Below are 72,089 nucleotides of genomic sequence, written 5' to 3' on the forward strand. Positions count from 1 at the left end.
CCTGGTAAGTTACAAAGTTTTTTAACAAGCCATAACTCAGTTTCCTTGGTAACACCTGAGGGTTTGACTAATACCTGGAATAATCACTACCGTCCCATAAGGTCCTTATGCAATGGACACAGTGTTGACCTTTCCAGTAACTAGATATGACTTAACAACGGGAGATATTCTAGTCCGCTCAGCTCCGCTCGGCTATATTCTTTTCTCTCCTCTTCTGCATCCCAGTCATCAAAATTGTCACTCATGCCGCCGTCCTGCCGTAGCCGGCTCTGAATCTACGTTGCCGTGGTTACCACCTGACAGTTGATCCAGCGCAATGATATTAAAGTTATCAGGCAATTTGACCGAACTTGTTTTCTAGGTGTAGATTATCACTTTTAACCTACACCTGCCAACCAATCAGAATCGAGTATTCACACAGACCGTGGTATAATTTTTCATATCGTCACAACATTTACTGATTTGGTTTCGAACAGACATCATGGGAAAGGTGAGTACGACACGCATCAGCACCTTCGCATTCCTGCAGCGAGAATTTCCATTCTCTTAACAGGCTTGTAACAGACCCGCCCTGTGAATCCCGCTTGACATTCCCGCCTATTTGTATCGTCTTCTTCAACACAAAGTGGTTATCATGGCAACTCTCCTGAATCAGAATCACACCCTCTTTTGTTCCAAACCTCTGTGGTGGTCCTCCTCTGCCATGTTTCAGGATTCATTGATAAGAATAGCCGTCAGTGCAGTTTGAATAATGATTCACAGAACTAAACTTCGTCACGGAAACTCAGACACACCTGATTGATCTGATAAGATCCAGATAAAGATATTCATCTCACCTTAGTCAGGATTTAACAGTCCCACATTTGCACATGACAATATCCAGATGTGGGTCTCATTTCAAAACAGGGATTGTTTTCCCCTGCCTTGCAACATTTGAAGGTGCAACACGTACGTATATGTATGTATGTATGTATATGTATATATATCAGTCGCGGAACATATCAGAGCAGGGCCGGGGGCGGGGCATGTGACCGGGCCCTTTGCAGGCTGCAGAAATCCCTGTCTCATTATCATATCCTACACATGCCCAACAACGGGGCTTACAAGCATTATTAGATGTAAGAACAGCAGAACATAGCCTATTAGAGATTGCAAATTTGTTAAAACAATAGTACAATTTTTCTGAATAATTATGTTTACTTGCAGCAGGGTAACATTTAATTTAATGTCCGTCCCTAAGACTCAGGTGTGTGAACCTGTTGTCTCTCGCTGCAGGAACACACTTAAGATTTCATTTCTACAAAGGGTAATTTGAATTTTGAAACCTGTTTTGTTGACCTTTTTTTTAATAAATTATATATCAAGGACTTCAAGGACTATACACCCAGTAAGTTATTCATCGCACAAAAGCCAGTAGCCACCTGAAGCCACGACCCTTCACATATTTTATATCCCGAGTATGAGCTGCTACCCTCGGCTAGGCGCTACAGAGCGAGCCGCTGCAGGTATAATCGTTATAAAATGTCCTTCCTACCTACTTCAATTGCCCTTTTGAACAAAAAATAGGGCCTTTTGTATGCTGTGTTGGGGGTTGTGCCTGTGTTCCCTCAGCTCCATGTTCCCCCACTGCCCAACCCCTACCTAATCCCCCTCCCTCCTCACTCTTACCCCCTCCCAACCCCTCACCCTTCCTACCGAGTGGGGGGGCATGGAGCGGGGGGTGCATAGGGGCAGCCCCTAGTACTGTACTTTTTGTATCTGTATCTGTGTTTGCACTACTGTACTTTTGTACGATGATTTACAACTTGGATTTTGATTGTTGATCTTTTGATATTAATCTTGTATGATGATTTACAACTTGGATTTTGATTGTTGATCTTTTGATAGTACTCTTGTACGATGATTTATAACTGGGGTTTTGATTGTTGATCTTTTGATATTAATCTTGTATGATGATTTACAACTTGGATTTTGATTGTTGATCTTTTGATATTAATCTTGTATGATGATTTACAACTTGGATTTTGATTGTTGATCTTTTGATAGTACTCTTGTACGATGATTTATAACTTGGATTTTGATTGTTGATCTTTTGATAGTACTGAATTTTTACAATGATGAACTGTGAACTGCCGAAATGCTGTTGTTGATTGTTTGTCTCATGTTTTAAAAAGACGCTGTATGCACTTTGCAGGCACCTTTGCCCAAAACAAATTTCCCCTCGGGGACAATAAAGTATATCTCATCTCATCCCTCTCATCTCTCATCTAATATTTGACACGCAGTCCAAAGCGTTTTATTGTATTTATCAGCACCACAGATAGCGGAAACGCACTTCAAATAATGATATAACATGACAAAGTCCAACAAACCACAAGAACAATTAAAACATAGCCTAATAAAACGAATACATTTCAGAAACAAATTCAACGGAGTTCAGCACCACGGAGCCTCCAGATCACTCTGAAATTACCATCTGACATCCACTTCAACTAATGACAGTAGTGGAGTAAAATTGGCACGGCGGCCCATAAATTCACATACAATTTCAATTTGAAGTATTGTGGCCTACTCACCACTACTTTAAGGTACTCGGCGAGTACCTATATATACATATGTGTGTGTGTGTGTGTGTGTGTATATATAAAATGAAACAATGGATGACTGTATAGAAAGAAAGTTTATTTCCATGGAAATGAAACTTTTCAGTCTGTGGTAACATAGTTGTAATTTAGTGTTTGCATTATGTGGTAATATAGTTTTATGATAGTTTTATGATCAGCTCTCTATGATCAGTGTTTGTTTTTTTGGGTGGCAGCTAGCGCTGCAGTTCTCCTCACAGACCAGATCGTCATTGTTTCCAACACCTCCCAGTCCACGGTCCAGTTATGGTGAAATGATCCCAACACAAAGCTAAAACTGCAGAGATCATAATATGATATCAGTTTTTGAGTCCACAGTCCTTTTCCAGGTGATTCAGGTGTTTTAAAGGACAGTTTCCATGACAGGGTTGGTTTATGGGACTTGTGAAATATTCCTATACGTGTAAATACCTCCAGTAGCTCCCGAACAATCTCTGTCACTTCACTTGTGTTCAAAGCAGCTTCCTGTCAAAAAGATTATGGCCACGGTTACATGATGTTTTTTAATTTTTGTTATTTAATTTTGAATAAATTTTTTCCGAATTAAATAATTACAAATTAAACTATGTTCCTTCGAGTTTACATGGAAATTGTAATACCGAATTGGAAAACACGTTTGATCGGCTTTATCCAATTCCTCTCCAGGTCTGGGGGTTGGGAAGGTTCTGATTGGATAGGGGGGCGGACGGAAGTTACGTCTACCGGAAGAAAAACAAACTTAGCCGCTACAACTTTGAAAAGCTCACAATTTTTATGTTTCCTGCCATCTGTTTTTTTAATTATTTCCAGGTCCTCCAAACTATTTATTATTATTTATTATTATTGACCCCCGTTTCCTGCGTGCTGCCATCTTGAAACTTTGTTTGGAAAACAAGCCCAGCGTGGATATAATCGCAAAAGACAAGGGAACAAGCAGCGCAGAAAGACCGGAATTAATTTAAAGTGGAATGAGTGTATACATGATCGCGGAATTATTCTATTTGGATTTAAAATTGGAATAAACCAGCCACTTAATTCGGAATTAAGTTTAATTCGGAATGGTCATTTTCATTCGGAATTAAGTGTTTACATGGTAATTTTTACAAATTTTAAATCGGATTTAATTTTAATTCTGAATTAAAGAGGAATTAAACTTCCCATGTAAACGCACTCTATGTCTGATCGTTGTAGTGTGATGCAGCTCCAGAATTATGCATCTTCAGAAGTGCAACTCCACCCTAAACTGCGGTAGCTGCAGACATGGTTGTTCTGCTTGGTGGTGACTGTTCCTCCTCCTGCATGTTCTGGCCTGCACTTCTAAACGTTGTAACGTCAGTACAAATGTATGGAGCTCAACCTTTAACCGCTGCTTCTCATGTAAGAGCTGACGTAGTTGTTCTGTTGCACGTTTGTACATGAAGGAGGGACAGAAAGGATGACGTCTGTTCAGGATTTGAATATTTTTTGATTTGAAGATTTTTATTTTGAACATGCATGTTAAAAAAGAGTACAAAAAAGTAAAAAACAGAATTAAAAAAAAATAAATATATATATATATATATATATATATATATATATATATATATTTCCTACCCCTGAATCTTACACACATTCTTACATATAACAAGACGAGTCCATCCATCATCCATCCATCATCCATCCATCATCCATCCATTATCCATCCATCCATCCATCCATCCATCCATCATCCATCCATCATCCGTCCATCCATCATATATATATATATATATATATATATATATATATATATATATATATATATATCCTTTATTTAACCAGGTGAAAGACTCATTGAGATTAAAACCTCTTTTTCAAGAGTGACCTGGCCAAAATGGCAGCATAAAAAGAATAAAACAATACATACAAACACAGTCAGTCACACATTCCGGGGAAACAATAAAAACAATGGTAAAATTTACACAACGGGGCAGTTGCAAGAATGGAGAGAGCTAATTTCTCTAAATTTACTCAAGGATACAAGCTCAACCAATTTCAAGTCCTTCTGCGCATCATTCCAAGTTGAGGGGGCAGAAAACCTGAACGCCTTTTTACCCAGTTCAGTTCTGGCTCTCGGGACCTGCATCTGAATAAAGTTCTGTGAGCGCAGGCCATAATGGCTGATGTTTCTACACATGTGCATGCACAAATATGTAGGGAGACGTCCCAAAATGGATTTGTAAATAAAAGTCAGCCAGTGGGAGAGTCTACGGACGGGCAAAGAAGGACAATTGGCAGCAGCAACAAAAAACAGTGATGTACCTGATAGCTGCAGCCGGTGATAAAGCGCAAAACACAATGATACACGGTATCTAATTTCTTTAAATACTGCTCAGGAGCGTTCATAAAAAGCAGATCGCCATAGTCCAACAAGGGTAAAAAAGTTGTTTTGATCAAATGTTTCCGGACCCGAAATGAAAAACATGATTTGTTCCTAAAAAAGAAACCTAATTTTAGTTTCAATTTAGAAACAAGATTATCAATATGAGATTTAAAAGACAATTTGTCATCAACCAGAATGCCTAAATATTTATAAGAACTAGCCAATTCAATTTCAATCCCCTGAACAGTTAACAACCTTGGAAGGTGAGATGGAAGCTGCTTGCCATTTGAAAAAAGCATGGTCTTCGATTTATCTGCGTTTAATACAAGTTTAAGCTGAGTCGGACGGGATTGAACAGCATCAAAGGCAGTTTGCAAGAACTCAAGGGATTGTAATGCTGACGAAGATGAACAATAAATAACTGTATCGTCCGCATAGAAATGAGACACCGAATCATCCAGATTTTCACAAAGATTATTAACATAAATTGTGAACAGCAACGGCCCTAGTATAGAGCCTTGAGGTACGCCCTTTAGAACAGGAAGAAAGGAAGAAGAAGATCCAGCGGCCTGCACACACTGTGTTCTACCTGATAAATAATTTGAGAACCAGTTTACAGCCTGGTCAGATAAGCCAATCTTGTGGAGTCTGTCTGCCAGGATAACATGATCGACAGTATCAAATGCCTTTGATAAGTCGATAAAGAGAGCTGCACAATATTTTCGACCATCTAGTGCCTCTATGATGTCATTTACCACTTTAATAGCAGCAGTTATTGTACTGTGCTGTTTGCGAAAACCTGACTGATGATTTGAAAGAAGACCATTAGCATTTAAAAATTCTTTAAGTTGTTCACTGACCAACTTTTCAAGAACCTTGGATAAAACACACAATTTAGAGATTGGCCTGTAGTTATTAACTACAGAGGGATCACCACCTTTTAGCAGAGGAAGAACATAAGCAGACTTCCATATGCTCGGAATCTCATTTTCAGAAATGGTAAGATTAAAAATATGACCCAAGGGTTCTGCAATAAAATCTGCTGCTGATCTCAGAAAAAAGGGCTCAAAATTATCAGGTCCAGCAGATTTATCAAGATCTAACTGCTGTAACGCTCTGTGGACCTTGGTTACTTCAAAAGGAGTCCAATCAAATTGTGGAGCCATAACACTGATTGGTGAATGAGGGCAATCTCCCTGCACATTTGGTTGATTTAGATGTAGGGACTCAAATAGGGAACCTGAAGAGACAAAGTGTTCATTAAAACAATTAAGAATAGCAGGTTTTTCGGATAAAATATGTGCATCTTTTACTACGCAAGTAGGCAAATCATCTCTGGTGTCATCCCCAAATGACGACTTAACTATTTTCCAAAACTTCTTGGGATCATTTAAATTACGAGTAGTGTTAATATAAAAATCAGATTTAGCTTTTTTAACAAGAGATGTAAAACGATTTCTGAGCTGTTTAAATATCAGCCAGTCCCCTTGGGATTTAGACTTTCTGGCCTTGGCCCAGGCTTCATCCCTTACTTTTAGGAGACTAGACAGCTTCGGGGAGAACCAGGGATTGTTTCTGCCCTTTACTCTAAATCTGCGGAAAGGGGCATGTTTATTTATAACAACACTAAAAGCATCGTAAAAGTACTTCCACGCCAGCTCTACATCATTAATGAGTGAGATCCTGGACCAATCAAAGTTCCATAAATCATGGAGAAAAGCCTGCTCGCATAAATGTTTATAGTCACGTTTAAAAATAACACGTGACCTTGATTTGGGGAGCTTAGCTTGTCTGACAGCGGCTATAACGCAATGGTCGCTCAAATCGTTTGCAAAAATACCGATATCTGAATATTTATGAGGAAAATTAGTTAAAAATAGGTCAAGGAGAGAAGATTTCTCTGGACATTTAAGATTTGGGCGTGTTGACCCATTAACTAGTTGTGATAAATTAAAAGAATCACACATAGATTTAAAACTGTCAGAGACAGAGGATAACCAATCCCAGTTCAAGTCTCCTGTAAGAAGAATCTCATTGAAATCTAAGGATGAAAGCTGATTACTTAGAGATAATAAAGTTTCACTACTAGCTGCAGGCGGTCTATAGCAACCCACGATGGTGATAAAAAGACCATTAAGAAGCTCCAGCTTCAGAGCAAGAAATTCAAATTGTCTGCTGAGGGAAAGAGATGATTGGACAGTGACATGGAATTTCTGCCTGACATATATTACAATGCCACCACCTTTTCTGGGGCGGTCACAACGAAAAACATTGTAACCTTTAATGGCAATGTCTTTATCTGTGATGGATTTCTTCAGCCAGGTTTCGGACAAGACAAGAACGTCGGTATCGGTCGAGTTAGCCCAGATTTTCACTAGGTCTAGCTTTGGCAATGGACTTCTAACATTTAGGTGAATAACACCAAGCCCTGATCTAGATTTAAAGTCACATGGAGTACCCAGGCAATTAATATCAGGGCCAGGGTTAAGTTCAATGTTACCAGACAATAAGAGCAGAAGAACAATCAAACATTTCTTCCTTACTGAATGAGTAGGTACCGGCTGAACAAAACCATGCCTAGAAGTTGTTCTAGGACTTAGGGGATACGAGTAAAATGAAAGCAACCAATCATATGCACTAAATAATACAATAAAATGGGGTAAAATAATATCAGAACCATGCAAGGACCAGGTGGGACAGAACTTGAGGAAGATGGTATCCCAGCTTGTGCCTTTACCGGGGTACAAATAATGTTCAGAAACAGTAGGCTATAGTCTTCCCTGCATTCAGTAAGACCCCAACTGTTTCCAACCACTTCAAGTTTGCTGATTGTAAGCAGTGATAAAAGAACCAGGAGCGCTGGCACCACAATTGCCATGATGGGATTCAATAACTGTGAACTAGTGAGGGCCCTGCCACAGGGCTAGTAGAGGCTAGCTGCTGCAGGGTTGGTTGAAGTTAGCTACTGCAGAGCTAGTAGAAGCTAGCTGCTGCAGGGCTAGTTGAAGTTAGCTACTGCAGAGCTAGTAGAGGCTAGCTGCTGCAGGGCTAATTGAAGTTAGCTACTGCAGGGCTGGTGGAGGCTTGTTGCTGCAGGGCTAGTTGAAGTTAGCTGCTGCAGGGCTGGTTGAAGCTAGCTGCTGCAGGGCTGGTGGAAGCTAGTTGCTGCAGGGCTGGTGGAGGCTCGCTGCTGCAGGGTTGGTGGAGGCTAGCTGCTGCAGGGCTGATGGAGGCTAGCTGCTGCAGGGCTGATGGAGGCTAGCTGCTGCAGGGCTGATGGAGGCTAGCTGCTGCAGGGCTGATGGAGGCTAGCTGCTGCAGGGCTGATGGAGGCTAGCTGCTGCAGGGCTGATGGAGGCTAGCTGCTGCAGGGCTGGTGGAAGCTAGCTGCTGCAGGGCTGGTGGAGGCTCGCTGATAAAAGAACTAGGAGCGCTGGCACCACAATTGCCATGATGGGATTCAATAACTGTGAACTAGTGAGGGCCCTGCCACAGGGCTAGTAGAGGCTAGCTGCTGCAGGGTTGGTTGAAGTTAGCTACTGCAGAGCTAGTAGAAGCTAGCTGCTGCAGGGCTAGTTGAAGTTAGCTACTGCAGAGCTAGTAGAGGCTAGCTGCTGCAGGGCTAATTGAAGTTAGCTACTGCAGGGCTGGTGGAGGCTTGTTGCTGCAGGGCTAGTTGAAATTAGCTGCTGCAGGGCTGGTTGAAGCTAGCTGCTGCAGGGCTGGTGGAAGCTAGTTGCTGCAGGGCTGGTGGAGGCTCGCTGCTGCAGGGCTGGTGGAGGCTAGCTGCTGCAGGGCTGATGGAGGCTAGCTGCTGCAGGGCTGATGGAGGCTAGCTGCTGCAGGGCTGGTGGAAGCTAGTTGCTGCAGGGCTGGTGGAGGCTCGCTGATAAAAGAACCAGGAGCGCTGGCACCACAATTGCCATGATGGGATTCAATAACTGTGAACTAGTGAGGGCCCTGCCACAGGGCTAGTAGAGGCTAGCTGCTGCAGGGTTGGTTGAAGTTAGCTACTGCAGAGCAGAGGTGGCAAATCCGGCTTCAGAAAGTAAAAGTCCTACCATGTATTTGTTCTGTCCATTCACTCAACCAGCTGATTCTAATCAGCACAGCTCTTCAGCCAGGTAGATGAGCTAATTAGTGAACTCACCTGGTTTTAGTGAATGGACAGAACAAATATATGGCAGGACTTTTACTTTCTGAAGCCGGATTTGCCACCTCTGCTGCAGAGCTAGTAGAAGCTAGCTGCTGCAGGGCTAGTTGAAGTTAGCTACTGCAGAGCTAGTAGAGGCTAGCTGCTGCAGGGCTAATTGAAGTTAGCTACTGCAGGGCTGGTGGAGGCTTGTTGCTGCAGGGCTAGTTGAAGTTAGCTGCTGCAGGGCTGGTTGAAGCTAGCTGCTGCAGGGCTGGTGGAAGCTAGTTGCTGCAGGGCTGGTGGAGGCTCGCTGCTGCAGGGCTGGTGGAGGCTAGCTGCTGCAGGGCTGATGGAGGCTAGCTGCTGCAGGGCTGATGGAGGCTAGCTGCTGCAGGGCTGATGGAGGCTAGCTGCTGCAGGGCTGGTGGAAGCTAGCTGCTGCAGGGCTGGTGGAGGCTCGCTGATAAAAGAACTAGGAGCGCTGGCACCACAATTGCCATGATGGGATTCAATAACTGTGAACTAGTGAGGGCCCTGCCACAGGGCTAGTAGAGGCTAGCTGCTGCAGGGTTGGTTGAAGTTAGCTACTGCAGAGCTAGTAGAAGCTAGCTGCTGCAGGGCTAGTTGAAGTTAACTACTGCAGAGCTAGTAGAGGCTAGCTGCTGCAGGGCTAATTGAAGTTAGCTACTGCAGGGCTGGTGGAGGCTTGTTGCTGCAGGGCTAGTTGAAGTTAGCTGCTGCAGGGCTGGTTGAAGCTAGCTGCTGCAGGGCTGGTGGAAGCTAGTTGCTGCAGGGCTGGTGGAGGCTCGCTGCTGCAGGGCTGGTGGAGGCTAGCTGCTGCAGGGCTGATGGAGGCTAGCTGCTGCAGGGCTGATGGAGGCTAGCTGCTGCAGGGCTGGTGGAAGCTAGCTGCTGCAGGGCTGGTGGAGGCTCGCTGATAAAAGAACCAGGAGCGCTGGCACCACAATTGCCATGATGGGATTCAATAACTGTGAACTAGTGAGGGCCCTGCCACAGGGCTAGTAGAGGCTAGCTGCTGCAGGGTTGGTTGAAGTTAGCTACTGCAGAGCTAGTAGAAGCTAGCTGCTGCAGGGCTAGTTGAAGTTAGCTACTGCAGAGCTAGTAGAGGCTAGCTGCTGCAGGGCTAATTGAAGTTAGCTACTGCAGGGCTGGTGGAGGCTTGTTGCTGCAGGGCTAGTTGAAGTTAGCTGCTGCAGGGCTGGTTGAAGCTAGCTGCTGCAGGGCTGGTGGAAGCTAGTTGCTGCAGGGCTGGTGGAGGCTCGCTGCTGCAGGGCTGGTGGAGGCTAGCTGTGTGGTGTATTTGATCGAGCACTCGGTGCTCGACTATGTTGGTCTGAGTTGTAACTGCGTGTTGAGCTGAGCGGCACTAAACAGAGTTAACTGCAGCCTCGCCTCCGTGTGTGTTATTTCATATAACATAAGTTACCCACAATTAGAGTCACAGAGTCTGGATATAACACAAGACTACAACATGGTGTCAGAAGACGGAGTTCCGGAGTGAGCCGAGGTACTGTGTGCAAGTTAACAGAGGATTAGCAGCCACGTGACCGCAAGCTGAAGCCGTGCAGCCAGCGCGAGCATGGAGCAGTTCAAGCCGCCGTCACAGCTGATACTCACCGGCAACATCGCTGAAAACTGGCGCAGATGGGAACAACGTTTTCGGCTGTACATGGTCGCTTCAGGTGCGCAAGCCAAGGAAGAGGATGTTAAAATAGCGATCCTGCTTCACACCATAGGCGAAGATGCGTTAGAAGTGTATAATACACTCACAATTACCTCAGATGGTGATGATGTCACGATGGAAGAGGTACTTGAAGCATTCAGAGACTACTGCAGCCCACGAAAAAATTTTGTATTTGAAAGGCATCAGTTTTGGTCACATGTGATGTCTTCAGGGATTTCTGTGGACAGATTTATCACAGAGCTGCGCCATAAAAGTAAGGACTGTGAGTTTGGCCGAAGTGAAGATGACATGCTGAGGGATAAATTGGTCTTCAGCATAAATGACCCTCGTCTGAAGGAAAGACTGCTGCGTGAAAATGGCCTTACACTTCACAGAGCCTTAGAAATATGCAGGTCAACCGAGCTTGCAAAAACACAAATACAGGCGATGCAGGCTACACCAGCCACACATGACATTCCAGTGGAGGCTATTGAGAAAGCAAAAGGACAAAAACGTGCAGGCAGCTGGAATAAAAATGCCATGACACGACCACCGATGAACTGCCAGAAATGTGGAAGAAAGCATGAGCCCCGCCAATGTCCAGCTTATGGAGCAGTGTGTCACAAATGTGGGAAAAGTAATCACTTCTCTAAGGTATGTCGAGCTGACAGTGTGAAAAGTGGCAACTATCGTGCAAAGACTGTACACAATATAGAGACTGAAGTGGACTCCTTATACATAGGCTCAGTAGGCAGTGATGGAGACGAAGCAGCATGCCACACAAAGCACAGCAAATGGCATGAGACAGCCAGCATCAGAGGTGTACCAATAAAGTTCAAGCTTGACACAGGCGCTGATGCAAGCGTGTTACCCATGTCCATTTTCAAGTGCCTGCCAGGTCCCATTCAGCTGCGGCCTACAAAGACTGTTTTGATCGCTTTTGGTGGAGCCCGCTTGCCATCAGGGGGCACTGTGTCTCTGCAATGCAAAACTGCCAAACACACAGCCACTTTGGAGTTCCATGTAACCAGCCAGACAGACAAGGCGATCCTGGGTGTGTACAGAGTTGAGGCTGGTGAAAAGGGTTGATGTAATCACATCAGCACCGCCGCAGCCACCAAAACCTCCATCCACCAAAAACGAACTGATTGAAAGGTATTCTGAGGTCTTCACAGGGCTGGGTGAGTTTCCAGGAGTTCATCACATACATGTTGATCCATCTGTCCCACCTGTGATTCATGGCTGCAGAAACATACCCCTCTCTATCATGGACACACTAAAAGACACACTACATGACCTAGAGAAAAGAAATGTGATAACGCCTGTCAACGTACCGACAGAATGGGTGAACAGTCTTGTCGCCACGAAAAAGAAAAACGGTTCACTAAGGGTGTGTTTGGACCCTTGTAACCTGAATGAGGCTGTCAAGCGCCAGCACTACTCCATTCCTACTCCTGAAGATGTGCGCAGCAAACTGGCAGGAAAATCCATCTTCACCATCCTGGATGAAAAAGATGGATATTGGCAGATCAAGCTAGACGAGCCATCTTCAAAATTGTGCACCTTCAACACACCGTGGGGCCGATACCGCTTCCTCAGACTCCCGTTTGGGATCAAGTCGGCCAGCGAAGTGTTTCAGCAAAAGAACTGTGAGACTTTTGGTGATATTTCAGGTGTACACGTCATTGCAGACGACATGATCATTGCTGCTTCATCAGAACAAGAACATGATGAAATCCTACACAAAGTGATGGAGAGAGCAAAGGCAGCGAATGTGAAATTAAATAAGGACAAAATCCAGTACAAAGTGGACACTGTGAAATACATGGGACACATAATCACATCAGCAGGACAGAGAGCTGATGATGCAAAAATCAAGGCAATCATCGACATGCCGTCCCCAGAGGACAAACAGAGCCTCCAACGCCTGCTGGGAATGACGAAATTCTTAGCGCAGTACATACCAAGTGAGGCCTCTCCGACAGCACCCCTCAGACAGCTGCTCAAGAAAGATGCAGTGTGGCAGTGGTGCCCGCACCACAGCGCAGCGCTAGAGACTTTAAAGATGGCCCTCACACAGGCTCCTGTGCTGCGGTATTATGATCATAAAAAGCCACTGACACTACAAGCCGACTCATCAAAAGATGGACTAGGTGCATGTCTGCTACAAGAGGGCCAGCCCCTCTGTTATGCATCGCGAGCACTCACTGACACTGAGAAAAGGTATGCTCAGATAGAGAAGGAGCTACTTGCGATCGTCTTTGCTGCCAAACGATTTCACCGGTACGTCTTCGGCAGACCCGTGACAGTGCAGTCAGATCACAAACCCCTGGAGGCCATAGTGCGAAAACCACTGAGTAAAGCACCCGCACGGCTACAAGGTATGTTGCTGCAGCTCCAGAGGTATGACCTGAACATTACATACACCCCAGGAAAGCACATGCACATCGCAGATGCATTATCCCGAGCCACAGCGAGCAGAGATGGTGAAAACCTCAACGAGAACCCCTGTGACGAGAAAGTGGTGTATGCCATGGAGGCCACAGATGCACTGAGTGAAGAGACACTGAACCAGCTGAAAAAGGCAACAGCAGCAGACAAGGTATTGCAAGCTGTATGTGAGAGACATCTGAAAGGCTGGCCTGCTAAAAGGCACAGCCTGGACCAAAATATACACGGTTACTGGCCGATGCGAAACAACATCAGTATCCAGAATGATATTGTGATGGTTGGAGACAAAATTATCATACCCCAGAGCTTCAGAAAGGTAATCTTAGAGAAGCTCCATCTAGCTCACCAAGGAGTGCAGCGCACAAAAGCCAAAGCAAGAAAGGTCCTCTACTGGCCGGGCATGTCACACGACATAGAGACGATGGTGGAGAAATGTGTGCAGTGCCAACAGCTTCAGCCACAACAGCAAAAAGAGCCACTCATCACACATGATGTCCCAGAGCTTCCGTGGATGAAAGTTGGAGCTGACATCTTCCAGCTGAAAGGTCAGTCCTATCTTTTGGTAGTGGATTATCTGACAAAATATCCTGAGGTGCTGAACTTGCCTGATCTAACAGCTCATTCAGTAATTCAGAAAATGAAGTCTGTTTTCGCCAGGCACGGGATCCCCAGAGAGCTGGTGAGCGATCACGTTCCATTTGCCAGCTGTGAGATGCAGTCATTCGCAGCTTCATGGGAGTTCAGACTCACACACTCCAGCCCAGGATATCCGCGGTCCAATGGACTCGCCGAGAGGACCATAAAGACTGTGAAACACGCACTGAAAAAAGCGATGCAAACTGGCACAGACCCACATCTGGTGCTGCTGTCACTGAGGAACACGCCAGTGACAGGACTGAACATGTCACCTGCACAAATGTTGATGGGAAGAGTCCTGCGGAGCACGCTTCCTTGTTCCAGTGCTGTATTAAAGCAGTCTACACCGCAGCACGTGCACAGTAGGATTCAGGACCTGCAGACGCGCCAGCGTTTGTACCACGACAGAGATGCCAAGCCACTACCAGCTTTAATCCCGGGCACCACCGTACATATGCAGACACGGCGCGGATGGGAGCCTGCCATAGTGGCGAGCCGGAGACATGAACCTCGCTCCTACAATGTGCTGACACCTGCAGGGAAAACATTCAGGAGGAACAGGCGACATCTGAGGAAGGTGCATCCTAGTTTTTTCAGGGACACTGACCCCCCCGAGATTTCAGATGTAACACACCCTCAGACACCTGAGTCTGCTGACCTGCCACCACGAGACCCACCACCATCACCACGTGATCCTCCGCCTGTGAGCATGGATGACTCACCTACATACCACACCAGGAGTGGCAGAGCGGTGAGATGCCCTGTCAGGTTCAGAGACTAAGTCGAGGACAGTTCACTAGGTTGTTATGTTCTAACTGTAAAAAAAAAAAAAAAAAAAAGAAAAAAAAGGAAGACAATGACTATGGGAATTAAATGTTTATTTGTTAATGTTAAATAAGTGCTACTTAGTACTGTTTAGTTAGTAAATATCTATTACTGAAGAATTATGTTCAATATTTGTCGCATGAGAGTTTATGGTAAAGAAAGGCAGTGTAACCAGATATGTGAAAACATCTCATTATTGGAAAAGGGGGATGTGGTGTATTTGATCGAGCACTCGGTGCTCGACTATGTTGGTCTGAGTTGTAACTGCGTGTTGAGCTGAGCGGCACTAAACAGAGTTAACTGCAGCCTCGCCTCCGTGTGTGTTATTTCATATAACATAAGTTACCCACAATTAGAGTCACAGAGTCTGGATATAACACAAGACTACAACAAGCTGCTGCAGGGCTGATGGAGGCTAGCTGCTGCAGGGCTGATGGAGGCTAGCTGCTGCAGGGCTGGTGGAAGCTAGCTGCTGCAGGGCTGGTGGAGGCTCGCTGCTGCAGGGCTGGTGGAAGCTAGCTGCTGCAGGGCTGGTGGAGGCTCGCTGCTGCAGGGCTGGTGGAGGCTAGCTGCTGCAGGCTGGTGGAGGCTAGCTGCTGCAGGGCTGATGGAGGCTAGCTGCTGCAGGGCTGGTGGAGGCTAGCTGCTGCAGGGCTGGTGGAGGCTAGCTGCTGCAGGGCTGATGGAGGCTAGCTGCTGCAGGGCTGGTTGAAGCTAGCTGCAGTGAGGCCGGTGATGGCCGCCCGCCGTAGAGCTAATGATGGCAGGGCTAGTAGTGGCCAGCCGCTGCTGCCGGGCCGGTCGAGCTAGCTGCTACTTCCAACTGCTCAGAGGCAGCCCAGAGGCAAAACCAGGCCCCAATCCAGAGCCGCAGCAAACCAAGGGCCCAGGCCCCACAACGTCCAAAGGCAAAAAATCAGGCCTCAAACAGAGCCAAAGCAAACCAAGGGTTCAGGCTTCACACGGTATTTAAAAAAATAAAAAATCTCAAATCTCAAATCTTAATCTCAAAATGGGAGAGTAAAGAGAGTAAAAAATAACTTAGGTACTAAAAATCCCGCAATAAAAGACATCCGATGACTTTAAACATTAAAATTCAGACCTCACATTCAGACCTGCTGCCATCTTGGATTGTTATCTAAAATACATCTTCGTCATCATCCATCCATCCATCCATCCATCATCCATCCATCCATCCATCCATCCATCCATCCATCCATCATCCATCCATCCATTCATCCATCCATCCATCCATCCATCCATCCATCATCCATCCATCCATCATCCATCCATCCATTCATCCATCCATCCATCCATCATCCATCCATCCATCCATCATCCATCCATCCATGACTCATCATCCATCCATCCATCCATCCATCCATCCATTCATCCATCCATCCATTCATCCATCCATCCATCATCCATCCATCCATCATCCATCCATCATCCATCCATCCATCCATCCATCCATCATCCATCCATCCATCATCCATTCATCCATTAATCCATTCATCCATCCATCCATCCATCCATCATCCATCCATCATCCATCCATCCATCCATCATCCATCCCTCATCCATCCATCCATCCTTCATCCATCCATCATCCATCATCCATCCATCATCCATTCATCCATTCATCCATCCATCTCATGACTGAGGGCAAACTTGTGGAACTTTGTTTTTTTTGTACCTTCCTTCACAGGAAAAAAAAAGAAAAAAAACACAATTATTTTAATATTATTTCATAAATGGGAAAAACCGAAACCTAAATGTGAAATGTAAATAAATGCAAAATAAACAAATGACAAAAAAATAGACATAAAACCAAAGTGACTCAACATGATTTTCATTCCTGAATCTTCCAGGGTTTTGAGCTTCCACACGATGAAGCAATGAAAAGAGCTCGGTTCTTGGCTATTTTTGCCTTTAACTTGTTTCCATAATTAATACTCATTCATTCCGTTAAAAACCTGTAAAGGTTAGAACTTGTGCATCTCCACTGATGACCAACAGGTTTACCTGCCCCTTCCCCTCTGACTCATCGGAGAGTGAGTTACGAGTCAAGACAAAGACTTCCACCTGCTGGCGTCATGGTGGAACTAACTAAAGCTGCTGGAGATCGTCTCCATGTGTGTCCAACAGTGGTTAGAACTGGGGCTGGGGATCCATTCAAATGTCAAGAATCGATTCGATTCCAATTCTTAAGATTCAGAATCCATTATCAAGATTTGATTCGATTCGATTCGGATCATTGATTTGGGTTAGTGTTATTAAAACAGTTTTTTGAGCTGTTGCATGAATTATATGACTGTAGTTATGCAACATATAAATACTAGTATTATATTGAGATTCAACAGCAAGTATTGGCAGCTAATGATGCTGTAAGGACCAATCACCTCCCAGAATGCTGATATAACTGCTTTCAGAAACATTGTGGGGCAGAATTACCAAACAGATCCAGGGCAGCAAACAGACGGATGAAATCGGTTTTATTTTTTCCCACATTCCGTTTTTATTTTCATGATTTTTATTATAGTAATGAAATATAGACAATTTATGGAATTATAACTGAAAACTTTAATGTTTTCATACATTTAAACATATTTAAAGGCAAAAACATGGCACAAGTTATTCTCGTGTCCAACAAAACAAAAAAATACCAAAAGTTGTAATGTAATGATGAAAAGAAATTGATCTTTAGACATACGAATCGATTTTTAGGAATTAATGTGAGAATCGATTTAGAATCGAAAAATTGATTTATTCAACACAGGCCTAGTTAGAACCTAAACTCTTGGACTCTTGCTTTTCATCACAGTCTAATATTTCATGAATACAGTTGGTGTGATCCTTTACGGATACAGAAATCATACTGTCTGTTGTTATTTCAGCACAACTCGATGATGCAAAAGCCTTTAACCTGTCAGACTCCGGAGAAGCAGATTGTGAACCTGGAAATACAAGCACACACGACACAAGAGAGCTACTCAGAAAGATCAGCTGACTATTCTTTATTCCCACGACTTTAGTTTTGCGGTCACTTTGAGTGAAAACTAAAGTATAACTTTAATGAGGTTATTATCTGTTTTGTCCTTTGAGAGTTTCCTTTAGGTTTCACCCGACGTGATTTGTCTGAAACTCTATCCCAATTCCAAAGAAGTGTAAATAAATGTTGATTAAAACAGAACGCAGTGATTTGCAAATCTCAGGATAGTCCCACATCTGCACATGACAATATCCAGATGTGGCAGTTTATTTCCATGGAAATGAAACTTTTCAGTCTGTGGTGGTAACATAGTTGTAATTTAGTTGTTGCATAATGTGGTAATATAGTTTTATGATAGTTTTATGATCAGCTCTCTATGATCAGTGTTTGTTTTTTTGGGTGGCAGCTAGCGCTGCAGTTCTCCTCACGGACCAGATCGTCATTGTTTCCAACACCTCCCAGTCCACGGTCCAGTTATGGTGAAATGATCCCAACACAAAGCTAAAACTGCAGAGATCATAATATGATATCAGTTTTTGAGTCCACAGTCCTTTTCCAGGTGATTCAGGTGTTTTAAAGGACAGTTTCCATGACAGGGTTGGTTTATGGGACTTGTGAAATATTCCTATACGTGTAAATACCTCCAGTAGCTCCAGAACAATCTCTGTCACTTCACTTGTGTTCAAAGCAGCTTCCCCATCAAAAAGATTATGACATGATGTTTTTTAATTCGGAATTAATTTTTTCCGAATTAAATAATTCCGAATTAAACTATTTTCCTTCGAGTTTACATGGAAATAGTAATTCTGAATTGAGGTTTTACATGGAAAACACGTTTGATCGGCTTTATCCAATTCCTCTTAAGGTCTGGGGGTTGGGAAGGTTCTGATTGGATAGGGGGGCGGACCGGAAGTTACGTGTACCGGAAGAAAAACAAACTTAGCTGCTACAACTTTGAAAAGCTCGCAATTTTTATGTTTCCTGCCATCTGTTCTTTTAATTATTTCCAGGTCCTCCAAGCTATTTATTAAATAAATGCTCTCTGCTCTTGACCACCGTTTACTGCGTGCTGCCATCTAGGAAACTTTGTTTGGAAAACAAGCCCAGCGTGGAATATAAGCATCATGGCGACAGACGGGCGAGGGAACGAGCAGCGCAGAAAGACCGGAATTAATTTAAAGCGGAATAAGTGTGAACATGATCGCGGAATTATTCTATTCGGATTTAAAATCAGAATAAACCAGCCACTTACTTCGGAATATTAAGTTTAATTCGGAATGGCCATTTTAATTCGGAATTAGGTGTTTACATCGTAATTTTTACTAATTTTAAATCGGATTTAATTTTAATTCTGAATTAAAAAGGAATTAAACTTCCCATGTAAACACACTCTATGTCTGATCGTTGTAGTGTGATGCAGCTCCAGAATTATGCATCTTCAGAAGTGCAACTCCACCTTAAACTGCGGTAGCTGCAGACATGGTTGTTCTGCTTGGTGGTGACTGTTCCTCCTCCTGCATGTTCTGGCCTGCACTTCTAAATGTTGTAATGTCAGTACAAATGTACATGAAGGAGGGAGAGAAAGGAGGATGACTGTGATGACCCACCCTTTCTTAACAGTGTATCTTAACAGGGTGTTCTGTTCATGTGCAGGAGGAGGGGACCAGCCTGCATGGGTGTGCCTAGATGAGGAGGCACACCTGACTCCAATCAGGCCCAGTATTTAAACAGGCTGGTCAGGGCCATTTGGCCTCTCTCCCCTGCTCAGTAAGCATGGCTTTCTTTTGGTTGCTTTGAGTTTGTTTGTCTTTAGTTTTCTGCACTTGCACATACACTACACTTACACACATCCACACATGCCATACACCACTGATCAAACTGATGACTCACACCCCACTTTACCTGTTACATATATTTTGATTGATTTAATTATAAATAAATACATTGTTTTGAGCATTTATCCCTGTGTGTCGTCTCCCATTTTTGTCATGATGAAGTCAGTTCATGACAATGACGTCTGTTCAGGATTTGAATATTTTTTGATTCGCAACCAAACACCGCTGCATTGCATTGTGGGAAGTTTCTGCTTAGCTAGTTCCCATCAATCCATACTAATAAATTTCTCCGGAATGAGTATGGATAGCCCATACTATTGAGTACGTAGGCTACTAATGTTTCGGACGCACTAAAACATCTTACATATTTGTTTTTGCTACTCATTAGGGTGGAAGTACCTTAGTTTGGCCCTAATCAGTACTCGAGATGGGGGGGGATGGCATCCCCCCTGAAATAAAAACGGTCCAAATCATCCCCCCTGTAAAACTACCATCCCCCCTTTGCATCCCTTATGCCATTTAATCAATGAATGTGGTATTACTGCTATTTCAACATTTAGAGTCATCACCAGAAAAATAACACCAGAAAAATAACTTATTTGACAATTTTCACCTGTTTCAAGTACATTTTCACTTGAAATAAGTACAAAAAGATGTATCTTCTTATTACAAGCAAAAAAATCTTGTTCCACTGGCAGATTTTTCTACTTATTTTAAGTGAAAATCTGCTTGAAACAGGTGAAAATTGTTTTTTCCAGTGATGAGTCTTGTTTTAAGTGTAATGAGATTTTTTTTTTTACTAAAAATTAGACATTTTAACTAGAAATAAGATAAATATTCTTGTTAAGATTTTGAGTTTTTGCAGTGATCCATTTTACTTATCCTGTGAAGGACAGAGGCATATTGATAAGTTCAGAAAACTGTTTTTAGGGCCCGAGCACTTACAGTGCGAAGGCCCTATTGTATCCGTAGGAATTATTCTTTATTATGGGCATGTCAAGTAGTGGCATGACCATATTACAATCGTCCAGAATGGCACAAAGGGCCATGTTGCTAGCATTTTGCTAACGAGCTAAAGTCGCAAAAGTCCCACTGCGCACCAGCGGGTGTACAGCATGACCCCGCTCTGATGTGGAAAAAAAAAAATCCCCAAAAAATAAAACACGGCCGGAAAAACCTGAAAAATGAAGCCGATATATTAGTATACAGAAAAGGTTTCCCTTTTCTTATTATTCCGCACTCTTTTTTTCGTCCGTTAATACGGCCCGAACCGCAATGTGCACCCATGCATGGCATACATCGTTGGATGCGTCTCCATCTTGCCTCGATGGGTATAATTTTTCTCAGTCCAAAGTGTTACCATGGCAACGCTAGATGCCAAAAAGCAAAAAAAAAGGCGAAAATTTGGACGCTTATTGCTCGGCCGAACTTTATCGTAGAGACATCGTTCAAACTTTCAAACACTCAGCCCGATTGGCACTAACCGACCGTACAACCTCATTATACCAATTTTTACAGTTTTTGCTATATTTACCTTTCTTTTTTTTTTTTTTCCATTTGACTTTGGTCGCTTGTTTCTAGGCAACAGGTTATCGTAGAGACATTGTACAAATGTTTCACGACTCGGCACGCTGTGGCCTTCAACATATTCAAATTTCATGAAGCTGTGATTTAAGGAAATGTTATGTCAAAATCCATGCCAAATGGCCCCATTCATTCGGATGGGGTTTTTTACCATGGTGAAAAATAGACCTATCCGTTAACGTAGCCTGAACCGGAACATGCACCCATGTATGGCATACATCGTTGGATGCGTCTCCATCGTGCCTCGATGGGTATTACTTTTCTCAGTCAAAAGCGTTACCGTGGCGACGCTAGACGCCAAAAAGCGCGCCCCATTTATAACTATGGGGAGCACAGAAATGAATGCAATACAACCATAAACACCTCAAACTTACATAAAACCACCCCGAACACAACCACTACAGCCCCAAGCCAAAGCAGCAAGAGGGGACGAATGGGCAGTAGGGCATGCCCATATCAAAATTTCCAGAAATTTTCTAGTTCTTTCTTCTGACTAAAGGAGGGCCTTTTTGCCCCCCTAAACGTGCCCCGAAAGTTACCAGATTTGGCACGCAAGCCAGGCCTGGTGAAAAATTTTATATTTAATGGTTTGCATTAATGGGCGTGGCAAAATGGCTCAACAGCGCTCCCCAGAAAACTTTGTGCCTCAAGCCCCACAATATGGTTTGACGTACATGCACGAAAATTGCTACACACCTGTATCATGTGGCAACTTAAAGAAAAGTCTCTTGGCGCCATGGCCTAAACCGAACAGGAAGTCGGCCATTTTGAACATTTTGAATTAATCGCGTAATTTTGGCGCAATTTATGCGATTCCTTCGGCAGTTAATACGGCCTGAACCGTAACGTTCACCCAGGTGTGTTATACATCAAAATGTTCGTCTCCATCCTGCGACTACGCACATTACTTTTCTCTTTCAAAAGCGTTACTGTGGCGACGCTAGACGCCAAAAAGCGCGCCCCCCCTTCATCTGATTGGTCCATATTTGATATTTCCTCAAAAGTCACCAAATTTTGCATGCAAGCCAGGCCTGGTGATAAATTTGATATTTCATGGTTTGCATTAATGGGCGTGGCCTAACGGCTCAACAGCGCCCCCTAGAATACTTTTCTCTGCCATAACTTTTGAACGGGTTGTGATAAAGACTCGTGGGTGGTGTCATCGGACTTGGTTTTGAGTCCTTGACCTTCATTGGCCTATATTAGCCCCGCCCGTTCTTCTGATTGGTTGTCCCTATTTTCTGCTATAACTTTTGAATGGTTTGACATAGAGAGTCGTGGGTGGTGTCATCGGACTCTGTATTGAGTCCTTCACCTTCATTGGCCTGAATTAGCCCCGCCTCTTCTTCTGATTGGTTGTCCCTATTTTCTGTTATAACTTTTGAATGGTTTGACATAGAAAGTTGTGGGTTGTGTCATCGAACTCGGTTTTTAGTACTTGACCTTGGTGCAAATTACCCTTCTTCTGATTGGTTGATATTTCATAGTCCCTATTTTCTGCCATAACTTTTGAATGGTTTTACATAGAAAGTCGTGGGTGGTGTCATTTCTGATATGCTTATGGGGGGCGGTGGCCATGAGTGCGAGGGCCCGTTCATCGCTGCTTGCAGCTTTAATTTTTTTCTATGTTCATAATAAATTAGGGGTGTAACGACCCCGCTCTGATGTGGAAAAAAAAATCCCCCAAAAAATAAAACACGGCCGTAAAAACCTGAAAAATGAAGGCGATATATTAGTATACAGAAATGGTTTCCCTTTTCTTATTATTCCGCACTCTTTTTTCGTCCGTTAATACGAACTAAAAGTAAATGTCAGGTTTGCATTATGCATCTTCAGTTTCATACAAGTAAAAATATTTTGCCACAAACTGAATAGTTTCTCTCATGTATGACTTGACTTCTTTCTTTTCCAGAAATTACACAACTACAACTAAACTAACAACTAAAATTAAATAAATAAATAAATAAAAGTGAATAATAGCACTAGGGGAGTTTTTTTACCTGCCACTGTTTATGTTATGTTAATGTAATAATTGCTCGGGGGTTTATGTTCTGGGTCTCTGGAAAGCGCTCAGAGACAACTTCTGTTGTAATAGACACTATATAATTAAAAGTGAATTGAAAATTGAATTGAAACAAGATATCCAAGCAGCCAACGAAAATTACTGAACCTTAGTAAAATGCTGTATTGAGCAAAAGTTAAGAGTGAACCATAAAGAGCAAATAACAAATAGTAAATTACATTATTTGGATTTATAACTGTTTATTTTATTGATTTGTTGTTGGAAGATGAGTCAACAGCATATTCTATGAAGTCTGTCAAAGGTTCCAAACAGATGTAGTCTCTTATTCAGCAGTGTCAGCCTGGAAGAAAATAAAGAAAATACATTTATTGAGCGATTGCAACCCAATATTTGTTGAACTTACATTGTAATGTAACAGAATAACACATGTTTAAAAAATAAATAAATCAAAGAATGGCATTTCAAAAGAGTTATTTCATAGAGGCTCTCTGATATTGACTAAAGCATATTTAGACTCTTGATGTCTTACCTTTCCATGGTCACGGCTCTTAGCCCTGAGCTTGTTGACCTGAGACTCAGCGATGTCAGCACGCTCCTGAGCTTCCTCCAGTTCATGCTGGACCTTTCTGAACCTGGACATGTGGGTGTTGGCCTGCTCCTCCTGCGAGGGTATTGAATGTTACAGTTTAGTGACAACACAATTAATGTTGGTTTTGCTGTCCTAAACTGAAAACACTATTTTAACTTACCGCCTCCTCAGCCTGTCTCTTGTAACCCTTAACTTTGAGCTGCAGCTTGTCCACCAGATCCTGAAGTCTGTGCACATTCTTCTTGTCCTCCTCAGTCTATAGAAATAAATAAATGTGAGTAATGAACTGCTGAAGCTGAATGAAAGCAGTAGGTTCATTGTTGTTGAAATATCATCTGTATACCTGATATGTCAGCTCCTTCACTCTCCTCTCATATTTGCGGACTCCTTTAACAGCATCAGCTCCACGCCTCTGCTCAGCATCAACTTCAGACTCCAGCTCACGAACCTGTTTCATGATGACACAAAAGTTAAAGTGTTTACTTTTATAATAGAGGATCTATAAATACATTCCTAAGAATGTATTTATTTAATTATGCCTTTTTGAATTATGAATCCTGCATTCTTAGTATAATGTTATATGGTGCGGAAACATGGACAACATATGCCCGTCAAGAACAAAGGCTGAACTCCTTCCATATGCGTTGCCTAAGGCACATACAGGGAATTAAGAGGCAGGACAGGGTCACGAACGAAGAAGTTTTGAAACGGGCTGGCAGCAAATCTTTCTTCCAAACTCTGAAGATCAGAAGGCTCCGTTGGCTTGGTCACCTGCACAGAATTCCAGACTACCGGCTGCCCAAGTGCATCCTCTACGGCGAGCTTTGTGAGGGTGTGCGAAGGAGAGGACGTTCACTTCTTCACTTCAAGGATGTCGCGAAACGCGATATGAAAGCGTTAAATGTCGATACATCTAGCTGGGAAAGGATGGCGGAAAACCGTAGCAGCTGGCGTCGTACACTTTATGCTGGTGGTTGCATTGAACTGGAGCAGCGATGGTTTGAAAAACTAGCCCACAAACGCACTAACACTGTTTGACTCATTCAGCTATTAACACTGTAATCTCACGCAGATAAAATGTTTTGCCATTATAAATACATTTAAGGAAAATAAGGGGTATTCTTGTTAAATACAAAACATACCCTGGACTCCAGTCTCTGGAGCTGCTTCTTGCCACCCTTCATGGCCAGATTCTCAGCCTCATCCAGACGGTGCTGCACGTCCTTGACTGAGACCTCCAGGTTCTTCTTCATCCTCTCCAGGTGGGCGCTGGTGTCCTGTTCCTTCTTCAGCTCCTCAGCCATCATAGCAGCCTGAAAGGATGAATATTTTGAAATTAAGCATTCATTAAACATAAAAAAAGAATATCAATCTTTCTGAGATGTAAACTTACATCAGTGATAGCCTTTTTGGCTTTCTCCTCAGCATTTCTTGCTTCCTGAACAGTATCATCCACCTCACCCTGAACCTGCACAAGGTCAGCTTCCAGCTTCTTCTTGGTGTTGATAAGGCTGGTGTTCTGAAAAATTGATCAAGATGACGCACCATCAGTTTCTTTGTCTTGCATTTTTTAGGGCACATGGTTGTTATGCATTTTGGAAAACTAACCTGAGAGTGAAGCAGGCTGTGACGTTCACTGACATCAACCAACTCCTGCTCAGCCACTTTACGTCCTCTCTCTGTTTGCTCCAGAGCAACTCTCAGCTCCTCAATCTCAGCTAACATCAGACCATTCCTGCGCTCCACCATGGCAACCTGCTCCTTCATGTCTTCCTGTCCCCTGACAGCCTCATCCAGGTGCAGTTGGGCATCCTGACAATGACAGTGAGACTTAGACTACGTTCACACTGTACTTTCCAAGTGACCCAAATCCGATTTTTTTTGCTCATATGTGACTCAGATCTGATTTGTTTATGACAGTGTGAACAGCACAAGTCACATGGAATCTGATCTTTTCAAATCAGATTCAGGTCGCTTCCACATGTGGTTCTAAATCGGATACAGGTCTGATGTTTTGCAATGCGACCTCAGTGTGAACAGCCAGGTCGGAATTAATGCGACTTTGACGTCACTTGAGAGCGACCGTTGTCATAATACTGTGCTGGCGGGGGCGGGAGTCACTCGGAAGCGATCGGAAAAGGTCAAGACAAACATGGAGGATAGCGGCGATCAGTGGTGGACAGTAACGGAGTAAATTTACTTGAGTACTGTACTTAAGTACATATCCAGAGGATTTGTACTTACCTTGAGTATTAGATTTCTTTGGTACTTATTACTCTTACTTGAATACATTTCCAAGACAAATATTTTTACTTTTACTTGAGTAAATTTCTAGGAAGGCTGAAAAGTACTTGTTACTTTCAGGTCTGCTCTTTTTTCTTCTTCCCTAAAATCCTATTGGACACAAGCTGTTTTTGTCAAAGGAGGAGACCTATCACAGTGCACGCTCTCCACTGGGATGTACGTAAAGCGGAAATACGTCAAGCTTCCTCAAAACGATACCGCCAAAGTAGCCTGCGTTTGTCAAGACAGAGCCGCAACAAGTCAAGACAGAGCCGCAACAATGGCTACGCCTGCGTCAGGAGAAGAAAGACAATCCGCTGAGTCGTCTGAGTCTGATAATGAGCCGGACTCGGAGCAGGGACTTTCACAAAATCCTTGGCCGTATCTTAACTCAATGTTTGAGTTCGACCAAGTAAAAAACGAGGGCACAGACAAACCACAGACATTTATTTTCAAATGTTTATTGTGTCTGCCGCAGCAGAACTACCTCTCTGCTTTCAACAACTCAACATCCAATTCTCAGAAACAAGAGTTAAAAGATCCTTAAATTAATTTAGAAGCATTTTAAAGCATTTACTTTTGGATACTTAAGTACCTTTAAAAGCAAGTACTTTTCTACTCTTGCTCGAGTAATATTTTGACTGAGCTACTTTTACTTGTAACGGAGTAAATTTTGACCAGTAGTATTTGTACTCTTACTCAAGTACTGGGGTCGAGTACTCTGTCCACCTCTGGCGGCGATGGAGCTAATCAGTGGAGGGACAGTGAGGTCTTGGACCTTATAAGTATTTGGGGGGACACTGCTATACAAGCTAAATTAGAGGGGTCTTATCGTAACCGGTCCGTATTTGAGAGCATATCAAAAGAAATGTGCGAGCGCGGCTACAGAAGGACGTGGCTGCAGTGCCAGAGGAAAATAAAGAGCCTGAAATTAAAAATGCGGCTTTCTTTCTCCTCCTTCTCCTCTTCATTAACACTTGCTCACAGTTTCGTCGGCTTCCACCACACAACAACTTCAAAATGTACCCATGTACGCTCACTTCTGTTGCCTCCATGTTTACCGCCGTATGACGGCGTGCTGCGTGTGATGTCTTTGTTATTGTTTCTCTGCGCATGCGGGTCAGTTCAGGGCCGCGATGCGTTCACACTCCAGTCTGATATAGGCAGAGCTGGGTAGTAACGAGTTACATTTACTCCGTTACATTTACTTGAGTAAGTTTTGGGAAATTTTGTACTTTTAGGAGTAGTTTTGAATCACTATACTTTTTACTTTTACTTGAGTAGATTTGTGAAAAAGAAACTGTTACTCTTACTCCGCTACATTAGGCTACGTTGAGCTGTTACTTTTCTTTTATCCCTTTTATCCACGTACGCGTCAATCTCATGACATCACTGGGTGATTCTTTGGGAAAAAATTTTGTTTTTGCATGTTTTGTCACATTTACACAGACTCAAACACACACAGAGTTTCTATGAGTTCATGGGCTTGTTCTAGTTCTGCTGGTTAAAAAAGAAAAGTACAAAGGCTTGAAATTTTGTGCTACTTCTGCTTAATTTATTTTTTTATTCTGTTATTATTTTATTTATTTTATCATTTATTAAAGTACTTGAATTTACTTTAAGATTATTTTAATTTAAGCTATTTTTTATTAATTTTAATTAATTTTATTGATTTAATTTGCCTGAAGATGATTATTTTGTACTTTTGTCTGTTTGAATGGTTGTGTTAACAAAATAAATCAGACGTTACTAAACAGTTACTCAGTACTTGAGTAGTTTTTTCACTAAGTACTTTTTTACTTTTACTCAAGTCATTATTTGGATGACTACTTTTTACGTTTACTTGAGTCACATTATTCTGAAGTAACAGTACTTTTACTTGAGTACAATTTTTGGGTACTCTACCCAGCTCTGTATATAGGACACATTTTAAAAGATAATGTGAACAGCCACACAAAAAAATCGGATATGGGAAAAAATCGGAATTGAGCATTAAGGCCTGCAGTGTGAACGTAGTCTTAGTCTAAATTGTCTTTACTCCAAAGCTGTTTCATTTAAACTCAGCGTTAACAGCAAACTCACCTTGAGCTGTCCCTGGACATTCCTCAGTTGCTTCTGGGCCTCAGCAGCCTGCCTGTTGGCATGGCTGAGCTGAATCTCCATCTCATTGAGGTCTCCCTCCATCTTCTTCTTTACTCTCATGGCATCATTCCTGCTCCTGACCTCGGAATCAAGAGTACTCTGCATGGAGTCAATCACCCTCTGGCTGTTTCTCTTGATCTGCTCCATCTCCTCGTCCTTCTCTGCCAGCTTCCTGTCAACCTCACCCTTGACCTGGTTGAGCTCAAGCTGCACACGCAGAATCTTGGCCTCCTCATGCTCCAAAGTACCCTTGAATTAATTTACACAGGGACATTTTATGTTAAAAACTATATTACTACTATAAAAACTATATTTCCTGTTAGAGAAAGTTCATTAACCCAAACTTAAGCACTCACAAACGTATTTGTGTCATTTGTGACTGTCGGTGAAGTTTTTATTGTCATACCTCAGCTTCCTCCAGTGCAGTCTGAATTTCAGTCTTCTCTGTCTCCACACTCTTCTTGGCTTTCTCCAGCTCATGAACGCTCTTTCCAGTCTCACCAATCTGTTCAGTCAGATCTGAGATCTCCTCTGAAGGTAAAATAATGTGAAGAGATAAAATTGACATTTCCTAGAACTACTTTAAACATAGTGCAAGTATGTACGTAGAATATTGTGACTAATATCATAAATACTTCTATTAATTTACCGTATTTTCCGCACTATAAGGCGCACCTAAAAGCCTTTAATTTTCTCAAAAACTGGCAGTGCGTCTTATATATGATCAATACGGTAATTTCTGTTACTGTAGTCAGGGGGATTGTGGGTAATGTAGTTGGTGTCGCCGAAGTAATGGCGCTAAAAACGTCAGGAATCGTCACAGACGTACAAGACTACAGCAGCGACGCTGACTCGCATAATGGCGACTTTGACGAGACGGAGCAAAACTGGTTTTTATTTTGTTAATAAAGTTTAACATACGGTACTTTTCTTCTTTTTTTTTTTTGCATTTGCTGTAGGATTTTGTAGCATTTCCTGTAGCACAGCTCCATCAGGTAGATACGTAACTCAACCCCAGCCACTATAGTACGGTATTTTACCATATATTTAGTGCGCCTTATAATGCGGTGCGCCTTATATATGGAAAAAGTTTTTAAATGCGTCATTCATTGAAGGTGCACCTTATAATGCAGTGCGCCTTATAGCGCGGAAAATACGGTATATGGTTTTAAATTGAATGTACGCTGCAGGTTCTTGTTCTCTCTCTTCATGGTCTCCAGCTGATCCAGTGCCTCCTCATAGGAGTTCTTCATCTTGAACAGCTCAGTGCTGAGAGAACGAGCCTCTTTCTGGGCTCCTTCCAGCTCTGCTTGGCCCTCCTCATACTTCTGTTTCCATTCTGCAAGGACCTGGATGTATATACAGTAGCATCATATTTAATTGCTGTTTGACGTAGGGTATATACAGTACTGGAGTTGAGGGGGGATGAGGGGGATGGCATCCCCCCTGAAATAAAAACGGTCCAAATCATCCCCCTGTAAAACTGCCATCCCCCCTTTCCATCCCTTATGTCATTTCATCAACGAATGAAGAGTTATCACCAGAAAAATAACAATACAAAAATAACTTATTTCACAATTTTCACCTGTTTCAAGTACATTTTCCTTTGAAATAAGTAGAAAAATCTGCCAGTGGAACAAGATTTATCTTCTTATTACAAGCAAAAAAAATCTTGTTCCACTGGCAGATTTTTCTACTTGTTTCAAGTGAAAATCTACTTGAAACATGTGAAAATTGTTGTTTTTTCCAGTGATGAGTCTTGTTTTAAGTGTAATGAGATTTTTTTTACTATAATGAGACATTTTAACTAGAAATAAGACAAATATTCTTGTTAAGATTTTGAGTTTTTGCAGTGATCCATTTTACTTATCCTGTGAAGGACAGAGTCATATTGATAAGTTCAGAAAAGTGTTTTTTATTGTTGTGTTTTGATGTATTTGATGTAAGCCCAGTGGATATTTAAAGCTTACAGAAGGCTGCATTTAACTGCTGCTATGTCATTCCTGCAGTATTTCTGCAGGTGTTTTGGTCAGTGCTATTATTTGTAATATATTATATTATTTGTAATCAACACAAATTATCTGTCCCCATATGATAAAATCCACCATCCCCCCTGATTTTTTTTTTACAACTCGAGTACTGGGTATATATCTTTTGTCAGATTCCAAAGTAATTTTAATTCAGAGATGAACATTTTACTTTGTCAAAGTTCCTCTGCTTCTTGTCAAGGTTGGCAGCCAGACCATTGGCTCTCTCCACATCAACCATGAGGTCCTCCACCTCACCCTGCAGCCTCTGCTTGGTCTTCTCCAGTGAGGCACACTTGGAGTTCACAGCCTCAATGGATTCCTCAGCCTCCTGCAGACGCTGAGCAAGCTTTTTCCTGTCAAGGTGAGATATCTTTAAAAAAGTCAACAATAAACAAGACAATTCCAGTGGGATTTAAATGAGACGTCGTAGTAAATACTTGGCATCCTCCAGTTCTTCTGTGCGCTGGATAGCATCCGTTTCATATTTGCTTCTCCACTGAGCCACCTCACTGTTGGCCTTGGACATTGATCTCTGCAGCTCAGCCTTGGCCTCCTGCTCCTCCTCGAACTGCTCTCTGAGCAGATCACAGTCATGGCGGGCTGACTGGACAGCATGGGCCAGGGCGTTCTTGGCCTGTAATACACACACATTGTTACATTAATATGCTGGATTGTAATGTTTAGTGTAATTTTATATGTATTTATTTAAAGGTTTAGATAACGGGGACAATGCACATTAATAACACATTTAAACAAAACTTTTAAAAAGAGGCTCAAGACCCATCTCTTTAATCAGGCTTTTAACTGACTCATTTAACTCTTTTACATTTCTTATGCTCACCCTTATTTTTATTGAATCTTACTGCTCTGTTTTATATTTAGTTTATCCTTTCTTATCGTATTTTATTTTTGTTTAATCTCAATGTTTTATCTAAATATTTTAGTTGTTATTTATGGTCTATTTTATACATTTTACTGTTTTATTATTTTAGTTTTTAATGTCTTACTTTCTAGACATACTTTTAGGATTTTATGTTTGTATGTTTTATGTTTTTTATAAACTCCTTTAGTGTATTTTATCCTGTTTTCTTGTAGCTTTTATCTCCAGTGTTTCCTCATGGGGAGCCTCCATGCTGGGAGTGACTCTGGCCTGCAGGGGGTCGTCCTGGGGGTCGTTCTGGCCTGGATGGTTGTGGAGCTCTGCACCACGGCTTCACCGCTGTGGTGTGGACTCCTCTATCCGTCCGGGTCGGGATGGTCTCTGTGGGCCCCCCCCCCTTGTAGCTGCGGGCTATGAGACCTCCTGGCGTGGACGGCTCCCTGTTACCGTTTCCTCACCTGGATCCTCTGTGCCTAGCCATGTCTACACCCTGTGTCTGCGTGCGTGTCTGTGTGTGTTAGGAATTTAGGTGAATTGTAGTGTGCTTTTGTCTGCGGGGAGGGGGGGGAGGGGGGGGGAGGGGGGGGGGGGGGGGGGGGGGCATTAATAAGTTTTATGTTTATTTGTTTTTTCTTGTTTTTTTTTTCTGTTAAGCACTTTGTGTTTCATTATTTGTAGGAAAAGTGCTATATAAATAAAGTTTGATTTGATTTGATTTGATTTGATAAAATGTGCCAGAATTAGCCAATAAGGCTATTTTGCATCTGCCGTCCCTGGACTGGTGTAAAAATAGTCAACCTAAAAGAAAAATTATTAAAATACAATCAATAAAACATTTCCGAATAAAAAGGCTATATCAGAATAAATATTAAAAGGTAAGAAACTAAGCTAAAATAAATACACACACAGGTTAACATAAGCTCAACAACAGACAATTGCTACAAACGAAAACAGAAACAACATGAAGCAGCAACAGTAACATCAGCATTAATAACACAAGACACAATAACACACTAACAGGCCAAAAACAAGCAAGACAGAAGCACTAAACACAGAATAAAAAGCCATGCACAAAAAGCAACAGTGTAACTAGACAAACTAATAGGCAACATGACAGGTGGCATCAGACAAACACTGACAGGCAGGACAGCAAGCCAGGAAAATTACGCACTAAAATTCAATGTTGACAGCCTTGACCACTAATTAACCACTTTTTTAAATAAAATTTAAAAGAAGAATAATTTGATTGGTTTCTAATCTCAGTTGGTATGAAGTTCCACTCACGAGCAGCCCTGATAGAAAATGCAGACTGGCTAAAAGCACTTTTCCTAAACTGGACCACACAATCTCCTCTAGCTGCACTCCGTGTGGATGTTGATGCCACCTTTATAAACCTTTATAAACTGGTTCAGTACAGGAGGAGCAAGTCCATGAATGATTTTATACAATAGACATAAGTGTGAGTATTTGATGAGATTTCCCAGATGTAACAACTTATATTCTTTATGCACACCTTAATAAGTAAATCTCTAAAAGCGGTTTAATTTTCATACCTTGACCTCCTCCTCAACGTGTCTCTTGAGCTCCTCAATCTGCTGAGTGAAAGCCTGTTTGCCTCTGGTCAGCTGAGAAACGAGAGCTTCTTTTTCCTCCAACTGACGACCAAACTCGCCTGTACAGTGATGAGTTATTTAATTAGTGAAAATCAGTCACTGATGAAATCCTCGATTGGACAGTGTCTTTTTCAGAGTCACTGACCGTTCTCAGTCTGAAGTCTGGCCCTTTGTGCATTAGCGTCATTCAGCTGGCGAACGTGCTCATCATTTTTGGCTTTAATCTCACTGAACTGGTCCTCAAGAGTCCTGCACATTTTCTCCAAGTTACCCTACAGTCACAAAACAAGGACATTTTTTGTGGTTTTTCAAATGTTCAAATTTACTTCATTCGGGGCGCTCTAACCGGAAATAGAATCAAAACTAAGACAAAATAAATGCAAAGAAGAATACGCTACTTCTTATTTAGCAGATAGAAGTAGGTAGACGCAGATTTCAAACAGATAAACAGATAAATAAATACCGGTTATTTTCTCTTGGTTCTGTCCCGTTTTAATCAGCAAAGTTGCTGCCGTGTTAAAAGACACTGTTAGGAAAGGATCTATTTAGGTACAAACATGTACATCATTTACAGTTCAAAATCCTTCTGTACATGTAGTAAATATCTAATATAACAACATAAATACTGTGACATGTACAGTCTTATTTGCTCAGGAATCAATACAATATAAGTTGTAAAAACAATATCCCATGCACACTCACACACACTTATTTTTTGTCTTTATTCTTTATTATTTATATATTGCATTATTAGTTTGCCATCACTTTTGTGTAGTTATACTTTCTGTTTTTTGTATGTTAATCTTGACATGAAATTTTAATATCTTCGGTGGAGGCTTCAAATAAGCCCATTGGGTTTTTTGCCTCTTCCTGCACCTATAGTGTTTATCATTGATATTTCCTGTATATTTTTAAAAACTGTGCAAAACAATAAACTAAACTAACTAAACTAAATATCTGCGGCTTGCATATCTTTTTTTTTTAAATAAACCGGATGCGGCTTGTATGCAGGTGCGGCTTGTATATCTTTTTTTAATTATTTTTTTTTTAAATAGAGCGGGTGCGGCTTATAGTCCAGAAAATACGGTACATTACAAAATAAAATACTCAGGATTATATATACAATAGGATTATTTTTCTGGTGATGAGTCTAAATGTTGAAATAGCAGTAAAACCACTTTCATCGATGAAATGACATAAGTGATGGAAAGGGGGGATGGCAGTTTTACTGGGGGGATGATTTTGACCATTTTTATTTCAGGGGGCGATGCCATCCCCCCTCATCCCCCCTCAACTCCAGTACTGGCTACAGCAAAGAAATAATCTACCAAACATGAATTTCCTTACTATTTGTGCTAGTTGGTAATCCTGCAGTATCCCTTTCTTAGTGAACACATGAGGGTAATTATGTTCAGTCAAATCTGAGCAATAATATATTATATGTATTGACTTAAATACACTTTACAATGGGATACATGTTTCACTCTTCCTCTCTTTGTTTCTGTTACTCTTTGATTTCTTTCATAATTTTAATTTGCTTGGATAGATATGTTTATGGTTTATTGTTGGTAAATGTATCACCTCCATCATCGTGAGTTATTTTTACATCATTATTATTAAGCGATACAGATATCACAGTTTAAAGGGATTGTGACATGAAAAACACATTTTTCTTGATTTTTTGTGTTTTGTTGGGTGTCTTGACATCAATTACACCCAAAAAACAACGAACTTTTAACATTCAGTGTATTGTGTGCTTTCTGGGATTTTCCGCATAACTGTGCAAAAACGGCGCATGTGGTTTGGTGGCGGATCGTTACGTAACGATCCGCTAAATCACCGCCCCCTCCACCCAGCTCCCTGTCTCCTCTCCTCTCCAGCGCACCATAAAGGCTGATTTATGGTCCCGCGTTACACCGACGCAGAGCCTACGGCGAAGGGTTACGCGGCGACGCGCACTATACGCTGAACCCTACGGCGCAGGCTCTGCGTCGATTTAACGCGGAACCATAAATGAGGCTTAACACGCCTCTTTTGTTCTAATCACCGGAGGAAAACTGCTAAGAAGACCCGCGGCCACTGACTGGACTTAAGATAAGGGGACAGTGCTGCTTGCATGCCTTTATTTTTATGATTGTTTGCTGTGGTTCGCCCTCCTGCTTTTCCGTGCATGCTTCGCCTGTCGCTCCGACGCCGCTGTGAGCGTATGGCTGGAGGAGGAGGAGGTTTGGAGGAGGAGCGGAGCAATGATTGACAGGAAAAGGGGGGAAAGGAAGCATTTTTCACGGCGCAAAAAAACACTGTAATAAAAAGCCAGGAAAAGATTACTAGAGTGAAGTTTTTCTTGTTACACTCTTTTAGACACATTTGAGGGATGTTGCCCAAGACTTTTAATAGTGTTAAAAGCATGTTAAAAATGATGTCACAATACCTTTAAAATCAAGTAAAACTGGGAAGGTTTCAGAATAAAAACTTCTGTCCATTTAAAAAAAAAAAAAAAAAAGCAATAGGATTCAAGTTTCAAACTGACATCAAAACAAGAACAGGTGCAGCGTACTTATCATTCATATTCATGAGAAATCCTAACCTTAGCCTTGGCAACTGCCTCCATGTTGCTGGAGAGGTCATCAATCTCCATCTTGTACTCGCTCTTCTCCTTCTCCAGCTTCTGCTTGACACGTTGGAGGTTGTCGATCTGCTCTCCCAGCTCTGCAACACTGTCGGCCTGCTTCTTGCGGAGAGCTGCTGCAGTGGCTTCATGCTGCAGGGTGGACTCTTCAAGGTCCCTACGCAACTTCTGGAACTCAGCCTCACGCTTCTTGTTCATCTCAATCTGAGCGGCTGTTGCTCCTCCAGCTTCCTCAAGCCTCTCACTGATCTCCTCAAGCTCCCTTGAGAGATCAGCTCTCTGCTTCTCTACCTTAGCCCGAGCAGCTCTCTCAGCCTCAATCTCCTCTTCCAGCTCCTCAATGCGGGCCTAGAGTTGATGATCATAATGTGAGGAGAGATTACTGACTGAAGAGCAGTGTTGGGGTAGTTACTCAAAAAAGTAATCCATTACATATTACTAGTTACATTACATTACTTTTGGATTACTCCGCAATATCACCTGAGCTGCACCATAACTCGATTGCCAATGAACAACATATACAGGACTGTCTCAGAAAATTAGAATATTGTGATTTTCTGTAATGCAATTACAAAAAACAAAAATGTCATACATTCTGGATTCATTACAAATCAACTGAAATATTGCAAGCCTTTTATTATTTTAATATTGCTGATCATGGTTTACAGCTTAAGAAAACTCAAATATCGTATCTCAAAGAATTAGAATATTCTGGGAATCTTAATCTTAAAATGTAAGCCATAATCAGCTATATTAAAATAATAAAAGGCTTGCAATATTTCAGTTGATTTGTAATGAATCCAGAATGACATTTTTGTTTTTTTTAAATTGCATAACAGATAATAAAGAACTTTATTACAATATTCTAATTTTCTGAGACAGTCCTTACTGCAGTGCCCAGATCAGCACCAGAAGTCCCGTAAAATCCTGTAAAATCCCGTAAGATCACGTTAAAGGCTGTTTTATGGTTCTGCGTTACACCAACGCAGAACCCTCGGCGTACGGTACGCGGCGCCGCGCACCGTACGGTGTGCGTCGCCGCGTGCCATACGCCGTAGGCTCTGCGTCGATTTAACGCGGAACCATAAATCAGCCTTAAATCAGACAAGTGTTGCGCAACGCGTGAAGACGCATGAAAGGCAAGCTTGATTTTCTTTTCTGTTGTCCCGTTCTACATGTAGCTGAAAAGCTTAAAGTTTGTCTTAGAGTAACTATAACGGGATTACCCAAATTATAACTGTAACGCGGTACATTACTGCGTTACTGGCGAATGTAATCTCGTTACAGTAACGCGTTAGCCTACTTTGTAACGCGTTACACCCAACACTGCTGAAGAGTATTCCGTTTTCAGTGAGTTTAATATAAACATGAAATGTTACCTGGAGTTCCTTGATCTTCTTCTGAAGCTGAGCACCAAGGGACTGTTCATCCTCAATCTTGCTGAGGAGCTGGCTGATTTCAAAGTCCTTCCTGGAAAAGTGAAACAGCGTTTAAGGCAGTTGTTTGGGACAACAAAAAAAAAACTCAACTTAAATTGCTTTTATTACTCTTTGCTAATTCACACATGTAAACGGAGGTAGGACATCAGTGCTGCATCAGTAGGACAGCACCACAGAATCATCACAGATGATTGTACAACAAAAAGAAGTTTTTGTGTATCAGTTTGTGGAATCAAACTGTGGAATGATTTAAATTTGGAGTTAAAATAATGTACAAACATAAAACAATTTAAGAAGAAATATAAAGACATAGTTTATTTGAGGTATAAAAATGAAGACTGTGTTTAAAGATCAGCAGCTGTGTGTGTTTTGCTATTTCGTCATGTTGTTTTTGTATGTTTGTATAGATATACGTATTATATTTATATCATAGTTATATTTATATCATAGTCATATTATATTTATATCATAGTTACTGTATATTATATTTATGATAGAGCTTACATTTGGTATTAAACAGGTTATTTTTGTAAAAATTATATATATTTATTTATACAAATTAGTGTATAGTATAAAACGTAAATACAGGTATATAATTTATGTTTAGTTGTGGAAAGGGGGTGGGATTAAATAAGTTTATACTTCCTCCCACTCCTTTTCGAACATGTAACTGAAATATGTTTTTTGATGTGTTTTTTTTTCTTCTTTATGTGGTGAAATGCCCACCTGTATTTGTTTCTCTTATCTTTTTTTCTTGTTTTTTTTTATACATGTTCGAAATAAATAAAAACGAACGAACGAACAGAGTGGAAGAAGCATTGTTGGTATCAGTGTCAGCTCACTTACACACAAAATTACAGTAGGTGAGTGACGAACAGTGTTCCAACTTAAAAGTGTTGTGTCTAAAGGGATGGTTATAACTCTGATTCATGTTTCCTGAGAGGAGTAACAAAAGAAACAAGTAATGAATAAAACATACTTCTTGATTTTCTCATCAGACTGCTGCTTGTCATTCTCCAGATCCATGATGGATTCCTGGGCCAGTTTCAGATCTCCCTCAAGCTTCCTCTTGGATCTCTCAAGGTCCATACGAAGCTTTTTCTCTTGCTCCAGTGACCCTTCAAGCTGTCAGATGACAGATAATCATCCATCCATCCATTATCTATACCCGCTTTATCCTTTGCAGGGGCACGGGGGTCTGCTGGAGCATATCCCAGCTATTTTCAGGCGAGACACCCTGGACAGGTCGCCAGTCTATCGCAGGGCCACATATACAGACAAACAACCAGACACTAGGGATGGGCGGTATGGACTAAAAAATGTATCACGATAATTTCTGGCATTTATCCCGATAACGATTAAAATGATGATAAAAAAATACCGATTCAACTCCATCTTTGTAACTATAAATCTATCTCGCTCTCAGATCCACCATGTTTGTTACACAAAAACATCATCAATGGGAATTTATCCATTTTTTCCTTTCTTTTTCTTTCTTCCTTTCATTCTTTCAGGCTCATTTCCTTCCTTCCTTCTTCCCTTCCTCTTTTCTCCCTTGCTTCCTTGTTTGTTTCCTTCCTTCCTTCCTTCCTTCCTTCCTTCCTTCCTTCCTTCCTTCCTTCCTTCCTTCCTTCCTTCCTTCTGCTCTCTCCTTCCTTCTTCCCTTCCCCTTTTCTTCCTTCCTTCCTTCCTTCCTTCCTTCCTTCCTTCCTTCCTTCCTTCCTTCTTTCCTTCCTTCTTTCCTTCCTTCCTTCCTTCCTCCTGCTCTCTCCTTCCTTCTTCCCTTCCTCCTTCCTTCCTTCCTTCCTTCCTTCCTTCCTTCCTTCCTTCCTTCCTTCCTTCCTTCTGCTCTCTCCTTCCTTCTTCCCTTCCTCTTTTCTCCCTTCCTTCCTTGTTTCCTTCCTTCCTTCCTTCCTTCCTTCCTTCCTTCCTTCCTTCCTTCCTTCTGCTCTCTCCTTCCTTCTTCCCTTCCCCTTTTCTTCCTTCCTTCCTTCCTTCCTTCCTTCCTTCCTTCCTTCCTTCCTTCCTTCCTTCCTTCCTTCCTTCCTTCCTTCCTTCCCTCCTTCCTTCCTTCCTTCCTTCCTTCCTTCCTTCCTTCCTCCTGCTCTCTCCTTCCTTCCTTCCTTCCTTCCTTCCTTCCTTCCTTCCTTCCTTCCTTCCTTCCTTCCTTCCTTCCTTCCTTCCTTCACGTTGTGCGTTGATTTAACACAGAACCATAAATCAGTTTTACACAAAAACATCATCAACAGGAATTTATCGTTTTTACCCCGAGATGACAAATTTTTATCGTGAGGAATTTTTTTGACGGTTTATCGTGAACGGTAAAATATCGCCCATTCCTACCAGACACACTCACACTCACACCTACAGGCAATTTAGAATCATCAATTAACCTAGCGTGCATGTTTTTGGACTGTGGGAGGAAACTGGAGTACCCGGAGGAAACCCACGCAAGCACGGGGAGAACATGCAAACTCCACACAGAAAGACTCTGCCGGGCCTGAAACCGAACCGGGGACCTTCTTGCTGTGACGCAACAGTGCTAACCACTAAGCCACTGTGCTGCCGTACACAGTATTTTCTGGACTATAAGCCGCTACTTTTTTCATAGGTTTTGAACCATGCGGCTTATACAAAGGTGCGGCTATTCTGTGGATTTTTCTTCCACCGCTAGGGGGAGTGCTAACCGGAATTAGAATAAAAACTAAGACAAAATAAATGCAAAGAAGAATACGCTACTTCTTCTTTAGCAGATAGAAGTAGAAGCAGATTTCAAACTGATAAATAGATGAATAAATACTGGTTATTTTCTCTTGGTTCTGTCCCGTTTTAATCAGCAAAGTTGCTGCTGTGTTAAAAGACACTGTTAGGAAATATCTATTTAGGTACAAACATGTACATCATTTACAGTTCAAAATCCTTCTGTACATGTAGTATATATCTAATCTAACAACATAAATATCTGCGGCTTGCATATCTTTTTTTCTAAATAGAGCGGATGCGGCTTATATACGGGTGCGGCTTATATATCTTTCTTTTTATTGTTTTTTTAAAAATAGAGCTGATGCGGCTTATATACAGGTGCGGCTTATAGTCCAGAAAATACGGTAATCATATTTGATGTAAATCACTGAAAACAACAAAACTATGATAATGTAAATACAAGGTAGAACCATAAAGTCAAATAATTTTCTTACATCGTCCACTTGTTGTTCCAGCTTTGTCTTGGACTTGGTCAGAGTGTTGACTTTGTCTTCTTCTGCCTGCAGGTCATCCAGTGTTTGCTGATGGGACTCCTGGAGAGCTTTCTTCTCCTTGGTCAGCTTGGCAATGGACTCATCTTGAGTAGCCATCTCTTCAGTGAGGTTTTTCACCTATAAATTTAATATAAAACAATGTAATCCCAACATCCATCCATCCATTATCTATACCCGCTTTATCCTTTGCAGGGTCACGGGGGTCTGCTGGAGCCGATCCCGGCTCATTACAGGCGAGAGGCAGGGGTTGTCATCATAACAGGTAAAGACATTTACAATAAATGATTGCATTTCTGTTTGAATGCTATGTTTACGTCTAACTGATTGAAACCTTGTTTTCAGTGGCATGTTTCTCCTTCTCCACTTTAGCCAAGGTGAGTTCCAAGTCGTCGATGTCTTTCTTCAGCTCAGAGCATTCATCCTCCAGCTTCCTCTTCTTGGCAGTCAGCTCAGCGTTGATTTCCTCTTCATCCTCCAGTCTCTCTGTTGTCTCTTTGAGTTTGGCCTCAAGCTGGATCTTGCTCTTAATGAGCCCCTCACACCTTTCCTCAGCATCTGAGAGATTTTCCGTTTCCTGTATTTCAAACAAATGATTTAGTTATTATGTTGAATTCAGACCATCCACTTTTTTAGAAGCAAAATATGCAAAATCCAATGCCTGTCATGTTTCAATAGCAACACTGACTCATGAGTATCATATTTGAGATTCTTATGCCTCTATATGAGATATTCTTACATGTAGTGTCCATGGCTACTTAAGCAGAAAAATATATTCTGCCTGGTGTTTAACATCGTGGCTTCATAGACATGGAGTGTGTCTCCTGAACTGTTGAGCTTGTATTCAGCAGAACCACAGTTGGTGTCTTCAGTCGTTAAATAGAAAAATGTCATCAAGAGGAAGGGTCATGTAATGCAATATCTTTTTCTCCCAGTTTGAAAACCCGTCCGTCAATCATCATCCATATATATCCTTACATTACAGTTTATACAGATCTGTGTATTTACCGCAGACACTTGGAGTTGCAGGTCATTCTTCTCTTGCACCAGGCTAACCATCTTCTCCTCCAGCTCCTTCTTCTTGGCCAGAGCTGTAGCCAGGTCTGATTTCATCTTTTCATAGTTCTCCTTCATATTCTGGAGCTCCTTCTCAGTCTCAGCACTCTTCAGAAGAGGCTTGATCTTGAAGTAGAGATTCATCCATGGCCAGTTTTTCACATTCATGAATGAGCGGACGTTGTACTGGATGGTGAAGATAGCTTCTCTGGCAAAAAAGAGAAAAATGATGAATGTGTCATATCTTTTGTAATGTGACTTACTACTAAGGTTAACATCTGTACTAGGGATGCCCCAATACCGATACTGGTATCGGTATCGGGGCCAATACTGCCCTCATATACTCGTACTCGCAAAAATCCTCCGATACCACGCACCGATACTTGTAGTTACTGGTTAGCGCAGCTAGGGGGAGATGTTGAGTCGCCCCGCGGCTCCCTGGGCCTGGCAGCCTGGCTGAGCAGCTGCTCTGTGGCTGTTCCATGTTTCAGTTTGTTCTATCTTCCTTAATTATACAAACTGGACGGTTGAGTATTACCCTTACTCACAGGGAACTTTATTAAACACTCCCCGTAACTCACAGTACAACATAAACAATCCCATTGTTACATTCCGGTTAGCCGCGTTAGCCGGTTAGCCGCGCCGACAGCCCGCAGTCTGTCTTGCTTCTGTCGTCGTCCCTTATTTTGAAATATGTCCACCCTGCTGACGTCCTGCTTACATTCATTGTCGCTATCTTGCCTGAAACGGCACTGCCAGTCTCACCCACGGGTATCACTCTATATAGGCTTGCCACCTTTCAGAAATAGAAATAAGGGACACCCGATTTCAGCAGCGCAGGAGCCAAAAAAAAGCCCCAAAACTTCTAAACTGAATAAAAATGTGTTTATTTTATATGAAAAAACAAAATGCTTTGATTTAAAGTTTAAAGTGCTTTAATAGCATTGAACTTGCATGACTGTAGAGACAGACAACCATACTAGCAACTGAAATAGCCTCCTATGCTACTGTATGCACATCAGCCAAGGTGTAGAATATAGCTACAGGTGAAGAATATGGTGTAAAAGTTAATTTATTTAAATAATTCAACTAGAATAAGGTGTAAAAGTTAATTTATTTCAATAATTCAACTAGAATATGGTGTAAACGTTAATTTATTTCAATAATTCAACTAGAATATGGTGTAAAGGTTAATTTATTTCAATAATTCAACTAGAATATGGTGTAAAAGTTAACTTATTTCAATAATTCAACTAGAATATGGTGTAAAGGTTAAATTATTTCAATAATTCAACTAGAATATGGTGTAAAAGTTAACTTATTTCAATAATTCAACTAGAATATGGTGTAAAAGTTAATTTATTTCAATAATCCAACTAGAATATGGTGTAAATGTTAATTTATTTCAATAATTCAACTAGAATATGGTGTAAAAGTTAACTTATTTCAATAATTCAACTAGAATATGGTGTAAAAGTTAACTTATTTCAATAATTAAACTAGAATATGGTGTAAAAGTTAACTTATTTCAATAATTCAACTAGAATATGGTGTAAAGGTTAATTTATTTCAATAATTCAACTAGAATATGGTGTAAAAGTTAATGAAAATACGGTACAAATCGTGTCCCGTATTAGTTCAATACGGGACGCATCATTTTTTTCCTCAAATAAAGGACAATTCCGTATTTTACGGGACGGGTGGCAACCCTAACTCTATATAACCGGACTGTAACAATGGGATTGTTTATGTTGTTCTTCTTCTCTGTTTTATTGGCGGATCGCAACCAACTTTAAGGTGCATACCGCCACCTACGTTACAAGAGTGTGTAACATCATTTCATTTAGCCTGTTTTTTAAATTCTATTTGATTGTTTATGTTGTTTCACACGGACGGCTTCAGGTGAAGCACCGCACATGCTCAGTTCATGTACCTGCGATGAGACTAAAGCGCGGAGGAAAGCCCAGCTGGCTGAGTTTTGTTTAAAATTTAATTTCTGTTGCAAATAAAACCTGTCTTCCAATTCATTGCATTTTTCATTGCATTTTTAGCCTAGTTATTTTTGTGGTAGAAGTATCGTATCGGTACTCGGTATCGGCGAGTACACAAATTAAAATACTCATACTCGTACTCGGTGTGAAAAAAATGGTATCGGGACATCCCTAATCTGTACAATATCTGTACCTCCTCTCCATCATCTTAACAAACTCTTTCCTCATGACATATCCTCTGCCGAGAGCCTGAGTCATGGTCACCAGCTCAGCCAGTTTCTCATCTCTCATCTCCTCAAGGGCACCCAGCAGACCAGCTTTGAAGAACACCTAGATTGTAACATGCACAGTATTGCATGTCCGTCATCATGTCCAAAATAATTCACATGGTCCAACTGAAATGTACCTTAGTGTGTCCAAACTTGTACTGAGTGTGGTCCACATCAATGGAGCCCAGCAGCTTCTCTGAAGCTTTCTTGTTGTCAATGAACTGTCCCTCAGGGATGACGCTGGCATTCAATACCTTGTATCTGTATGATAAAATGGTGTTGGTTTTGTATTTTTTTCTTTTGTTGTCATAGTTTGTGAGACTCAGTATCATTGGAGAAACTTCCATCACCTCTGCTTGAAGTCACCGTAGAGGATTCTGCTGGGGAAGCCCTTCCTACAGATTCTGATGCCCTCCAGCACACCGTTACACCTCAGCTGGTGGATGACCAGGAAGTTCTCCATAAGACCTGTTTATTGGAAAAGTTTTAGTTTCAAATATTCCTTTTTATGACTGTAGATTTAAATCAGGATTTTTTACCTGGGGTCTTTGATTCATTGGGAATCAGGCAACGCACAAAGTGAGGATGAGTGCTCCTCAGGTTGGTCATCAGCTTGCCCAAGTTCTCCTGTACATTGTACACATGATATTATTGTTTAGTGAATTGTTTAATTATGAGGTAAATTACTGTACAAAAGTGATAGCACAATTAATAGTTTTGCTATTTCATCAAAGTTTTAATGATATCCGCATGTACTGACAAATGCTTAAAAGAAAAGTCTTCCTCCAGGTAAAAATTAAGTGACAGTCTGTACACAAAGTAAAACATAATATAGTGGGAAAAAAATGTTTTCGGTGTGACCTCCCTCTGAACAAAGCACAGATTTATGTCACATATATATTTTTCCAATGACATAATTTAGGACAAGGTTTAATTTTGATTTGAGAGAGATAGGCTCTGGTGCTTTCAGTATTTATCTTGAGAAACTGAAAATTAAATATGGATGGTTAAACATTGACAAAACATAAAAATTAGAACTGGCCCAAGACTTCTTCACAGTAATATATGCATTTCATTTTTCATAGATACAAAAGTAAAACATACCCTGAAAAGAGCAGACACAGTCTGGAAGGAACCACCCTTCTTCTTCCCGTGTTTCTTGCCATCTGTGTTAAAAAAACACAAAATTTCAATCAAATGAAGAAGGAACCAGAAACAAAACTTCAGACTTCATTACTAAAACGTAATGTTCACCTTGTTTCTAAACTTACACCAAGTGATTTTGATATACTTTCATACTAGTAACTGCAAACGTATTGCACCTTTATTGTAATGTATTTAAAGGCTCCATGTTGCACATGTTTTATGGAAAGTGTAAATATGGTGAATTTAAAAGTTCTCTGATTGATTTTTCTTTCTCGCTCACTATTATGTCTTACCATCAGCTCCAGCATGAGCTGCATACAATAAGCACATCAGTTTGTTTGCAGACTTCTGGTAGAGCTGCACCACTGAGTCGTTCAGTGGGTCCTTGTTCTTGTCCAGCCAGCCAGTGATGTTGTAATCCACTGTACCAGCATAGTGGACCAGGGAGAAGTGAGCTTCAGCCTTGCCCTTTCCAGGTTTAGGCTTCTCAAAGGCCTTGGTCTTTCCGAGATGCTGATCATGCAGCTTGTTCTTGAAAGTTGTATCGGAAGCTTTGGGGAACATGCACTCCTCTTCAAGGATGGAGAAGATGCCCATTGGCTAAGAAGGATTCATATTTTATGTTAAAACAGTCAAAAAGCAGCTACTATCATTTTTACATGAACTCATTAATAACATGGTTACGTACCTTCTCAATAAGCTCAATGCAGGCAGCCAAGTCCATACCGAAGTCAATGAACTCCCATTCAATGCCTTCTTTCTTGTACTCCTCTTGCTCCAGGACAAACATGTGGTGGTTGAAGAACTGTTGCAGTTTCTCATTGGTGAAGTTGATGCAGAGCTGCTCCAAGCTGTTGAACTGTAATTACAAAAAGGTATTTCATTTCATTGAAAAATGTCTTTCAACTATCAAAACACTAGGAATAATTTTTCAGTAACTCACATCAAAGATCTCAAATCCAGCAATGTCCAACACTCCAATGAAGGATGATCTTGGCTGCTTTGTGTCTAACATCTCATTGATACGGATGACCATCCACAAGAACATCTTCTCATAGATAGACTTGCACAGAGCCGAGACAGAGTTGTTGACCTGCAGGAAGACATCGATTAAATTATTCTCACTATATTGATTTCAAAATTCTTTTTAAAACAAGATTTATTTTGCGTTCTTTTACTAACCTGGGGGACGGTCTGACCTTTGGTGACCATCTCATTTCCGACCTTGACCCTTGGGTAGCACAGAGCTTTCAGCAAATCGGCTGAGTTCAGGCCCAGCAGGTAGGCGATTTTATCAGCCACTAATGGACAGAAGCAAAATGGAGGCTAAATATAGATCAAATCCAAATGTTTTTTTCCACACTGGACAATCTGCACAGTGAGCATGCAATTATTTTGTCAGTTACCCTCAGTGCCATCAGGTTCAGCCTGCTCCTCACGCTGCTTCTGCTTGAATTTCATGTTCCCATGATGCACCACAGCACCAGTCAGCTTGTAGATGTTGATCTTCTCTTCTGCATTGAAGCCCAAGATGTCGATAGCTGTCTGCAAGAGAAAGCAAGTTTTCATTACAAAATCTCTCTAAAAGGAAAGATGAAAATCAACAAAACACAATACATAATCTTACATCTGTTGCAATGAACTCCTCTACATCATCGATGCTCTTGACAGTGATTTCACCCTGACTGACCATTGGGTAGTCATAGGGGTTGGTGGTGATCAGAAGAGCCTCTGAAAGAGTGGAAACCAAAAGCTTGAGATATTTTCCTGATATCGTTCGCTCTGATTTTTTATTTTTTTGTATAGATATCTTTATTGAGGGTATTAAAAAAAGAGATTTTTTTTTTACAATAACAATATAATTATCAATATTTATTAATAATAATAATAATAATAATAAATTAAAAAAATAAAATAAGTAAAGTAAATAAAAAAAGTAAAAAAAAAAAAAAAAAACAGCACACCCCTTTCCCCTTCCCTCCCTCATATGGTCAATAGATTACATCATTTAACATATGTCTATCAATACTGGAACAAAAATGAATAATAAATTAAATAATTAAGTCATGTGTAAACACATTCATTAATATAGTAGATGATTCAGATCATTAGTCCAATAAAGGCAAAAAATCCAAAAAAGGTCCCCAAATAAGGTCAAAGTCTCTAGTTTTTTTTCTCACGGAATACAATATTTTTTCTGGAGTACTATATGATCCAAGTTCATTGATCCACTGTTTGGGTGCTGGGGGGTTTTCTGATTTCCAGTTTTTAAGAATGCAATTTTTTGCCGCGGTGCCTGCAAGCAGAATGAAATACTTTTTATGATAAGTAATTTTTAGTGAACTGGTATCTCCCAGTATCCAGGCTTCAGGATCAAGAATATGGGATTTTAAAATGTCAGAGATTGTTTTGATCACGTATTTCCAGAAAGCATCTATAATAGGACAGTTCCAGAGCATATGGAGTAGATTTCCAGTATTTATTTTACGCTCTTATTTTTAAAATCAATTTACAGTTTTATTAACATACCCAGCAGCTCAGCCTTGTGGCCAGTCATCAGCTGATAGAAGATATGGTAGCTCCTTTCTGCAGACAACTGGAAGGTGACTCGGGACTTCTCCAGCAGATCTGTGGATGATACGTTTGATTGAAAACTGTCATACCTGGAACCACATTTTAACCTATTTACTAGGTTAAGTACAGTACATCATATGGGATCGTACATGTTTCAATATCAGCTGAAGCCAGCTTGCCAGAAGTGCCGAAGTGGATCCTGATGAATTTACCCTGAACAACAAGATAATGATAGGCATTTTTACAGGAATGCAATTAGTAAATGTCTCAAAACCCAGGTGATCCGAACACTTACGAAACGGGAGGAGTTGTCATTCCTCACAGTCTTGGCGTTACCATAGGCCTCCAGCAGAGGGTTGGCAGCAACAATTTGGTCTTCAAGGGAGCCCTGTAAGACATTATTTTCTGTTCATGAGCTTTTTTTTCAATTAAACTTTTTTCTAGCCAATTTTTTCTCCTTCATGAATTCACCTGCATTTTGCCAGCGACTGGCTCCTTGTCCTTTTTGCCACCAAGAGCTGCAATTGTTGCAAAATATTGGATGACACGCTTGGTGTTGACAGTCTTTCCAGCACCGGATTCTCCACTGGGGTATAAGAGGCACATTGTAAATGCCCATCTTCATCATCAATGAAAATGTAAATATTTAGCAAGCAAAATGTTTTAATTTGTACCATACTCACGTAATCAGGATAGACTGGTTCTCACGATCTGAAACATAAAGCACAATTTGTTTTTTTGTTCCTTCATTTTGGCACCTTCTAACAGTCAGAGCCGGATTAAATAAATGGACTACACTAGGCAGACTGTGATTTTTGGGCCCCCCTCCATCGATGTTATTTATGAATTGAAATCTTAAACTTACCAAAGTTACTGATAAAAGTTAATTCACATTTTACATAGCATAGTCGTAGTCAAGTTGGTTCTTTGTATTCCAAAATAAGTCATGTGTTGTATATTAAACAGTCTATCAGTATATTTTTTGATTTTTATTATTTATAGATTATTACACCGCTCTATTAAATGCTATTAAATTATCCTTATCTTATCGATTGCGAGTGTCATTGTTAAGACAGTAGTACCAGTAAATGACCAATAGGTGTCAGCATTGCTATGTAAACAGAGCAAGTAAGATAAATGTTGTAGTCTATTGCATTTTGCAGAAAATCTTAATTAAATGTGTTGATTAAATTTAATAGTTAAATAAGAAGTCAAATATACAAAGACCAATAAAATTTGCAGTAAGACAAAGTGTGCTGTAGTGGTAAAGATGTTTATTTTCATGGACAAGCATCACCTCTCAGCTCCTGGTCTGGAATGGTGTTCTTTACTAGATTGCATTCTAAAAGCAGATTTAATCACAGAAACATCGTAGAAAAATAAGCAATCATTAAATAATTTGATCCATACACTTTTTTTTTTCTACTAATTTGCTCAGACATCCAAGGAAAACGAGCCTGAATTCGGTGAATAAAAATTCTAGTCCCTTCACCTGGAGCCCATATTCACACCTGTGATTAAGTACAGGAACAAGAAGACAAACGTAAACCCTTCACATTTATCACAACCATTTGGAAACTGTCCAACGATAAACCAGACCTTGCACGCCTGATAGCTCAATTGTCCCGCTTAGTCCTCCCCTCGGATTTAACTGAGTGGCGTTAAGGTGACGTAACGTAACGTTAAAGTAAACAACGTCATTTTTAATTAGTTAATAAATATTGATGTATTAACACTGAAATAAATTGTAGAAAGGAAATATATTTTTATTAATATTTTTATTTTATTTTATTTATTTTTTCCTCTGTCTGGGCCCCCCTGCCAATCAGGCCTTAGGCACATGCCTAGTTTGCCTTTGCGTTAATCCGGCTCTGCTAACAGTGTAACACTTACCAGTGAGCATGAACTGATAGGCATTGTCAGAGATGGAGAAGATGTGGGGGGGGGCCTCAATCCTCTTCTTGCCCCTGTATCCTGCCACAACAATGGCATCGTACACAGGAAGCCACTTGTAGGGGTTCACGACCACGCAGAACAACCCAGAGTAGGTCTGTTAGAGTAAACATACATACAAAATAAATAGATAATAAACACTGTATAGAAATATTCACCTACAAGCTGAAAATGTTAAAGGTGGTTGAAACTTACGTAGATCATCCATGATGCATAACGCTCTTTGAGGTTGTACAACACACAAGGCTCATTGAGGTGGGTCATCATGACCATGTCCTCAATTTTATCAAACTTTGGAGGGTTCCTGGGATGGATGTCATCCTCTTTGACGGTGAGAGTCTGAACAGAAAACAGACGTGTTTTTTTTTTGTTTTTTTTCGTACACCGATATTTGTATCCAGAATTCGGTGAAGCAACCTGAAACTTGTTCAATTTTGTACCTTTCCACAGTCAGTCTCAACTGTGGCTTTACCACCTTCTTTCGACACCAGTTTACCCTTGAGATACATCTCTTCAACATCAGCCACAAAGAAGGCTGTTTTTGCATCAAAAGGAGCAGCCTGGGCTTCAATCCTCTCCTTCTCCGATTTTCGGAGGTAGATGGCTGCAGGGCCATAGGCCTCCATTTCTGCGTCCGTGCTCATGGTGGCTGTTTAATCAAGACTAAGACATTCATTAATTCCAATATAGTTGTAATACATTATCTTGATAATGTTTTTATATAAAATATATATGTGTATGTTACTGTATAAATATCTTACCTCAGTTTATGTGAACTGTGTCCCAGATTTGTTGATGTCTTAAGATGCTTTTAAACAAAGATTGACATAATTATTGGAAGATGTAAAAGCTTACAATATCTAATATATCAGCTTAACTTAAGTTAAACTTCAAAAACTATGTTGGTTGAAGGAATCAGTTTGCAGAAATTATGTCAGTAGCTGTTTTAATTTGAATCCTTATTAGTCTATCTACAGGACTGTCTCAGAAAATTAGAATATTGTGATTTTCTGTAATGCAATTACAAAAACAAAAATGTCATACATTCTGGATTCATTACAAATCAACTGAAATATTGCAAGCCTTTTATTATTTTAATATTACTGATCATGGCTTACAGCTTAAGAAAACTCAAATATCCTATCTCAAACATTATTATTATTGAATATTCTGGGAATCTTAATCTTAAGCTTAATCAGCAATATTAAAATATAGAAAATAAAGAACTTTATCACAATATTCTAATTTTCTGAGACAGTCCTGTATGTCATTAGATTCCTTCCACAACCAAATATCTTGGAAATAATTGTTTAATACCACTCATGTTGAAACATGAATTATGCTTAGATCCAAGAAAGTCCCTAATATGAATATTATCAGAAGTTGTTACAAAGATTCTTAAAAAAAAAAGACAAAAAGAATGATCACTCAGTGTCCACCGGTTGTTATCTGTATTTGGGTAAGCAAGAAGCAACACATATTACCTGACTGAAGTCACAGTGTGTTTCCTCACCTGTGATTCATGCAGGAGTGTGGAGCTGCCTCATTTATAGAGGGTGGGAGTGCCTGGTCAGCAGGAGCTACTCACTCACTTTTGGTCATGACATATAATCACTCTGTTTCTTTTTTAGTGCCACTGATGTTTATGGAAGGGCTACGCATATTTTGTTGTTTGTTGTTGTTGACTATAGCCTTTAAACAAAGCGTATTCCTTACGACATGATGATTTAAGATACTAATAATCAGTACTAGAGTTGTAAAAAAAAATCAGGGGGGATGGTGGATTTTATCATATGGGGACTAATAATTTGTGCTGATTACAAATAATATAATATATTACAAATAATAGCACTGACCAAAACACCTGCAGACCTTCACAGGATAAGTAACATGGATCACTGCAAAAACTCTAATTCTTAACAAGAATATTTGTCTTATTTCTAGTTAAAATGTCTCATTTTAGTAAAAAAAATCTCATTACACTTAAAACAAGACTCATCACTGGAAAAAACAACAATTTTCACCTGTTTCAAGTAGATTTTCACTTGAAATAAGTAGAAAAATCTGCCGGTGGAACAAGATTTTTTTGCTTGTAATAAGAAGATAAAACTTGTCCCACTGGCAGATTTTCCTACTTATTTCAAGTCAAAATTTACCTGAAAAAGGTGAAAATTGTCAAATTTTTCTGGTGTTATTTTTCTGGTGATGACTCTAAATGTTGAAATAGCAGTAAAACCACATTCATTGATGAAATGACATAAGGGATGGAACGGGGGGATGGTAGTTTTACAGGGGGGAGGATTTTGACCGTTTTTATTTCAGGGGGGATGCCGTCCCCCCTCATCCCCCCTCATCTCCAGTACTGATAATAATCATCATCATCATCAACTTCATTCTCATCACCATTATCATCATCTAAAAAAGGGTTAATGTATTTACAAGATGTATTAAATCTAAATGTTATATTTTTTAATTTCATGAATTCCATCCATCCATCCATCCATCCATCCATCCATCCATCCATCCATCCATCCATCCATCCATCCATCCATCCATCCATCCATCCATTGGTGACTACAGCTTACGACATAGTCCCAAATGATTTGGTTCCACAGTATATGATTAAAAATATGGATGTGATTTATAATAATAATAATAATAATAATAATAATAATAATAATAATAATATTAACACAGCGTTAATGTTGCTTCAAGATGTCTTACATTTAAATGTAATATTTGTTATTTTATTAGTTTTGTCTGGTCCACCATTCCCTTCAGGCACAGGCATATATGTGATGGTCACATAGAATCATTCATTGAATAGTATAAATTATGGTTTGTGTATGATTTCAATAAATACACATGGTTTAATTACATTTCAGACATTCTGTTTACATCACTAGTGCTTTTGACCATTGTGAGCAGCTATGGGATTGGCTTTAGGAAATCCAATCAATTCATTTGGTATTCAGTTGCAAAACTCTTTCACATTTGATATCTCTGAAATGACAAAGAGCTTACCATTAAGTGATGGTAAAATTAGAGCTGCATCAGCATATACTTAATACATTCTTATATTCTCGTCATAAACAAAAAATATATAAAAAGGACTGTGGGAGAAAATTAACTCTTACAATAGAATTATTATTGATGTAAGTAGCAACGATAACTACATTATTACTTAAGAAAACTTTAATTAGGCTACATATTAACACATTAAGGAAACCTCTAAATCTCTACTTGTCCCTGTAGTTAAGAGATGTGTTTATAGATGTACTTGATAGTATGAATATAAATTATGTCTCTTTATTAATAGGCACAAAATAACATCGGAGGTTTTATGTGAAATGTCACATGCAACTATGAAATGTCAGCTGGAAGAAGCCCCCAAATGTTTCTGCTCTACAGTTACATGATGCTGCCACGTCTCATATTAATGTTGTTTAATTTGATAAGAGATATTACCATCAAAGTTAAATAAACCTTTATATATCACCCTGTATGTAATCAAAACAGTTTCTTTTTGCCATGTATCAGGCCCACAAGTAGTGTTTTCTTCATTTTTTTGGTATATTTTTCACATGCTCGAGAATCACAAGGAAGCATAAAGAAAAACTGTTTGTATCTTCATTGCAGGCATCAGTATGAATGGATCTAAAGACACTCTGATGCCTGCAACGAAGATGCAATAGAGACAGACTTTCTTTGAGTCCATTTGAATTAAATGTAAGGATAAGGGACTGCCAGGATGTGTTTTCTTTTCAGTTGCATGTGCATGTGCTTTGACATTTTTGTACATAAGGAGAGAAAGTTCTTTGGGGAAAATGAACTCCTAACAGAACTATGTTTGTGATCTACAGTTACAAGATGCTGGAACATTCACATAATAAAGTCATGACATTAACCATAAAAGCTCAATTTCCAAATATATACATCTCCCTACATGGATATGAAAACAGTTGGGGTGTTTGAGATCAAGTCCAAAATAACTTCCACATTAAAAAAGATGAACTTCATCCAGCTGCTGGCGTGATTAAAGGTAGCTCCTGCTGAGGAAGCATGATTCAAAGGTCTCATTAAATATCAAGCTCTCAAGCAATTTATAATGTTTCTAAATCTTGCTGTCTGTGTTGCAACATGTCTTAGTGTCACCATACAATCCCTGTAGGAGGATACTGGTGTTGATGGAACTCAAAATGCATTCACACAGACACACACATATAGAAAATGTAGATGAAGTGGACAATTGGAGTGGATACCTTTATCTGCTCCAAGTTCATTCCAGGGTAAATAAGCTTGCATGACTTGGCCACATGTTTGTTGTTTGTGATATCTCAAAGAGAACATTGCATGGATACAGGCCAGACCTGTGTGGTTTGTGTATTATGAGTAGAATTTGATTCACTAAATTCCTTCATAGGCAGAACATTTGCCTTTTTTTTCTTTCTTTTGACCTTCTGTCCATTAGGGATGGGCGGTATGGACTAAAAAATGTATCACGATAATTTCTGGCATTTATCCCGATAACGATAAAAATGATGATAAAAAAAATACCAATTCAACTCCATCTTTTTAACTATAAATCTATCTCGCTCTCAGATCCACCATTTACATGACGTTTACACAAAAACGTCATCAACGGGAATTTATCTTTCTTTCTTTCTTTCTTTCTTTCTTTCTTTCTTTCTTTCTTTCTTTCTTTCTTTCTTTCTTTCTTTCTTTCTTTCTTTCTTTCTTTCTTTCTTTCTTTCAGGCTCATTTCCTTCCTTCCTTCCTTCCTCCCTCCCTCCCTTCTCCCCTTTCCTTCCTTCCTTCCTTCCTTCTTTTTTCCCTTCCTTCTCCCCTTTCCTTCCTTCCTTCCTTCCTTCCTTCCTTCCTTCCTCCCTCCCTCCCTTCTCCCCTTTCCTTCCTTCCTTCCTTCCTTCCTTCCTTCCTTCCTTCCTTCCTTCCTTCCTTCCTTCCTTCCTTCCTTCCTTCCTTTCTCCCTTCCTTCCTTCTTTTTTCCCTTCCTTCTCCCCTTTCCTTTCTCCCTTCCTTCCTTCTTTTTTCCCTTCCTTCTCCCCTTTCCTTCCTTCCTTCCTTCCTTCCTTCCATCCTTCCTTCTTTTTTCCCTTCCTTCTCCCCTTTCCTTCCTTCCTTCCTTCCTTCCTTCCTTCCTTCCGTCCTTCCTTCCTTCCTTCCTTCCCTCCTTTCTTTTTTCCCTTCCTTCTCCCCTTTCCTTCCTTCCGTCCTTCCTTCTTTTTTCCCTTCCTTCTCCCCTTTCCTTCCTTCCTTCCTTCCTTCCTTCCTTCCTTCCTTCCTTCCTTCCTTCCTTCCTTCCTTCCTTCCTTCCTTCCTTCCTTCCTTCCTTCACGTACGTTGTGCGTGGATTTAACACAGAACCATGAATCAGCTTTACACAAAAACGTCATCAAGGGGAATTTATCGTTTTTACCGCGAGATGAAAAATTCTTATCGTGAGGGATTTTTTTGACGGTATATCGTGAACGATAAAATATCGCCCATTCCTACTGTCCATCATTTAGAAGATGTCTTTTTTAGAATACCTTATATTGGTTTCAATAAATTAACTTTAGGCATCTATAATAATACTGATCACAAACACACTGCTAGTACTGAAGTAAAAATATATGCAAACAACTGAATAAAATTGTAGCAATCCTACTTTATTCAATAAACTCATTGGGGCACCACCTTTGATTACAAAGGAAAATAAATTGTATTTATCAATCTCTCATCTGGTTTTAATCTGGATTGGTCTGAGTACATCAAATAAACAACACGACGGATCAATTCAAGGAAAATGTATTACAAGTTCATATAAACAGACAGATAAATGCACGGTTAGCTATAAATATGCATGTCCATGTACATATGGAGGAGAACACAGCGTAGGGTTAGAGAAGGAAAGAGACTAAATGAAGATGAGAGAGAGAGAAAGGTTTTTTCTTGACCAAAAATCTGATATCAAATAGGCTACATGTATATAAAAAAAGACTAAACTAAATCTGGCAATTAACCAAAAATTGATGATTAACTTGAAAGAAAAATTAATATTGTGCTTCTATGGTTCGGTTGTGAGAGACACTAACGCACGCCAGATGACCTGCCTTACCGAGTCTAGAGGCAACATCTGTTGTATTAGACGCTATACAAATTGAATTGAATTGAATTGAATTGAATTGAATTGAATTGAATTGAATTGAATTGAATTGAATTGAATTGAATTGAATTGAATTGAATTGAACTGGTTGAGCTGAAATGGCTTGGCGTGGTTGATGGGCAACAGTGCTGGGAGATTCTTGGTGGTAAAACGAGAGTACAGTACACCCAGAATTTCTGTTGCAGATTGCATTATGAGCTTGTCAAAAGGTTAGTTACCGGAAAGTAAGTGACCAGCATTCAGTAAAGTGATGAAAATAATTAGGGTCCCGAGCACTTGTAATTATTTTTCAGACGACTTTTTACTTTTATTCCTTACATTTTCACGCAATTATCTGTACTTTTTACTCCTTACATTTTAAAAACATTTCATTTCGGCCTTTAAAAAAAAACTATCCAGTTAAATTGCTCCATCCGGATAGAGTGAATTTGGTTGTGGTTGTTTCAGATGTTCTTGTCCAGTTTTGTTCTTACATCCGTTCCCTCAGATTCCTGCAACTAAACTTGGATGTACATTCCAATAAAGGTTAGGATAAATGATAACATGCCTCTGAAGTTTGACTTTTTGCACCATTACTATACTTATAGGCAACTAGTCATCATATCTCCTGCTCCCTGAAACACATGTTAATGCTCAATAGTACACATATATGGTTCTTTAATATATTTGCATTATACTAAGATGCATTCATTTTCAATGGCTTTTGTCTTTAATGGCTTTTTTCCCCCTTACATTACTTTTACTTTTATACTTTAAGTAGTTTTGAAACCAGTACTTTTATACTTTTACTTGAGTAAAAAACTTGAGTTGATACTTCAACTTCTACAGGAGTATTTTTAAACTCTAGTATCTATACTTCTACCTGAGTAAAGAATGTGAATAAAGAATGTTGACACCTCTGTACTCGAGTGGAGTGACAGCTGGACTTGGGTTGACTGGATGTTGTAGTTCCACTGAATCTCCGGAGGGGGGCGGCAGTCCCACTCTCCCCAGCAGGCTGCTGCTGCACGGCGGGGCCGAGAAGAAGAAGACAGTCAGTTCCGTAAACAGAGTTTACCGAGCAGGATGAAGCCGCCTCCCCGGACCCGGACCCGGACCCCGAGGGTCGGCCAGCGGGCCGAGCCGGAGCCGCGGAGCTTGTACAAGGAGGGCAAGTGGGGCATAGCCGAGCGGAGGAGGCTGCTGAGCGGCCTGAAGAGGCTGAGCGGGGCCGGCGGGGGGAAGCGGGACCTGGACTACGGAGCCGTGAAGAGATTCGTGCCGACCCGCTCCCTCGAGGAGGTGAGGGCTGGCAGAGTTTGGAAGATTTTTTTTTGTATAGATATCTTTATTGAGGGCATTAAAAAAATTTAAAAAAAGATTTACAATAACAGTATAATTATCAATATTTCCCCCCTTTTTTTTTTAACTTTTCATAACATTAATTAAACCAAAATAAATAATAATAATAATAATAATAATAATATAAGAAAAAAATAAATAAGTACATTTAAAAAAAAAAACAGCACACCACACCCCTCTCCCCTTCCCTCCCTCATATAGACCCCTTTCCAGCCTACGTCATCACAGGATGCGCGCGCATTGTTGCGGCAGAAGAGCGGCAGAAGTTGTATGAGTTTGACTAGAGCGAGGGAAGATTTGTTTTTTAAGTTGCGTTTTTGGAGCTGCAGTAACGTTATAGAAGAACAACATGCCCACCAGCTGTTGTGTGTACGGGTGTACAAATCGAAATCCTGAGGAACATACATTTTTTGCAATTCCCAGAGGAATAATGATGATATTGTTATTGTGTGTGCTAGTCTCACAAACCTTAGCAAAAGTGTTGTTCCGAAAAAATCTAAGAAATAAGGGTTCTGAATAATAACATCAAGTCTTGACATTTTTTTATTTTCTCATCAGTGATTTGGAGCTGTGACTATGAATTGAATATCAGCCATTAATGATTTACTTGACTATTAAAGTTTTGCTAATAAACTACCGGAGTTATTTGTTTTTTCTCACTGATTGTGTAAATGTATTGATTATTTTCTCTTTTTAAAGCTACAAACATCCAACTTCCACAGCTGTAAATATGCTGCACAAATATACATATATTCACTATATGTGTTGTATATCAAACTCAGGTATATTATAGATATATTAATCCCCACAAACCCTCAAATAAAAATAATGAATTTACCTAAAAATAATGAACTAAGTTTTAAAAAACAGTATTTTGCATTATATGCCTTTTAATGTTTTTCTTTTTATCATATTAGTGGGAATAGGTTTCTGTAAATTAATGGTGATAATGTGAGATGCAGGATGGACAATAAAGCTCATATAATTTTTAATTTTTAATTTTTTTTAAATAACTATCAACTTCATTCAGCCAGCACAGACAAAGGTACACATGACATGGCTTTCATTCAAAGGCAATGCTTAATGAAACTCATTAAGAAACAAAGGGGACACAGTAAATTAACAAAAATAATAAGATAAATTAAATAAATATGAAATAATAAAATAACTTAAAATGTCTAGTGTATAAAATACATTGAGTTGACTGTCATAATTATTTACAAACTTCAGCTGTGACAGCTGCTGACAGTGTCGCAGCTTCTCCTGAGTAAACACTAGGTTTCTCAACCAAATACAGATGAATATCCGGCCATTGGACATCAGGCCACTTTGTGATATCTTCCTCCGGGAAGGAAGTTGCTTTCCATCCGCCAAAGTTAGTTTAGTAACGTAATTTCCACGATCTTTTTCCGTCAATCGGCTGGTGTAAACTGTCATGAACTCCGTCTTTCTGCCGCAACAATGCGCGCGCAGCTTGCTTGTTTACAAACACGGAAAGGGGTCTATGGTCAGTAGATTTAGTGTTTTAATATATATATATATATATATATATATATATATATATATATATATATATATATATATATATATATATATTAGGGCTGTTCGATTTTGCCCAAAAATAAAATCTCGATTTTTTTCTCTCAAAATCCGATTTTCGATTACGATTACGATTATTTTGTGAATTGACAAAAGGCAAAGAAATTATTTCAAATATGCAGTTTTTTTATTGAACATTTGCCCCATTGGGCTTTAAGTGCAAACTTTGCTCTTATTAAACCAAAAATGAATGAATAAAGTGCAAAACTCTGTAAAATAAGTTGAAAAAAAGTTTTAAAAAATATAATAAAATATAAAGTTTTATCTCTGAAAAAGAAAATCAGCAAATCAGCACTTGCAAACATACAGTAAGTTATATTTCCAATTAAATAAAACAAGACATTTTCTAATTAAACTAAACTGGATCTTTGCATGCTAAATAATAATGCAACCCATGAAGGAGGTAGAGGTGTGTAATGTCAGTCATTACATTTGATATTCACATTGGCAAGTTTTTTGCAAGGAACACGAGCCGGTCTACCGCATCTGGCTTGAGGGATGCCCGGTGGCATGTTACAACGCCCCCTCCTACACTAAAGAGCCTCTCCCATGGGGCACTTGTCGCAGGTATTGAGAGGTATTTCCATCAATCATTAATATGGTATCAATCATTAATATGTGTGCAGACAAGGTTAAAAAAAAAAAAAAAAAAATTAGAAAAATCGATTTTACGATTTTCACATTTTAACATCGTTCTAATTACATAATCGCGATTACGATTTAAAATCGATTAATCGAACAGCCCTAGTATCAATCATTAATATGTGTGCAGACAAGGTAAAAAAAAAAAAAATTTAAAAAAAAAAGTGAAAAATCGATTTTACGATTTTCACGTTTTAACATCGTTCTAATTACATAATCGCGATTACAATTTAAAATCGATTAATCGAACAGCCCATATATATATATATATATATATATATATATATATATATATATATATTTTTTTTTAGGGGTGTGCAAACAAGGGTACCTCACGATTCGATTTGTTTCCGATTATTGGGGCTTCGATTATAACGATTGTCGATTCGATTCGATTATTGGTGCCACGATTCTTTGATTATTGTGATTTTTGATGCTTTTTTCCATACAAGATTGATTTTGTCTTGATCTGTGGCTACATTTGTAAATAAATAGCCAATCAATTAACTCTAACAACACTCATTAAGTAAAAAACAAGGTTTTTTGAACATTTGACATGTATTTTTCAAAGACACAAAATAATTTATTTTATGACTATGTAAACATTTGCTCTTTGACTTACTTAACTTTGACCAGGGAAAGCTGCACTTGCATGAGAGCGCCCTCTATTGGCGGAAAACACTGAAAACGGTCAAGCCCTGGATTTAATGAGTTCATTAATTCAAGTAAACAAGATATGTACTTCCATCAAGCTTTCTGACACTAGAATGCCTGATAGTCTTCAGATTTCATTTTACCTTGCACACATTCAAGACACCCTGTGCCAGATGCAGCAAAGCAGCCCCAAAACATTACTGAGCCTCCTCCATGTTTCACCGTAGGGACAGTGTTCTTTTCTTCGTATGCTTGGTTTTTGAGTCTATCTAAGATATATATATATATATATATATATATATATATATATATATATATATATATATATATATATATATATATATATATATATATATACTGTATATATTATTATTATTAGGCTCAGAAATACTTAAGGAAACACCTAGTGATATTCATTTGGCCCAAATGATTTGGGATGAAACGCATAACTGACGATAGAATCTATGTGACCGGCAAGTGTTGTTTTTTTTTTTTTTTTTTTATTGAGTCCAGTGGGGTGGCCAGCAAATTTGTAGGGGGGGCCATGGCCACCCCTGGTGGCACCACTGGGTCTCAGCTGTTCAGGTTGGGTTCACCAGCAAAGAGGTCACGACTACCCGACTGTGCTTCCTTTAATGTATCTGATAATCAGAGTGTCCCGCCTGGTTGCGGTGGGTGCAGGGCGTCCGTAGTCACATGTGGGTTTTTCCCCCCGACAGGTCACCTCCGTGCTGGACTCGCTGGTCAACCAGGTGATCTCCTATACTGGCTTCAAGCTGCAGACGAGGAGCTGCAAGGAGAGGAAGTCCAGGAAGCCCATCGAGGAGTGGATGCACATGGCGTCTGTCGTGGCCGGAACGCTTGAAGAGACCGTTACGTCTCCTTTTAACCAGGTAGGACCACAGGCAGCTGCTGATTGGTCAGGAGGAGGGACATCACTGTGTCTCCCGTCCTCTGCGATGTGTGATCTGAGCGGAGTCCTGGACTGTAAATCTTTAAATATCGTGCACAGATTAAGTTCAAATGAGGACAGGACAACCTGGTTCAGTTCAGTAAAACAACAAAGTGATTTCACCTATCGGTACGGAGGAGTATTAGGGCCAGGCAGGAGAAAAATAAAAATATTTTAGAGGAAAAAAGTCGAAATGTTGAGAAAAAAGTCGAAATGTTGAGATTAATGTTGAAGTACAATTTCGAGAAAAAAGTCAAAATGTCACGCATATGAGCAGTTGCATAGAAAGTTTACGTACCCTTAACGTTCCACACAAGGATGTAAGTTATTTAGTTAGTTTGTTACGGCTGCTGCTGCATAGCAACATCCTCACTAGCCCTGGTTTTGTGGTGGAGTTGATCACATGACCTCCCCCCTTTCACTGCTGTCTCCTCAGGTGCTGATGGTGTCGTCCACGGAGCCCTGCACTCTGAGGAACTGTGACCTTCCTCTGGTCGGCAGGCCGGCGTCGGATAACGACTCCAGCGAGCCCAACGCAACGCCCTGCCGGGCGGCCCGAGGTAGGCCTGTGTTGAAAAAATCGATTCTCATATTAATTCCTAAAAATAGATTTGTATGTCTAAAGATCGATATTTTTTTAAATTATTATTATTATTATTATTATTATTATTATTATTATTATTATTCCTAAAAAGGAGTTTGTTGGACACAAGAATAACTAGTGCCATGTTTTTGCCTTTAACTATGTTTAAAGGTATGAAACTATTAAAGTTTTCAGTTATAATTGCATAAATTGTCTGTATTTCTTTTCTTTATATACTGTCTTCTTGGAGTTACATTTGCAAAAAATGCTAAAAACCAAATTCTCAAAAATGGGAAAAACTAAAACCGATTTCATCCGTCTCTGTTTGCTGCCCTGGATCTGTTTGATAATTCTGCCCACATGTTTCTGAAAGCAGTTCTATCAGCATTCTGGGAGGTGATTGGTCCTTACAGCATCATTAGCTGCCAGTACTTGTTGTTGAATCTCAATATAATACTAGTATTAATATGTTGCATAACTACAGTCATATAATTCATGCAACAGCTGAAAAAACCTTTTTAATAACGCCAACCCAAATCAATATCGGAATCGAATCGATTCTTGACATTTTATTCGATCCCCAGCCCCAGTCCGAGGGAACGAGCCTTGGAGGAGGGTACGGCCTTTGATCTAACAAAGATAAACGTTGATTAGATGTAACATTGATTCCGGGGAATGTCTTAGTGGGTCAGGACCGTCAGACATAGGGGTGTAACGATACGCTAATCTCACGATACGGTACGATACACGATATTGAGGTCACGATAACGATATGATATTATAGCAGTATTTTTTTAACAACCTTGAATGAGGAACATATGACTGGAAAAAATGGTCTTTTATTTGAAAGACACAAAATACAAAACAATGCTGTACGTTTGCCCTATTGTTATTGTTCTTTATAACTGTTTACGTTTTAAAGAGAAAGCCAGGCCAACCATTTTCCACAAACTGAACTAAAAGTAAATGTCAGGTTTGCATTATGCATCTTCAGTTTCATACAATAAAAATATTTTGCCACAAACTGAATAGTTTCTCTCATGTATGACTTGACTTTTTTTTTTCCAGAAATTTAACAACTAAAATTAAATAAATAAATAAAAGTAAATAAATACATACAATTTTACATCATTGATTGATTCATGCTCAAGTTAAGTTGTTAAGAAGGTTATTTTGGTAATTCAGGGTTCATTATTTTATAAATATATTCTTTATATTCTGTAAATCAGGGACTATAAAGGACACTAGTCAGTTTATCTGTAGTGATTAGTCTGTTTTAGATTGGGCGGAGTGATACGCCACAGTACGGCACTAGGTGCTGTGTTGATGTTCTAAAATCCTACACTGTTGAGGGACAGTAAAGTACACTGGAACTCGGAGGAAGTTGCCCCCGTGTTTATCCTACTAAAAAGGTTTAATTTAATAAGTTAAGGCTTAACTCTACACCAGACTTACATAAGTAAAAGTTCAGAGCTCAAAACCCTGCAAGAGTCCCGTGATCAGGACTGCAAAACGGTACTGGTTTCTTCTGAGCGGAGTCAGATTTTCGTCGGCACGCGTGGTCGGATGCGCGTTACTAGTCAACACAATAGATTAATATTAATAATCCAATATCGCGATACAGTTTGTCACCTCCACGACACGTATTGTGACGTTTTTGTATCGCGAAATTTCGTGGAACGATATATTGTTACACCCCTTGTCAGACACGTTGGTCCGGTAGATGCACGGCCAAGGCCACGCTGTGTGATCCCTAACCTCAGTTTGTCCAGCAGGCTCACAGATGACGACATCTTTGAACATATAAGACCTTTATGTCCTTCAGCACAGGTTCAAGGACGTCCTTTCCTGATGTTCAAGACTCCCGCTCCAACCAAGGGTCCAGCCAGGAGACTCCCAGCACCGTCTCAGGTAGTTGTGGTGAAGAATCTGCAGACCTGTCCACCTCAGCGCCAGCTCCCTCCCGCTGCCGGGACTTTATCCGTCCCCTCCTTCACCTCTCCAACTTCCACCGTGGCCGGTCAGGTTTCCTCCCCGACCGCAGGTCCCTCTGCAGGAGCGGCTCCACCCGCCATCAGCTCCACGGCAGCGACGCGGCCGACGACCGAGCAGCATCCCGGCCCGGTCTCTGAGCCGTCCTCCAGCTCTCAGCTCCCCAGCACTTCCAGATCCGTCCCAACCAGTTTACCGTCTGCTGTCACATCCTCCTCCACCGCCACCACCACTCCTGCAGGTAGCAGCGGGTTCAAACAAAAGAGCAAAAGGGTATCTGGAGCCAAATTCAACGTGGACTTTGAGAAGATCTACAACTTCCTGAGTGCTGCCCAGAAGCCCAAGGAGGGTTGCCGCCTCACCCCCATGGGTAAGTTACTAGAGGGAATGCGCATGACGTCACAGATGCCACTTCACAGCGGGTTACGGAAAGACTGAGTGTCAGAAAGACTGAGTGGCAGCTTAAACTTTCAGTTTGAGCAACTGGAAAACATCTAAAATGGGAAAGAGCTGTTGTGCGATCGACTGTACTCATAGATTTAGCAAGAAATCATAGTTATCGTTTTACAGACCGCTGAAAAATAAGCTTAAGAGAGACAAATGGATCGCTGTAATTCACAGAAACAACTGGATTCCAGGCACCGAAACGTGGATTTGTGGTTCCCATTTTGTATCAGGTAATGTTGGATTTTTGGGTAGCTAACGTTAAACGGTCAAATCATAAAGTTCAGTTCACAAATCCTGCCTTGAAGTCGGACCAAGCGTCAAGACATTTGTATTCCTTCAAGCTTTGCTTCGTGTATTTCCCCGGCGTAGAAATTAAGTACATATAAATATCAGGAAACTGGATTCGTGGCCAAATATTAATGTCCATGGACCACTGGTTCTTGGGGTAACTGTACGGGTCACTGTCAAGTCCAACTGACTTTAATTTAGGCCCATAATCGGCGGTTATTCCGTCTTCTCCACTAGTTGCAGCTGTTTTTGCCACTCAGTGAGAGTAAGGGGGCTGGTCCAGTGGGGAAGTGACGTCAATGCAAACCCTCTATAAAGCCTCCGTCTGGTTATTATTGGTTCTGGTTGAGCATCTGTGAGCCCCTCAGACCTGGTTCTGAGCAGGTCTGGACTCTCCTGGATCGGTTATTAACAGTAAAAATGTTGGACAAACTAGATCTCAGGAATAACAGCTGTCATTGCCTTACAATCCACCTCACAATCATATATTTGGATCAAAGTTCTGCAACTAGTTGGAGTCAGACACAAATATACAACTGAAAGCAGCAGAGCTGATGGGGTACAACAGAATCATGTGACAGGATATCAGTAAAATGGATCCATGGCGTTAGTTCCCATCAGAACGAGTTCAACAGCAGCTGCTAGCCAGTAGGAGGCAGTAAGAGACCACGCTGGCGCTAGGGGTGTAACGATACACTAATCTCACGATAACGATACGATACGATATTATAGCAGTATTTTTTTAACAACCTTGAATGAGGAACATATAACTGGAAAAAATGTTTTTTATTTGAAAGACACAAAATACAAAACAATACTGTGCGTTTGCCCTATTGTTCCAGTTTGTAATGATTTATAACTGTTTAAGTTTTAAAGAGAAAGCCAGGCCAACCATTTTCCACAAACTGAACTAAAAGTAAATGTCAGGTTTGCATTATGCATCTTCAGTTTCATACAAGTAATAATATTTTGCCACAAATTGAATAGTTTCTCTCATGTATGATTTGACTTTTCCAGAAATTTAACAACTAAAATTAAATAAATAAAAGTAAATAAATACATACAATTTTACATCATAAAAAAATATTGATTCATGCTCACCTTATAAGTGTAAGAGGAGATTCATTTTTTGTTAAGAAGGTTATTTTGGTAATTCAGGGTTCATTATTTTATAAATCTATTCTTTATATTCTGATGTAAATCAGGGACTATAATGACACTAGTCAGTTTATCTGTAGTGATTAGTCTGTTTTAGATTGGGCGGAGTGATACGCCACAGTACGGCACTAGCTGCTGTGTTGATGCTCTAAAATCCTACACTGTTGAGGGACATTGAAGTACACTGGAACTCAGCAGAAGTTTCCCCGTGTTTATCCTACCCACGACCCCAAAAAGGTTTAATTTAATAAGGTAAGGCTTAACTCTACACCAGCCTTACATAAGTAAAAGTTCAGAGCTTAAAACCCTGCAAGAGTCCCGTGATCGGGACCGCAAAACGGTACTAGTTTCTTCTGAGCGGAGTAGGATTTTGGTCCGCGGGTCGAGTCGCGGTCAGATGCGCGTTACTAGTCAACACAATAGATTAATATTAATAACGCAATATCGCGATACAGTTTGTCACCTCCACGACACGTATTGTGACGTTTTTGTATCGCGAAATTTCGTGGCACGATATATTGTTACACCCCTTGTGGTCGCTGAACAAAGAAGAAGAAATCTGTCATTTTAACAACCATCTGACTCTTGGTGTCTGACAGGGTTGGATGTAGAGGAGGGTCCCTAACTGACAACAGACGTTTCTAGTCCAAACGTCCCAGGCGGGACGCCTCAGGGGTGAGCTTGACTCTTCACACGTCTCTTGGTTCAGCCGTGTTTTTGTTGTCTTCCAGAGAGCGCCATCGTGTTGGACCTGCTGATGTCTCTGCCGGAGGAGCTGGCTCTGCTGGACTGCAAGAGCCTGCGCAAACACCTGATCCAGGTACGGCCATTGTGTGTTCCGGGAACCTGCTTCCACTAGTGGCGCTTTTACACTAGTACCTACTCAGCCTGACTCTCCTTGCCCTCGTTTGTTTTCAACACCCAGATCAGAAGTAGGGAGGTTGGAGCGAAGCTGCTGTGACGTTTAGCCTTGAGCAGACATGGACTGAGAAAACTCCTGGTATATTTTTTCATTCCTCGTGGCCCCATCTAGCTCTCTCTGGATATTTTCCTCAGCCGCCGGGTTTAAGAAGGTCTCCACCTCGGAATTTGATCACGGAACAGATTTCTGTGCTGCCATTGTTCTATTTTATTTTTATTTTTTTACTTACTTTATTCGTGTCAAAGGTTCATTATGAAACAAACATGACAAATATACATTCCATACAAATACATTTGTAATCGAAATGAGGTTGATAAAGGGAACAGTAGATTGGACAGTGTATGTAAACATGAGAATAAAGTGTATAGAGATTGAATGTCCCATGACAATAATACAGTAATATAATATGAAAATAAGGTACAAACAATAATAAATAAATTAAATACATGACATTTAAGTAAAATAATACAACATACAAGGGGTAAGTAAGGATATCAGTCTTCTAAATCAGTGGGAAAATGTCTTAACACTTTTTACTTTACTTTTTACACTTAACATATTTTTTGTGCTTTTGTTTCAGTTATTAGTTTTAAAGATTTTAAATATAATCCAAATTCATTTAAAAAAAAAAAAAAGTTCTTTGAAAAAAATGAACAAGAAGCCGCGAGTCGCTCTTGAAATTATATCACATCCTGACTCAGGCATCTGATTGGCCAACCCCCCGACCAATCGGTGGCCTGTAGTGTGATGACGTTAGATGCAGCCGACTCAGCCGCTTAGAACCTCGGCAGAATACAAGAGAAGGATCTCTCCCTTCTTGTTGACGGTATAGATATTAGAAATAATAAGTGCACTAATAAACACATAAGAAACTACTTCTACAGTAAAAGGAAAATAACCCCAAGAGGGAAATTTGTTTGGAACTCCCATTTTTCGGACATTCAATGGAAAACAGCGTGGCTCCTTCCCTATAAATTTGCAATCACAAACAAAGTAAAAGAAGTCCAATATAAAATTTTACATCATATTTACCCCAACCAACCAACTTATATCCAAATTTGTAGACATTGATAGCGGATGTGTATTTTGTAAACATGACGAAGAGACCATCATACATTTGTTTTATGAATGTGAACATACTTTAAGTTTCTGGAAAAAAATTGAAGAATTTTTTGACATACAAACTAATAATGTAATTAAATTAGAAGCTAAAGATATCTTACTATATTACGAAAACCAAAATTACAAAATTCAACAACTGGTCAACTTAATGATTCTTGTTGCTAAGTTTCACATTCATAAGGCAAAATTCTCCAAATCCTGTCCATCCTTAGTTCCCTTTAAATATATTTTGAGACAAAACAATTGGTTAATAACAAAAAATGTAATACCACTGTCAACCTCATAAAAGAAATGTTTATGGATATCTGAAGGTATTGTATTGTCTTTTATTATTTAGTGTAATTGTTAATGTCACAAACTACTTGCACTTTATTGTAGCTTTTTTGTGAAGAGAACAATTTTATATTTTTTGGACTAAGATGATCCCTATGTATGTTTGTTTTTTATATTATTGAATGATGCCTGCCATTTATTTTAATGTTATTGTATTTTCTGGAATTGAAATAAAGTTTCATAAAAAATTAAAAAAAAACCTCGGCAGAGTAGTTACAGAAAAGTATCTAGTCGGCACGTTTAGACCCCTAGTGGGAAAGAACCAAACCGAGTCGAGTCGGGCTGAGTAGGTACTAGTGGAAAAGCGCCTTGAAGGTCCGATCCAGCGGTTCTGGCTTCGGCGAGCATAGCCTGCATGGGGGCGGCTGAGATTGACCACGGGCGGCTCCTCTCCGTGCTGGACTAACGGGCGGCTCCTCTCCCTGTTTCAGATGCATCGGTTCCTCTCGGCCCCCGCCGACTCCAGGACGGCCGCGGAGATGTCGGCGAAGGTGAGGAACCGGCTGAGTTCTGGAGGAGGAGAACACGGAGCTCCGGGTGTCGGGCCGACGGACAGGCAGCGGGTGAAGGAGCAGCCTCAGAACCAGGCGTCCGGGAGGAGCAGCTGCCTGGGTCGGCCTGCAGAGGGCAGCGTGTCGGAGGCCTGCCCTCCCTGCCCCCCCCTCAACCCCTTCATGGTTCCTCTGAAGTTGCTGAGACGCAAACCTGGGTTGGGACTGGCTGAAGCTGACGTGCTGTGACGGTCCGGCTCCTCTGCCCGGTTCCTCTGCCTGGTTCCGGACCCGTCGCTGCTGGAAGATTCGGAGGTGCTGTTCCCCCTCCAGAGCCGCTCGGCTCCACAAGTGTTGGACAGTTGTCTTGTTTTAGCAAACATGTTGCTGTTTGCAGCTGCTGCTTTTTTTTATTTCACACAACAATAAAAGTTGAAGCTTTGACGAGTCGGGCTTTTCTTGGTTGAATGAAACGAGCTGCGGGTGACTGATGCTGGTCTCAAGTGTCGCCACCGCGCTCCACGCACCTAATTCTACATGAATATGTGGCTTTGCAGAATCTCCCAGATGAAGTTCATAGAAATCTGCCCGAACGGTCGTCATGGATGTGAGACGTAACCATGGAGACCAAAACTGCTTTTAACCAGACTGTATATATGTTTTTCTTTTCTTTTTTTTTTTGTCTTCATATATATTAATGGTTAATACCATGTTGGTAAAAACCTAAGGCATATATGTATGCATTTTTAATATATCATATATATTTATTAATATATATATTTATATTTATTTTTTAAAAAAATTATATATATATACGGTATATATATATATATATATATTTTTTTTTTTTTTTTTTTTTTTTTTTTTTAATCAAATGTGAAGGATAGGACATTTCTGCTGTAAAGTTGGACGTTTTAACCTGGACATCAGTGGATCCAAAGGTAACCGCAGGTCAAAATCTGGTCCCCGGTGATCTGTAGAGACACCGCTGGTCTGGCTCCGGTCTCCGGTGGTCATTGACCCGCAGATCCAGATCCAGACCCAGACCTGAACCTGGTCATAGTCCAGAGCTGGAACTGAAAGACTACTTAAAGGGGACCTATTATAAAAAACAAGTTTTTTCTTGCTTTAACAGTATAAAGTGGTCTCCCCTCAGCCTGCCAACTCAGAGGAGGAAAGCAACCAAATTCTGCAGTGTCTGTACGGGGAACGTGTACTTCGCAGCCATCCGTTTTTTGTTTTGAAATTACAAAATAAAAATGGAGAAATAATCCGGATCCGTTCCCCATCTTTTGTTTTGATAATAAAAAACGGAAAACGGATCGTTATCCGTTATCCGATTTCATTGATGTGTTTGAAAATCGAAATTGGGAATTAAAACAGCGAGTGGAAAACTCTTTTCTCTATTTCCTATTCGTTTCCAAGGATACTGAAAATAAGGATTGGACAAATGGGGGGATTGCGCATGCGCAGTAATAAATGAAGAAAGTTGTTTCTGGTTCTTTTGTTGATCAGATTGAAAATTAACAGTTTTAGATTTTTTTAATGTTGAAACAGAAAATAAATCAAATATGAAACATGGGAGTGAAACATGAGTTTAATCTAATCTTTCTTTACTCCGTCATGAAACTGCAGTGATGTTGTGACAGTCCGTTCAGCTGCAGCGTCCAATCAATAACATGTACTGAACTCTAACATACTGCCCCCCCCCCCGTTGGAAACGAATAGGAAATAGAGAAAAGAGTTTTCCCAATTTTGATTTTCAAACACATCAATGATAACGGATAATGGATAACGATCCGTTTTCCGTTTTTTATTATCAAAACAAAAGATGGGAAACGGATTATTTTGGATTATATCTCTATTTTTATTTGGTCATTTCAAAACAAAAAACGGATTGGCCGCGAAGTACATGGACCGTACAGCCGCACGGATGAGCCGTCCAGTGTGATGTGGCTTCTACGAGCCGTTCGGATTCTGCTCCCGTTGTATGTTACCAAAATGCAAACCACAGACACAACTATAAAACCGTGTAACTGCATTTGAGCGTCCGACTATCACGTCACACTGCGTGACATCGGACGCTCTCTGTCCATCTCCCTCCAGCAGCTGCCACTTTATTGAGGTTTTTGTGGTGAAATGAGGAGGAATCATAGAGAAAACTTCTCATTTCAACTAACTGGATCAGCCGTTCCTCATCCGTGACTGTTTCCTACAGCGCTTTCAACCGGCTTTCAACGCGAGCAGCAGGAAGAAAATAGAAGCTGGGCGTCCGACAAATGTTCAGCTCAAAACGGCGTTCGCGGCCAGTTAGGACAGTCCAATAGAAAATAAAGCAATGGAATTGATTTTGTCGCTGACGCTCGCATTGCATGCAGTTAGGACACGGTTTAATAGTGTACGCAGCCGCTGCTCTTCTGCCCAGAGCAATGCTTTGTTCCCTCCCCTGCTACACGTCATTCAGGCAGCCAATCGGCACAGAGCCTCATTATCATAGACTACGTTTACATGCAGTCAAAATTCGGGTTATTGCTAATATTACGGTTACTGAAACATAAGGAATATTCCGTTTACATGGTAATTAATCATTTGGGATATCTGGATCAAACCAGCGACGCGCGGAGAAGGTCATGACGCAAATCCCGTCATTTCCGCTTCTTCTTCCTGTATCCAAATTCAAAACAAATGCTGCTTCGCACAACTTTTCGCTCACCTTCTTTTAAATCTGGCTATCCCGGTACTTTCTACCGTCTACAAATGCCAAAATGTTCATATCCTTCATTACATTTATGAAGTGATTAGTCTCCTCCTCACTCCAAAAGTGAGGCGTGGTCTTGTGTTTCTCCGTGTTTATAAGAACTTCCTGGACTCAAAAGACCAGGATTCCTTGTGAACAGAGCATGTGCAGAAAACAAATTCATGTTCCGTTTGATGGGGATATTCCGTTTGGCGTTTACATGACCGAATATTCGGGTTTTAAAAGGGTTATTGACTGCATGTAAACGCAGTCAGTGTCTCCCCTCCCACTCAGAATCCCGCATAGAGAATGAGGTTAGAGAGTGGGAAGATAAAGACATTCCTCAGAGGCTGAATTTCTAATTTATTTAGAAAAAACTATGAAAAGCTTGTTTTTAAGACATTCAAGGCCTGTTTACATTACCGTAATAGGTCCCCTTTAAGGTGGATCTTCAAGCTGCTGAATCACAGGGATACTTAGTATTGGCCATTATTATTAGTTATTATCAGTACTGGAGTTGAGGGGGGATGAGGGGTGATGGCATCCCCCCTGAAATAAAAACAGTCCAAATCATCCCCCCTGTAAAACTGCCATCCCCCCTTTCCATCCCTTATGTCATTTAATCAATGAATGTGGTTTTACTGCTATTTCAACATTTAGAGTCATCACCAGAAACAACATACCAGAAAAATAACTTATTTGACAATTTTCACCTGTTTCAAGTAAATTTTCACTTGAAATAAGTAGAAGAATCTGCCAGTGGGACAAGATTTATCTTCTTATTACAAGCAAAAAAATCTTGTTCCACTGGCAGATTTTTCTACTTATTTCAAGTGAAAATCTACTTGAAACAGGTGAAAATTGTTGTTTTTTCCAGTGATGAGTCTTGTTTTAGGTGTAATTTTTTTTATTAAATGAGACATTTTAACTATAAATAAGACAAATATTCAAGATTTTGAGTTTTTGCAGTGATCCATTTTACTTATCCTGTGAAGGACAGAGTCATATTGATAAGTTCAGAAAACTGTTTTTTATTGTCGTGTTTTGATGTATTTGATGTAAGCCCAGTGGATATTTAAAGCTTACAGAAGGCTGCATTTAACTGCTGCTATGTTGTTCGTGCAGTATTTCTGCAGGTGTTGTGGTCACTGCTATTATTTGTAATATATTATATTATTTGTAATCAGCACAAATTATCTGTCCCCATATGATAAAATCCACCATCCCCCCTGATTTTTTTTTTTTTACAACTCGAGTACTGGTTATTATTATTAACTATTATTATTATTTTGGCTCCCAGAGTTCTTTTAAAAACAAATCAGAACCTCTAAAATGCTGCATAAACTTGTGGGTGGGGATGTGAGTCTCTGCAGTGGCTGCATGATGCTGGATGAGTCACCAGCTTGATCACGTGACATCATGAATCACTGCACGCCTGCGTGGGCAGCTCTGTGACCCCCCCCTCGTCCCCCCAGTCTTCCTCACCCTCCTCAGTCTTCTGCCCACATCATTTCACGCTTCACTGCCTCCAACTCTCCACTGCCTCATTGATTGACACTTGTGGAGGCGTCTCCACTTCTGTGTGTGTGTTTCTCAAACCTCCTGCATGTTGTCTTGGATCTGGAGGAAGTTTGATTTAAAGCCTGAAGTCACTGCAAACTGGGAAACTCCCTCAAATGCTCCAACG

At 40.4% G+C, this 72,089-nt stretch overlaps 2 protein-coding genes across 2 annotated transcripts; one reads left to right on the forward strand and one right to left on the reverse strand.

The window, feature by feature from the left end:
- Positions 1-23,346: 23,346 nt before the first annotated feature.
- LOC133420823 (myosin heavy chain, fast skeletal muscle) lies at positions 23,347-49,619 on the reverse strand. The gene is made up of 39 exons (XM_061710674.1): positions 49,416-49,619; positions 49,171-49,314; positions 48,916-49,072; positions 47,706-47,733; positions 47,494-47,608; positions 47,318-47,410; positions 47,172-47,235; positions 46,978-47,076; positions 46,076-46,179; positions 45,855-45,993; positions 45,631-45,749; positions 45,392-45,541; positions 45,137-45,307; positions 44,742-45,048; positions 44,407-44,468; positions 43,842-43,929; positions 43,653-43,770; positions 43,440-43,563; positions 43,227-43,363; positions 40,995-41,250; positions 40,321-40,563; positions 39,930-40,106; positions 37,712-37,857; positions 36,673-36,763; positions 35,252-35,641; positions 32,810-32,936; positions 32,605-32,723; positions 30,609-30,805; positions 30,341-30,524; positions 29,325-29,490; positions 28,548-28,672; positions 28,082-28,390; positions 25,325-25,528; positions 25,110-25,235; positions 24,859-25,029; positions 24,060-24,164; positions 23,877-23,972; positions 23,657-23,788; positions 23,347-23,467 (listed from the first exon to the last, which is right to left on the reverse strand). Exons 1-39 carry the CDS (start codon positions 49,617-49,619, stop codon positions 23,450-23,452), a joined length of 5,805 nt encoding a protein of 1,934 aa, XP_061566658.1. The 3' UTR covers positions 23,347-23,449.
- A 6,543-nt stretch (positions 49,620-56,162) lies between these two features.
- On the forward strand, positions 56,163-68,097 carry snapc2 (small nuclear RNA activating complex, polypeptide 2). Its single transcript, XM_061710489.1, has 6 exons — positions 56,163-56,422; positions 60,097-60,270; positions 60,766-60,889; positions 62,738-63,274; positions 65,529-65,617; positions 67,606-68,097. Exons 1-6 carry the CDS (start codon positions 56,207-56,209, stop codon positions 67,912-67,914), a joined length of 1,449 nt encoding a protein of 482 aa, XP_061566473.1. The 5' UTR covers positions 56,163-56,206; the 3' UTR covers positions 67,915-68,097.
- Positions 68,098-72,089: the final 3,992 nt, after the last annotated feature.

Source organism: Cololabis saira, chromosome 20, assembly GCF_033807715.1.
Source record: "Cololabis saira isolate AMF1-May2022 chromosome 20, fColSai1.1, whole genome shotgun sequence".
Taxonomy (NCBI): domain Eukaryota; kingdom Metazoa; phylum Chordata; class Actinopteri; order Beloniformes; family Belonidae; genus Cololabis; species Cololabis saira.

Excerpts from the sequence above, each read along its gene's own strand:
- snapc2 (XM_061710489.1), top strand. The coding sequence starts at position 56,207 with ATGAAGCCGCCTCCCCGGACCCGGACCCGGACCCCGAGGGTCGGCCAG. Across the intron at positions 60,271-60,765 it reads TTACGTCTCCTTTTAACCAG|GTGCTGATGGTGTCGTCCAC; the intron begins GTAGGACCACAG and ends CTGTCTCCTCAG. Across the intron at positions 65,618-67,605 it reads TGCGCAAACACCTGATCCAG|ATGCATCGGTTCCTCTCGGC; the intron begins GTACGGCCATTG and ends TCCCTGTTTCAG.
- LOC133420823 (XM_061710674.1), bottom strand. The coding sequence starts at position 49,619 with ATGAGCACGGACGCAGAAATGGAGGCCTATGGCCCTGCAGCCATCTAC. Across the intron at positions 47,734-48,915 it reads CTATCAGTTCATGCTCACTG|ATCGTGAGAACCAGTCTATC; the intron begins GTAAGTGTTACA and ends TTTATGTTTCAG. Across the intron at positions 40,107-40,320 it reads AACATGCCACTGAAAACAAG|GTGAAAAACCTCACTGAAGA; the intron begins GTTTCAATCAGT and ends TTAAATTTATAG.